General features: G+C 37.9%; 2 protein-coding genes across 2 annotated transcripts; one reads left to right on the forward strand and one right to left on the reverse strand.

The window, feature by feature from the left end:
• Positions 1-5553: 5553 nt before the first annotated feature.
• LOC114358907 (homer protein homolog 2-like) lies at positions 5554-44174 on the forward strand (the record flags this gene model as incomplete). The annotated part of the gene is made up of 8 exons (XM_028313072.1): positions 5554-5685; positions 6826-7005; positions 10290-10355; positions 11491-11627; positions 34495-34661; positions 36765-36880; positions 38149-38265; positions 41408-44174. Coding segments are annotated over 8 exons (957 nt in total), but the record flags the coding sequence as incomplete, so codon positions are not given.
• On the reverse strand, positions 13486-24543 carry LOC114358902 (adult-specific cuticular protein ACP-22-like). The gene is made up of 4 exons (XM_028313065.1): positions 24470-24543; positions 16226-16384; positions 14566-14662; positions 13486-14004 (listed from the first exon to the last, which is right to left on the reverse strand). The coding sequence occupies exons 1-4, from the start codon at positions 24482-24484 to the stop codon at positions 13784-13786; spliced, it is 492 nt and encodes a 163-aa protein (XP_028168866.1). The 5' UTR covers positions 24485-24543; the 3' UTR covers positions 13486-13783.
• Positions 44175-72089: the final 27915 nt, after the last annotated feature.

A 72089-nucleotide genomic window follows, 5' to 3' on the forward strand; every position in this document is an offset into this window, starting at 1 on the left:
ATCTGATTTCAAAGTTATTGTTCTAACTTATACCGTTTATGAAATATTATTGTGTGACCATCAAATTTAAGTGTAAATGAGAAGTACCCTTATTTGCAGATGCTTCACTCATACTTGCTTATTGGAATTTTATTTGCTTATAGGCATACTCCAAACCGGTGATTTATACAGACGTACAGTCGCCAACACAAGTTAAACACTGCAGCATCTTAAACTACTGTAATATGTTCTATTCTACAACACAAATATACAAACTGTCTGTCTGTGCGTAGAATACAGGTGGAATACCGTGCGCGGTCACGGCCGCGACGAGGCTGCATGCGAAATGAGGGGAAGTGCACGCTTCCTGGTGCGATCAGTGTCAATAGTGGCAATAAGGTATGTGTATTGGAGCACGAAGTGAGCTTTATGTTTTCTTTTTACTAAATATCCTGACTGGGGAGGGACTAACTACTTCATCCAGCATTCTGCGTAGAAAAGAAAATCTGAAATCCTTAGTTTAAGGCTAAGTAATGGCCATTGCAACGGGCTCGATCAAGACTTCATTGGTTGGGATTTACATCTTGGCGGTCAAGCTGTGTTACGCAGGAGTTGTAGCGCTGGGAATAAGAGGTTGGAGTACCTAGTCCCGACTAGTAACTTGATCAGTTCAATAGTAGAGTCGTAGAGTCAAAAGGACTTGTATTGGAACGAGAAATAGGCTACAAGACGTTCTTTTACAATGATGATATTTCAAGGACAAACCTGCGTCTCTAAATAAAAATTAAAAGAAATAAGTTCAGCAGTTTACCTCTAAGACAAACTAGGAGTGTGCAAACTAATTTCGAATTCATGAAAACTGTAGCTAGAATACCTACTTCAGTTAATTTTCCAGTTTTTTCCATAATGTGTGTTTGTCTAGCCAGATTGCGGAGTTATCGTCCTCGCCATGCGTGTAATTGTATGACTTTAATAATGTTCGTTTCACACGCATATCACACATTATTTTCACTAATATACTTTAGTATAACATACGAGTAAGTACTTATGAAGTACTTACGTTTCCACTGGTTATGTGAAAACCTGTAGGTAACATAACATGCTTTGTGTCTGTTTTTTGCTATTTTAAGCTTTTTCTTTCCAGTTCTGGCAGATGGGCTACTAAAACTATTAGCTGACAGTCATAATCTATACCAACTAATATTATAAATGCGAAAGTAACTCTGTCTGTCTGTCTGTTTGTTTGTCTGTCGGTCTGTCTGTCTGTCTCGCATAAACGCGTAAACTACTGAAGCGATTTTGATGAAATTTGGCATAGAGATAGTTTGAATCCCGGGAAAGGACATAAGATAGTTTTTATCCCGGTTTTTGAAACAGGGACACGCGCGACAAAGTTTTTCTGTGACAGACAAAATTCCACGCGGGCGAAGCCGCGGGCGGAAAGTTAGTTGTTTTATAAATGACTTTTACTAAATCTATTATGCGTGCCGTCATTATTGTTGTTAAAGTATTTTACTGAGCCCTACACTTACCGACTTATATAGACACGCTATAATAGTTTTTGACGAGACATGCCATTCAAGATGCTATCAGTAATTATCAACAATGTATTTACCTTAACCTTTATGCCATCAAATGTATTATTAAAGGCCCAGCAAGGCCTTTTCTGAGGAAAACCCAAATTTGCAAAGGCCTCCATGAAGACATGTATTGTCAACAGGAAGTGGAGACGTTTGGACGAGGATAATGGTGGATCATTTCTAGAATTTAATATTAATGGCGTACAGCCATCGACCGAACAAGGTTTTTGATGTTAGTCAAAACATGGAATCACCATGACGAAAAGCCGGTCCTTGCTCCCTGTCCCCAAACCTTGCTAAGTGATGGAAGGACTTTGACTTAGCTTAGGACTGTGGTTTTGGGTTTCGTTTCTTTAAAGAAAATCCATCAAAAAACTGTCTTTTGTTTTTTTTAAACTCTTAAGTTCATGTAGTCCTCTCTAAACTCGCTCTATAAGTACTGATACTCTCACTCATCCTAATTTTCAAAAACACAAATTACCTACGAATTAGGTAGGTATATCATCTTCTTAACAGGACTGGTCTGGTCAGTCATACGAATACAGAAATTGAAGAATATACGTAATTTAAAAAGTATAGGTGTACTAATAAATTGAAAAAACAAAGTTGGTGATAAACGTTATTAAGTTGATCTAACGTCTGGAATTTTCACCTGGAATTTGCCAGAGCTCCACATTAGAACGAGTTTAAAATATCTAAGTAGATTAGTGGCCAGTGGGGGTTTCCCTGGTGGGGACAAATGCCGTTAATTGACTAATCTAGTTCTAGAGTATTGAACTGTGGTTCTACTCGTACACTAGATTATTCTAAGGCATATTGTGTAACTAGTTTCATGTGTGGGTTTTCGTGATAAGTATTGTTAAACTACATTTTACCTAGATGCAAAATAAACTTACAAAATGGTACATTAGTAGTCGAACAGCTTAATATGCTTTACTTACTGTAATTTAAGAAGGTATGAATAAAAGAAAGTGACTAAAGTATAAGTTCAGACATTGGAGTTTGTTACAAGTAGTAAAACTAGTGAAAGAGATGTCGTACGATGGTGACATCTCGTAGTTTACAGAACTATTATGGTTACTTATGTCTATTTGGTAACTAAGGGCCCTTTCCACGGAATATAATCCAGTTTTGCGGGATCCAGTAATGCGGGATCCGAGCATGTGTGAACACAAGCACAAGTGTGTGTTGAAATTCGAATTCCAAATTGGAATGGGTCGGTTTTTACGGGACACTGCAAACGTGATGTTCTTGTTGATGTTTAACATTAACAAATAGATGCTACTAAACGGGATCCTGCAAAAAACAGTACCTGCAAAAAACGGCATATCGCCGTGTGAAAGAGCCCTAGGAGTAAATCATATTTATCCTGTAAAAAGTAGGTTAACTTCTTCAAAACAATGGAAGATCTATCAGCCAGTGCTTACAATATTTTGAAAAGACTTTTTTCAGAACTCCTACATCTACATCGACTTACAAACAGTATTATTGGAATAATGGTAACACCTTGGACGAATAAACCACTGGACGCGTAACGAGTGACGTTTTCGTCTTTACCCCGCTAGCACTTACCATGGCTAAATTAGCCATGGTAAATGTTGTCAGGTTGTCACTTTGTCAGTATGACGCCAGCTCTCGAAGAGTAAAAATATCACGAAAAATGGGTAAATGCGCCGTACTTTATTGCAAAAATTATTCCTGTCACACAAGAAATGTTTCTTATCACGCGTAAGTACATTTTAAATCTATTATAGTAGCTATTTTTTCGTAAAATAAATAAAATTTGATATGTAAACAAAATATGATTACGTCATTTTAAAAAGTACTCATTGTACATGTAAATGCTTAAAACATGTAGCATATTTAATTTGGTTGGATTATAGGTTTCATTCATTCATTCACATCTCATTTTTTATGACGTAAAGGGCTTGAAAAATGTCGATAAGTTTATCGATATATATCATGACATAGACCGCAGATTTGCCATGCAGATGCGTCAGTGAGTACTAATCTGCGCGACTTGTGTCACCCCCTGATGCTTGGCACCCGGGGCGGACCGCCCCCACCGCCCCCCCCCTTACGCCGCTACTGCCTCCACTCCAGAACCTTGCTGCCCCATCGGCGTCAGTTCTGCGTACTATGTGCCCTGCTCACTGCCACTTCAGCTTGCTAATCCGTCGGGCTATGTCAGCGACTTAAGTTCGTTTATGGATCTCCTCATTTCTGATCCTATCTCGCAAAGAAACACCACAAAGCCCGTGCTCTTCATAGCACGCTGTGTTCAGGTCAGGTTATTCGAATACAGACTCTTAACTGTTCGCTATGTAGGTCATTTTCGCTTTAAGGTACCGGCAGAGCAGAATAGGGCTGGCCGGGAGGTTTTGGCCAAGTCTTCCATTTGCCTCTAGTAAATTATAGAGGGTCGTGCTCCCACAATATCCTCCTTGTCACATCTCTTACACGTCCTAAACAGAGCTTACTCTGTGACTCTGTGTGAGTGATTCAAGAAAACATGGTGGATGGTGCTGAGACGTGGCGTATAAAGCTCGGTGACCATTGTCAGTCCACTCTGCAACGTCTTAACGAAACTGAAATTAACCTAGTGGGAACAAGATTTATCAATTTGTGTTTTCCAGTCTCTAATTCTCCAGAGCCACTAGACAAAGTAACTTTCTCCAGACCCCTAATTCATTTAGTAGTTTCAATTTCGCGATCGCGTCATGGTGGAAACTGGAAGGAAAGTAGCTACTAAAAAAGATTGGAGCGTATTCCGAATGAAAAACTTCACGTACTCTTATGTAACTGTCCAATTCCCAAAACAGAGGTCCCACATATTATCGTCTTACATTTTAGATTATATGTCAACTCGCAGACAGTTCATACATAACGCAAGGAGGTAAGCAACTAAGAAGATTGGTGTAGTGCGAAACATACATTATGTATGACTCATGAGCTGGGAAGCAGTTAATAGAGTACATTACCGTTTCAACACTGTAGAAACGTAAAATACGCAATGTTTCCTGTGAGTTTTTGTTTGGATTGTGTGAAATGGGGACCATTGTGGTTAACATTGTACGAAACAATAAAACATTGAGTTCGCGTGAATTTCGGTCACAGAAGACTTGTTTTGTATCATTATATTAAATGTTGTTTACAATGTAGCTTACATACTTAAAATTAATTATATCTGTTGCCTTCATTCGTATTACTTTGCCATTTTAATTTTAATTGGAGTGTGTTCTAAGAAATGTAGTATTGTGTAGTAGATCTTATTGAGAAAATAGTATCTTAGAAACATTTATTTACTTTTTTGTACGAAGCGAAGGCGCTACCATTTTCGCTGCCTGGTACAGTGATTCAACTATGCCGGAGGTTACGGGTTCGATCCCCGTACAGTACAAACATCGGATCGGTAATCAGTAGATAATACTTAATACAGCCGTTCTAGGTAGGATGCCCGCCACGATATGACAATAACATCATAATGTTAGCAAAATCAAAATCAAAATTAAAATAAAAAAACGGGCGTAAATTACCTTGCTAAAACGATACACTGGCGCGATGGCGCCTGACTGGCGCGCATCCTAGGCTGGTAGGTATGTATTATCATCCATTCTCATTAATCATTCTTTAATCCGTACTTATTGCTGCGTTTGGTCCCAAAAATATTATAATCTTCGTTCATTAATTTGTTTCAGTCAAATGACGTCCACCGCTAGACAAACTCCTCCCTCATTTTTTTCTATTATTATCACATATTTTGATGGACAGTAACGTCCACGGGCGTTCAGGTAGTAAAGGATGACACGACAGAACGCCTAAAGACGTCATAGTTTTTTTTATGTGACAGGAGGCAAACGACTTGGCTTGTTTTGACTCGTTTTACATTGACACTACTCCCATAGGCAATGTATGTGAATAAGTAGTGTAGTATTGGGAAGTAATTCTTAACTTGTACTGTTTTATTATTCTATTCTGTCCTATTTGTCGGCAGGCGGTGATCAACAGCACCATAACGGCGAACATGACGTTCACGAAGACCTCCCAGAAGTTCGGGCAGTGGAGCGACGTCAGAGCCAACACGGTCTACGGGCTCGGGTTCGCGTCCGAGGCTGAGCTTGGGAAGGTAAAGTACACTTTTATCAACTAGTTATTTTGATTTGTCACGATAATGATGGCACCTATTCCAGATATTCCCGAGAGTTGAAAGCCAGAGAAAATTTATGTTTAATTTTTTTTTTTAATTACCTACCTTTATGCATCGTGGTTCATTACCAACACTGAAATCCATGAAGCTCTGAGCATGAGAACTTTTACGGAGGAGCTAAAGCTGACAGGGAATAAATATAAAACGCGACTGGAAAATCACCCAAATCAGTTGGCTACTGCGTTGGCAACCATCAGCTACACTAAACGACTGAAGCGCCACGATATACTTGGTGGCAGATGGTGAATGAGGAGTATACTGCTGGGGAGCTCCTTCAACATGTTAAAACTGCATGGAACAAATCTGCTTATAGTTTGTAGATGCTTATAAATAATTTGCTGATTGTAAATGAGCGCAAAAAAAACCTACTTTTGTCATCAATGCCTGTGTTGTCTATTGTGGTTTGGAAACGATGAATAGCAGATAGAGTTCAGAATTTGTTTTGTAAAAATATTTTGAATCTGCATTTGCGGAGTGGACGCTTTAGTCTCAAATTATCAGCTGTAGATTGAGGCCGTTTTACTGTTTGAAAAGGCTCTTTTTAACACTGGTTAACAACTGCCACTTGAAAGCGTCACGCCTTTATATTCCTGTGTTTGGCTAAAGCCCGGTCTCTGAGCACGTAGAATTTTGTCCAATGACCCCAAGCTACCCATCCTTATCGCTCGCGAGTAATTATGTTGCTGTTGCGCTTGCACACTCACTGTGGGCGCCCGTCGCACAGTCGCAACAGCAATATAATGAGGGCTATCGTTTTAGCGCTCACCAGTTAGCGCCACTGTAGAGTAAGGTCCTGTCACTTGCTAGTAGCGAAGACAGTGGCGACAACTTGTGAGCGCTAAAGTGGTAGGAGGACTATCGTATTTGCACTCATCAAGATGGCGCCACTGTAGAGTAAGGTCCTGTCAATCGCCAGGGGTGCCAACTGTTAAGTATAAAAACGATAGCCCTCATTACGCGCGAGTGATAAAGATGGGTAGCTTGGGGTCATTGGACAAAATTCTATGTGCTCAGAGACCAGACTATAACCATACTAACCGTCGTTCCACCTGTCCCCAGTTCATCGAGAAGTTCCAAGAGGTGAAAGAGGCTATCCAAGCGCAGCAATGCTCCGGCGCCGCCAAGAGCGTCACGAACGGCAACAGCGGCGCCGCCACGCCGGTCGCCAGCGCCACCGCCAGCCCGCTGCTCGCCGCGCGCGCCCAGCCCGACGAGCCGCCCGCCGTCTCGCCCGCACAGGTAAACAGTCTGTAGGTGGTTGCACAGGTTCATAATACATAATAGGACTTACAGGGCAGATATGTACCGTCCTAGACTGCATCTTACTTAACACCAGGTGCGATTGCGGTCAAATACCTGCCTTGTCCAGCATAAAAAAAGGTCTGTAGTTGGCTGCACAGGTACATAATAGCGACACGGGTCTGTGGCTGTCTGCACAGGTGCCAGCCCGACGAGCCGCCCGCCGTCTCGCCCGCACAGGTACACAGCACAGCTGGCCCGGCGCCGGGAGCGGCACCAACGGCAACAGCGGCGCCGCCACGCCCGCACAGGTAAACAGTCTGTAGGTGGTTGCACAGGTTCATAATAGCCACACAGGTCTGTAGACGATTCCACAGGTACATATTATGTACTACATAATACTATGTATGTACTATATAATAGCGACACAGGTCTGTAGTTCGCTGCACAGGTACATATAACGACACAGTTCTATAGTTCGCTGCACAGGTACAAGCGACACAGGTCTGTAGCTGGCTGCACAGGTACATAATAGCGACACTGGTCTGTAGCTGCCTACACAGGTGCTAGCCTGACGAGACCTAGCTATCTCATGCGCATAGGTACACAGCTCAGTCGACATACAGTCTGTAGCTCGCTGCACAGGTTCATAATAGCAACACAGGTCTGTGGCTGCCTACACAGGTGCCGGCCCGACAAGAACTAGCTGTCTCATGCGCATAGGTACACAGTACAGTCGACATACAGTCCAGTCTGTAGCTGGCTGCACAGGTACATAATAGCGACCCAGGTCTGTAGCTGGCTGCACAGGTACATAATAGCGACACGGGTCTGTGGCTGACTGCACAGTTGCCCACCGGACGAGCCGCCCGCCGTCTCGCCCGCACAGGACTGTAGCTGGCTGCACAAGTACACAATAGTGACACAGGTCTGTGGCTGGCTGCACAGGTACATATAGCAACAAGTCTGTGGCTGGCTGCACAGTTGCCAGCCCGACGAGCCGCCCGCCGTCTCGCCCGCACAGGTCCGTAGCTGCACAGGTACACAGCACAGCTGGCCCGGCGCCGGGAGCAGCACCAACGGCAACAGCGGCGCCGCCACGCCGGTCGCCAGCGCCACCGCCAGCCCGACGAGCCGCCGGCCGCCTCGCCCGCACAGGTAAACAGTCTGTAGGTGGTTGCACAGGTTCATAATAGCAACACAGGTCTGTGGCTGGCTGCACAGTTGCCAGCCCGACGAGCCGCCCGCCGTCTCGCCTACACAGGTCTGTAGCTGGCTGCACAGGTACATATAGCAACACAGGTCTGTGGCTGGCTGCACAGTTGCCAGCCCGACGAGCCGCCCGCCGTCTCGCCTACACAGGTCTGTAGCTGGCTACACAGGTACATTTAGCGACACAGGTCTGTAGCTGGCTGCACAGGTACATATAGCAACACAGGTCTGTGGCTGGCTGCACAGTTGCCAGCCCGACGAGTCGCCCGCCGTCTCGCCTACACAGGTCTATAGCTGGCTACACAGGTACATTTAGCGACACAGGTCTGTAGCTGGCTGCACAGGTACATATAGCAACACAGGTCTGTGGCTGGCTGCACAGTTGCCAGCCCGACGAGCCGCCCGCCGTCTCGCCCGCACAGGTAAACAGTCTGTAGGTGGTTGCACAGGTACATAATACATAATAGGACTTACAGGGCAGATATGTACCGTCCTAGACTGCATCTCACTTAACACCATGTGCGATTGCGGTCAAATACCTGCCTTGTCCAGAATAAAAATAAGGTCTGTAGTTGGCTGCACAGGTACATAATAGCGACACAGGTCTGTGGCTGTCTGCACAGGTGCCAGCCCGACGAGCCGCCTGCCGTCTCGCCCGCACAAGTCCGTAGCTGGCTGCACAGGTACTTATAGCAATACAGGTCTGTGGCAGCCTACACAGGTGCCAGTCCGACGAGACCTAGCTGTCTCATGCGCATAGGTACACAGCACAGTCGACATACAGTCTGTAGCTGGCTGCGTAGGTACATAATAGCGACACAGGTCTGTAGATGGCTGCACAGGTACATAATAGCGACACAGGTCTGTGGCTGGCTGCACAGGACTGTTCCCACTTCACGTTTCCACCGCTGCAACTCCTGCGTAGCCAGACTGTCATTAGACTATTAGTGGCGCCCGCACAGGTTCACAGCACAGTCGACGAACAGTCTGTAGCTGGATGCATATGTACATAATGGCGACGACAGGTCTGTTTGGCTGCACAGGTACATAATAGCGACACAGATCTGTAGCTGTCGCCAAAGGTGCCAACCTGACGAACGTCGCTGCCTCACCGGCATAGGTACACAGCACAGTCTGTCGCTGGTTGCACAGGCACATAAAAGCGACACGGGTCTGTAACTGTCTGCACAGGTGCCGGCCCGATGAGCCGTCGCTGTCTCGCTCGCACACTTACAAATACATTGGCATCTGTCTTCCTTCATGATTCAGGTATCTGGTTGTTCACACAGGTACTTTATAGTAATAACATAGCTATACAGATGTGTAGCTGTCCGCACAGATAAGATGGAGCTGCACAAGTGTATTTAATAGGGAATATGCATCGATTTTAAAAGTTCATAAATTATGTATTTCGTTTTTTGTATGTATTAGTTACATCATAGAATTTCTGAGAAACTAGTAGGATTGAAATCGGACTGGAAACAAAAAGTTACAAGTGTTTAAACTTTGTATGAAAAGAAGCTGAGCGTGACGTCAAATGTCACCCGCCTATAGTAACTTGTATGGGACTTTGCGTGTCGTTCTAACACATGATCAAAGACGTCATGAGATTTCTAACGTCTATGGTCTGGTCTGCGAGCACGTAGAATTTTGTCCAATGACCCCAAGCTACCCATCCTTATCGGTCACGCGTAATTATATTGCTGTCGCGACTGTGCGACGGGAGACCGCAGTGAGGGTGCGACCGCGACAGCAATATAATTACGCGCGAGCGATAAGGATGGGTAGCTTGGGGTCATTGGACAAAATTCTACGTTCTCACAGACCGGGCTTTATCTATATCATAAGTATCTTTTGAAAGTTTTCTTAAATAAAAGCACCGATTGATTTGATAATACTAAGGCTACTGAAATGTGAGAAATAAAATACCTTGCATATTCCCTATTGTCCGCAGGGGTACGATACGTCGAGACAAGGTGGACAGCCGCCCGCACAGGTATGAGCCATAACGAGGTTTAACACATTATGTCCCTTTAGAAGGCCACAACATTAATAATGTTATTTTGTTCCAGGTCAAAACAGATAACGACGAGATGATGGTACACCAAAGAGCGCATTCGGTTTCATCGACGTTGCAGGTACTTATTTTCTATTATATCTATTGCGTTAAGGTCATAGCAGACTTATCAACTCGGAAAGGGATCAGCACCGTATCGCCTTTCACGAGCTGTCATCGTCTTTCGCGCGCTGTCAACCGCAAGGTGAGGCGTTTACGTCGTTACGTTGCAGTAGAGTAGTTGAGTTCATACAAAGAATACTGACCGCCTCGAGTTGATACGGTTACGATTCCTTTCCGAGTTGATGAATGTGCTTCGTCCTTTATACACCGTGAATTTTCTTTTGGCGTAGTCTAGGTCAGATACTCCACTTGTCTCTAGTCAATGAGGGCTATCGTTTTAGCGCTCACCAGTTAGCGCCACTGTAGAGTAAGGTCCTGTCACTTGCTAGTAGCGAAGACAGTGGCGCCAACTTGTGAGCGCTAAAGTGGTAGGAGGACTATCGCATTTGCACTCATCAAGATGGCGCCACTGTAGAGTAAGGTCCTGTCAATCGCCAGGGGTGCCAACTGTTAAGTATAAAAACGATAGCCCCCATTGGAGTGGGTCGTGCCCTTGTAGTGGAGACTATACTCATAGTGGGTCTAGGACAAAGTGCACATTATAATCGCAAACCAGTCGAAAAATGGTCGATAGGCCTTTCTTTGTATGGAGTTACGACAGATTCGATTTTCGATTCGATCAAAAAGTGCAACTTGTATAGGGGGCTGATGATGATGTGTTCGAATCCTTTGCTTTTTTCCTTAATCATTGTTCATGACAAGAGTACTTTTATAATGGGAATTAAGATTTTCAATAAGTTGCCTAAAATTATCAAGGCTTTAGAAGGTCCGCAATTTAAAAGAACTCTTAAAGATTGGCTAATAATGAAATGTTTTTATAGTTTAGAAGAATATTTTAATCATTGTTGAAATTCTAAAATATGGACAACCCACTTAAGTAACAATGTAAATTATATTATTCTCTTTACCTACCTATATTGTACGTCCGAAATGGGCAAACTGTCGGTTCCTGTGTTATTTAACATCCATGTAACAACAATGTATGCACAGTTTTGACAATAAATGACTATCTATCTATCTATTGTTTTTGGACCTCAACAGAAGGCAATAAAGTCCAAAATGTATTTATTCATTTATCATTTTTCTTTGTATAGGGCGGCTACGCGACCGTAGGCCGGGCGCCGCGCGGGCCGCTGGCGTCTGTCGCGGCGCCTATCGAAGCTCCGCCCGAGGGGCCCGACCACCAATTACGCTACGAAAACGACCGCTTGAAGCTTGCGCTGGCACAGAGGTACGTGGACTCTATCTAGTTGTAATATTGTTTTCTTTTTTTGTTTTTTTTTCTCTCTCTTTTTTGTGATCTCCGTCCATAACGCCCCCTGTTGCGCGCCTTCTTGACTGGTAGCCTCAATATGGTCCCGGTCAAGAGGGCGCGCAATCCGCAATCTTCGTGTTGGTTCCCGCTGAAAACCAGCTTCTCGACATGGCGCTAGTTATGTCGCGAATATAGCTGAGCGGACGCCTCTTCAGCATAGCTTGTAGTTTAATGTTTAATGTTATATGTACTGTATTTTTATTTTATTTTTCTATGCTGAATAAAGTATTCTTATTCTAGTTGGAATAGGGGTTATTTTACAACTAATTTTAAAGTAGGTCCAGAGATAGGGAAACGACTGTATGCAGCGGGAATAGTGGCTTATTTGCTACGAATTTGTCGTTAGCGCCCATCGAAGCTCCGCCCGAGGGGCCCGACCATCAGCTGCGATACGAAAACGACCGTTTGAAGCTTGCGCTGGCGCAAAGGTAAGACTACTCTATGTAGCTGGTACAGGGGCTATTTTACAACGAGCTTATAGTCGGAGAAAAGCTAAGGAGACGACTCTATGCAGCGGGAATAGTGGCTTATTTGCTACGAATTTGTCATTAGCGCCTATCGAAGCTCCACCCGAGGGGCCCGACCACCAATTACGCTACGAAAACGACCGTTTGAAGCTTGCGCTGGCGCAGAGGTAAGATAAGATAAGAAAAACTTTATTTGACACAAAAAGAAAAAAAAAAAATGGACTTAAAACTATACACGCATATTTTTGTGCCAAGGTAGGTGGACTCTATCTAGTTGGAATAGGGGCTATTTTGGAATGGATAAAATGAATTTGTAAAGTTGTTGCGCAAGGTTGTGCGCTGGCGCAGTAGTAGAAAGACTATGCAGTGAGGTATGGGCTGTTTTATAACGAACTTGTAGCTTAAAATTAAATAATTTCTTCAAACGTGTGTGACCTTAGTAGCTGTTCTATTTTTTATTTCGTGGATAACGGTGCTGGTTGTGCATTTATTTAAGATATATCTGTAAGACTTTGTAAAACCGTTTGTACAATTATTTGTTATCCCTAATAAAATAAAATAAAATAAAACTACGCTGCGAGAACGACCGCCTCAAGCTTGCGCTGGCGCAAAGGTAGGTGGACTGTATGTGGCTGGAATAGAGACTATTTTGGAATGTCGTCGTCTGAAGATGCGCTAGTCCAGAGGTACAGTCAGTGTCAAATAGTTTGTGACACCCAAAGTGACCAAAATGTTGACAACCCAACTTTATTCCAATTGTAACAAAGACGTGTTGTTTGGGTGTTGACGTGCTTTTGGCTACTTTGGGTGTCACGAAATATTTGTACGCTGAATACCTATTTGATATGTGAAATAAACAAATGCGAAATTTTTCAAGATTTATTCAAATCGTAAGAGTTTTGTACAACGCTTAAACACTAATTAAAACATGAAAACAGTAACAACAGCAGTCTTAAGCAAATTACAATACAGCTTGTTTTAAAAGCTCATTCTTACATCATTCGAGAGAATAATATATCGATTCTTTCTTAGAAATCGTTTCTAAATTGTTTCTCGTTGATTTTGTTTAAAAGCTAAAGCACTCATTTATCATTCGAAAAGATAAAAACATTCAAATAAGTACAACTATTAAAGCTTATCTATAAAATTTCAACAATAGAGCCCATATACATTTACAAGTAATTTGAATGAAAATTTCAGTGTTCCAATAAATGCACATCGCAATTATGTACTTTATAAATAATATAGTTTGTTAATAAATTATTTGTAATAGAAACGTTTGTATTATGTATGGGCTTATTTTAAACAGTCTAGGTATGTCAAGTGCGAAAATCTTTTCAGTCTGAAAGCACACACTATGATACGAAATTTAGGTCATTTGGTACAGACGACATTTTCGTTGTAAAATAGCGCTTATGTACTTGCATTATAAGATGCTACAATTTTAGCTATAAAATAAGTGCTGTCTATTGCAGTCAAATGACTGTAACCTATGAAGTAATCATGATAGAATCACATGACTCCTAAAATGATTTTCACATAATCGTTCCATAGTAGACTTCTTTCAGACTCAAAAGATTTCATCCTATAATTTATTTACTTTTATTAATGTTCGAATCCTCCAGCAACCGGCACGAACCCATCCTCAAAGTTATTGAACTCGTGGTACTGGGGCTTGTACTCCTCAAAGTGCTTTTGAGGTTTGTACTCCTCGTGTTCCTTGGGGGTTCCGATCTTGTGCACGATGGCATTGAAGCCGTTCTTGTCGTCGGCTTCGTATTCCACCACGCGTTTTGTGCCATCAGTCTCTAGGAGGGTGTATGTGCCTGGAAAAGGGTGATATTTGAAATAAATAATAGCCAACTTGGCAAATTCCAAAGGGCGATGGAGCGTACTATGCTCGGAGTCTCCCTTCGTGAACGAATCAGAAATGAGAAGTTCCACAAAAGAACCAAAGTGACACATAACTCGCAGAGCTATAGCTTATACTGATTTATGTTTTCGTCAACTTGAAAAGCTACTCCTTGGAGATCTTAACAAAAAATACACGAAAACTAATAAGGCTGAGTTGCACCACCTAACTTCAACCGTAACTGTACGGTAACCGGTGTTTTTGTATGGAGTTTGAGAGACTAGACGTTGGTAATAGCCAAAGTAAGATTTTTTTTCGTCAGGAAATGCATGAAATTGCATACCCACTGGCCCGGGGGAACCAGTGGGTATTGTGAGGCTCTCCCTGCAGGATGGGCAAGGCCTACTCAATAGCTAAAGCAAGATGGTGCAACCCAGCCTAACATAATACAATTTTGTGAAGGAAGAGGTCTCTATCTCTTTCTTTGTTTCTCCTCCTTTCTTTCTCTCTCACACTATGTATTATTTCGACTCACCCTTGACCTTGTCACCGTCCCTGGTCTCCCAGTGTTCCTTGTCGTCTCCCGTGTGCGGGTCCTTCACTGAGTAGTCGAACGCGTATTTGGGGTGCGCCTGTTGAAATAAAAATTACCCATTTACTTGGTTTAAAAAAAAGTGGGTAGTTTTTTTTATGCAGAACAAGGCAGGTATTTATTGATGAGCTTGTGTCGCACCTGAAGTAAGGTGCAGTCTAGGATGGTACATAGTTGCCCTGTAAGTGTGTATTCAACCTTGCCTAGATAGATGGACCTCTTTTCTTATCCCTTCTAAGTAAATTGATGTAATCAACAGGTTCTTTCCAGCAAAAAAATGGGGAAAGAAGCAAGGAAAAAATTATCACCATTTAAAACTCATACAACTCATTTTATTTTTGCAAGTAAGCTTTTAGAAAGCAAACACGTCCCAATATTAACCCTACCACTGTTTCGGGACAAAAAATAGGCACTGGCCCATTTTAAATTCGAATCTTTATAATTTACTCAATAACCAGTAAATATCAATCGAATTTCCATCTTATCTCAACCTCGCCTGATTAGCAACAATCCCAGAACATTCAATCGCGTCAAACTCCGGGACGTTTCCAGTCCGTCGAGCAAATCAATAAACAGACGCTAACTAACCGATGACCTAAATAGTCCCAGGTGGCCGTCTCTATAATAACTCAATATCGAAATAGACCGGAGGTAACCTCACCTGTTCGATTCCTAGAATAGTAGACGGAGCTTAGCTGAATAAAATGTGACCACTACCAAACCGTAAACTTGACAGTTTTTAAGTGAACTTTGTTGCAAAGAGATTAGATTCAGATTTGAGTTGGTTATTCAAAGTGATAAATGTGAAAATTATGAATAATCGCCGGTTATTATGAATAATTACCGCATGATTTGGTAAATGTTATTAATATGAGGTCATTTATATGTGTATAAAACTAAATAGGCGGCTTAGGGGTGGCCCAAGGGCCACCCCCGCCGCACCTTAACCTATTTTTCACTTTATAACAAAATATTATGTTACAGGCATCATGGAAAAGTAATATTATGCAAGAAACTTTCCAAACTCACTATGCCAAATTATATTAATATATGATTATCAAAACGTTCAAAAGTTTGGCTGTACACGAGCACGTACACAAGATGTTGTTCTCTTTTATGAAATTTGTTAGTACTAAGGTTGAATTAATTAATAATCACTATTAAATGTGATTAATTTATCACTTTTACCGCGACTGTCGGTAATTATTCATAATAACCGGTTATTATTAATAATTTTCAATTTATCACATTAACCGTAACATATAAAATGAGGAGATCTGTAAACGAACTAGTCGCTAACATAGCTGATTAGCAAGCTGAAGTGGCAATGGGCAGGGCACATAGTAGAACTGACGGACGATGGGGCAAAAGGTTCTGGAGTGGAGGCCACGTACTGGAAAGCGCAGCGTAGGACGTCCACCCACAAGGTGGACCGAAGACCTCATAAAGGTAGCAGGAAGACGCTGGATGCAGGTCGCTACCAACCGAGCAATATGGAAATCATTGAAGGAGGCCTATGTTCAGCAGTGGACGTCCTGTGATCGAAATGATGATGATTAACGTATGTAATTATTTCCAAAATGGCCGCGCCTATAGCACTCACGTGGTAGTCCAAATCGTAGTCATCATGGTGTCCATCGATGCTCTGCTGGTGGTGCGACACCGCCTTCTTGTGGTAGCCTTCCAGCCCGTGGCTTTCGAAGCCGTACTCCTCGAATTGCGCCAGGGTTGACGTCATCAGCACCATGATTGGCAGGGCTTTCTGGAAGTAAGAAAATGACACGTTTAATAGAATTATTGAAGAATGCCTTGTTGAGATTATAACGCGCATAGGAGCCGTTAATTTTCTAAGTTATAGCCAAAGTTAAAACACTATTCATAATCAACTTTTCTAAGGGAACAGTCGGTTGTTCAAAGTTGTACCTATTTATTTTACTTTCTGGTGAATCGAATTCATTTCGAGGCTTGCAACTGATTAGTTCACTATAAAATACTTGCATTTTTAAAAGTTTTAGAAATATCCGTTGATCCTAATGGTTGATTATGTTTTAGAGTAATGATGATCATAGAACAAACATGCCTAGGCCATTTGCAAAGTATATAAGTAGTATATCCGTTAAGCTAGCACCCATAACACAAGCATTAAGTTGCTTACTTTGGGGCTAGCTGGCGCTGTGTGAAATTGTCCAAAGATTTATTTATTTATTTATTTATTTGCGGTCTCATACAAACATCGTATACCACTAAGCAATACACCTAAAGATAGTTTTCAACTCGCTAGCGGAACTGTAGCCAGCCCGCTATCTTAATAAATCCAGCCGGCAATCTAAGTAGGAACCCGGCAATTTTGCATTTATCTGAACCGCGTGTGCATTTCCGACTGCCACGCTCTGGTCGGGTAATTGGAACACGATCAGAATCGAAATATCTGTCTACTAGCTTTTGCTTTACAACAGAATTGTGTGATAGATTAGGTCTTAAAATAAATCAACATACGAAGCTTAAACGCCCGTTAAATAGATGCGAGCTATCGTAATAATACAAAATTGTTATTGTAACGACGACGTGCTGACTACTGCTGGCTGACAAATTACTTGAAGTAGTTTTTAAACAAATTAAAAAATCAAGCGTAACTACGCCACGCTGCCCGCCGCCGTTTGAAAGGATGGATGGATTCTTGTTAGGTACTCTTTCATGCAAAAAATACTGAACGGATTTTGATAAAACTACAGTATTATTACATCAGAGTAACTTAATGCCTATAATTTTAAAACTATACATTTTGACATTACAGCAAGTAAGTCGGGGTCTTGCTGTACCGAAATCATTATCACGCGGGCGAAACCGCGTTCAAAAGCTAGTTGCCTAAAGCTTCGCATGTCTATAATTTATAGTAGCCTACATCCCAACCTACTCTACTAACACCCAATTGACCGTGCAAATCGATTTCACACGAAAAGTGCGTGCGTTACAGATTATGTCAGTAATTCAATTTAATCGACAGTGTTGCCAGTGTTATGTATTGTTATAATGTATAGGAAATGTTATACGTTGATCAATGTTATCATGTAAGAACCCACGGGTCGTTGAGTTTGATAGAGGTGTTTTATGTTAATTATTCCTTATTGATTTAGGGTGGTCTTCCTTGATGATTTGGCTCGTAAATCTAAGTGATATGTGATGTATTGCCTTCCTTGATGCTATTAGCATAATACAGTGTGTCCGGACATGTAGTGATCAAACTTTAGGGGCGTAATCTATGGACAATTTTATCGATTAGTTTTTAACATATGATTCGATCGCAAAGTAGTAAAACCTACCACAATTTCGGCATTAACTTTAAATAACTAATAAGGATAATCCTTATAGAATAAAAATATTTATTAAAAGCTTGCCCTACCACCTCTTCAGGGCTTACATATTATGGGCTGGTGCTGAGAAGTTTTTTTTTTTAAATTACAGCGCATTGAAAAATTACAGAATCAGACTTATTATTTTGGAGACTCAGTCCAGTTACCGAGAGAAAAATATGTATTAGTTTTGTAATTTGAGTCTTCTCTTTAAGTAAATTTGAAAGGATCCTTCCGCATAACCGTCGCAGTCAGTTTGCATTTATGTCATCTGCGAAAACAAATCCGATGACAGCCAACTTCGAGACTCGCAAGTTTCACTCGGGATGACGGAGCGTTTTGCTCTCGTAGGGTTGCCAGATCCAACCGGACTTGATGCTTAATTTGGTCGGACATTTTACCCTAAAAGCCGGACATTCATGGTACACACGTTCTTGAATTCGAGGAAAATATTTTTTATGTGCTAGCAAATTTTTGTGCTCTTATTGGTGCCCTCTAACACGCGATGCCCTAAGCAATTGCTTAATTTGCTAACGGGTTAAACATGCATTGCCTACATGAAAACATAAGGTATTATGTTAGCTAGTGTCTACTGTTATTCCAAAGTTACCACATAAGGCCCTGCAGACACATAAAAATCTTACAATAGCCGGACAGGCCGGACGAGAAAAAATTTGGCCGGACACGTCCGTAAAAAGCCAAACATGTCCGGCTAAAGCCGGACACCTGGCAACCCTGCTCTCGTGAAATCACATATTGATTACATTAAGCCGCGGTGTGTTTAGTTATGTCACACAGCGTAAAGCTTGACGCAAGTCAGCGTGTGTAATTGAGTACAAAAGCTACTTTTCTGATGATGCGTCTCATTACCAGTTCTGTGACGTCATTTACTAGTAAAGGTAGACTTTACTAGTAAGATCATCTCCAATCTAATCAAAGTTTTGGTCTTGGAGATCACCCGTCAAGTTTGCTTTTTATGTAACTTCTAGGTTAGTTGGTTTTCTAGATAGGATTCATACAGAACATTGTGACTGGGATTCTTGTCAGAACTTGCCCATTTATTATCTCAAAGCACTGATAGGGTTAAATATCAGTATACTGGGACGTGTAAAAGCATTTTTAAAAAACCTATTTGCAGAAAAAATATTTTTTGTCACGATGTAATAGATCTCTACATCGTGAATATCTTATTTTATGTGTGCCTCAATTTTACGTTATAATTAGTCGATATTATGGTCGTCTCACAAGTTAGAAAATACCTCCGGGGGTCAATTAGAAAAGCAGCTGTTCCAAGCAATAAGATAACTTGTAATTACTCCCTCGAGAAGAACCATTAATTACGCTAGGGAAATCTCTTCACATACGTTTTCTTTTGACGCGGACTGTCTAGTTTAACGCCCGTATTTACAAACATTACTATGAGGTCTCACAGTGCGCGTGGACGCACAGGGTGACATATGAACCAATCAGAACTCTATTTAACGCTGTGCGTTCGATTTCTGCTTCACTTAAGCAAATATTGTTTGTGAATACGGGCGTTAGTCACTTTATTATCTCATAAACGTAAATGGATTATTCCTACGTTGAATTCATTGCTAGTGCAATGAAAATCTTGGGCTTTACTGGAATATACAAAAATCACAGAAGATAAAGTTCTATACTGAACAACAGTGATAAAATATTGTTTTTCCTATTCTGTCAGTTTTGCGAGTAAATATGTATTTTCTGGGTAAGCGTGTTTCATCTTAGACATCGTCCTCACTAATCAATTGGGATCGAGGTCAAATGCGGATATAGCCTCGTCTAATAAACATTTTTTCCTTGTTATTGTGGATTAACGTCAATTTGCCATTATTGAGAGCAACGTTCAAAAATTGCAGGGAATTAAATTGCCTTGAGGACTTTCGGACGCACAATTTTTCGCGCTGAATGTGCTAATTTTATTGACTTTGATCATCACTTAACCATCACATACTATAGATTTATTTGTAGATGCTGACTGTCACATTCGGTTATCATATTTGCGATTTATTTCAAGCCTTCTATAGTGGCTGGCAATAAGTAGGTAGTTAATTTAGGTAGCTAGGTAGTTGAAACTTCAAAATTTCAGACTATAGATTTTTCATCTACGAAGTCCCATTTATATGGTAGGCCAATTTCACTTGCAATCTTCCCCATGATGTTTCCTCAACACACGGACATGAATTTACTAATGAGCCGACTTTTACGATCATTTGTCAAACCGACAGGCCAATTTGGTTAATTGTTTGTTTTTGCATCGGCTATGAGGAAGCACCATTCTTCAGTTTATGGTCCTGGACTATCGGTGTTGGCAAAGCGTGCTTTCGCGGACTTCCTGATAAACGGCGGTATATCAAGCTAAACCATGCAGAGGTGGTGATAGGGGCTATTTTGCATCAAAAATCTTTATTCTGACCACAAAGTCTGTGCTGTTGGTGTTTGGTCTATACCTTGACTTGTCGTCGTTTCAGCCAGATGACGTCCACTGCTGGACAAAAGCCTCCCCCAAGGATTTTCATAAGGACCAGTCCTGGGCTACCTGTAGGTACTTCACGCGACCTTTCTAGATCGTTTGGTCTAGTGCTATTGGTTTGTTGAGGACTAGCGGCAGGTAGGCTTAACGTCCAGCTAAGCCAATGATGTTTATCCTCTAATAACGGTAATTTTTTATCTATTTAACTTGTCAGATCAGGCCGATCATCACTTGCCATCAGTTAAGATGCAGGCCAAGAGTTTCCTCGTTGTGGATAAAAAAAGTTCTCACAGCTGTTAACGAGACAGCACGCGTAATTTTTACCTAAAGGTTTTCTTTCAGAAATGTTACGCCTTGGCATTTTTAGCTAAAGGCGTCAATAACCCAATTCGTTTATCGAGGTGTCTATTTGGGGCACAAATTCACATAAAATGTAAAGCAATTTGCTTGCTATTTGTATTCTAATTAAAATACTTATGGTTCAAAGTGCCAAAGACCCATTTAACAATTTCCTGCAACGTGTATCGCGTGATGGCCGGAGGGTGCGCGTCACGCACAGTTTTCACTGTTTTTTCCCGCGTCTTCATTTCGCTTGACACTTTGTTGAGGCGCCATTAAGTTGTTGTCTTGCGTTAGTTTATGCGCATATGTTTGCATAATTATGTTGTTGTTAATTGAAGTAAGATTTTGTGATAGGAAAATAGAGTTTTAAAAATGTAAATCAGTTTCCTATGTCGTTGAAATAATGTTTCGGCACTGAAATTGTTTTTAAAGTGTGTTATTTTTGTTAATTTACATGTAAAAATGTTGAATACAAGACATTTTTTTTCTCTTCTAATAAACATTATGTAACGACATCATAGATTCAAGTCTATAATAAATTGGTTGAATAATTAGACCAATTATCTTTTTTCAAAGAAGTATTTTGGATATATTTTAAATAAGACAATTATCTTTTCTTAATCAAATGTCCCACGGGTGCCTTTCCCCATTCATTAAAATAAACTTTTTACGTTCACTACAAAAACCTTATTAGAATGATCACTTGTTTAATGCCCTCATTAATTATCAAAGAAACTGATCAGTCAATTATCCAAGCAAAGTATTAATCGACAAAACAATGGAAACTTCTTCGGTACTTACTTTTGCCAGTCGTCAACGCGCAAAAAATATGGAAGTGCTAAAGGAAGTATCATGTTGAAACGTTCCGCATTTCGGTACTTTACGTTCCTACATTTCCTAAGTGGTTCGATTACACAGTGGACAGATGCTACTGGAAGTTGGTAAATGTAGTGTGTTGTGTACACAAAACATATACAGGCTGTCCCAAAAAGTAGTATCAAGCCGAAGCCCAGAGGTAGAGCATCAATAGGTCGAATCACACCCATATGTATGTTCTTCTAAGTTGAAAATTGTATAATGTTTTGCTAAAACTTTATATCTTGCATCAAAGATAGGAAGGGGAATATATTTTTCACACAATTTCCATTAATAGAGAACTGTTAATAAAAAAGAAATTGCGAAAAGTCAACCCGGAAAAAAGATAACAAAAATGAAAGCCTACTGTAAAAAAATTACAAAATTTATGATAACTTCTAAACTACAAAAAATCGTAGAACATACATGGGGGTGATTCGGGTAGCCCTACTGAACTTCTGCTCTTCTTCTGAACTTCAGCTTGACACTACTTTTGGGACACCCTGTGTAAAGTTTCATACGTGAAACTTATTTGCCCCATATTTCTATGTATCTCTTTGTGTTATCCTCTAGTATTAGATGCCCAAGTTAGTAATGTTTATTTTATGTCAGTCGATTACTTACTTATTTCCAAAATCTAACCTAAATGATGGTTTAAAGAAATGTCTTATAAAATAGTTGGTCCTGACAACGCACAGCCAAAGTAAGTGGGACAAGTAGTCTAGATAGTTGTTTAGAATATTTTTATGGATATACAATTTGTTGTGTGCAATAACGTTTTTAAATAAATAATGTCAGAAATAATTCGTGTTATGGAAAATACGTATGTATATTTATTATGAAATTATATTATTAACAGACATAAAAAAGAGGAGCTAGTTATATTTTTCAGCCTCTTCAAACTTTCTAAGTAGAACGAAGCTGTTTAAAACCCCATTAATTATGTTACCTTTAATCAATTACTTTATATTGAAGTTTTCTAATTAAATATCTTAACAATGGATTGTTGTTAACTTACACTTTCGCCTTAATTAATTGTTTACTTTTTAAGTTGAAAATGAAGCTTTTGATTAATATGAGGACGATAACATCAAAAATGTAACTTTTATTTATTTATTCATAGTTATAAATAATGTCTAAAAAGTTATGTGTAATAACATTTGCATTTTAAGTATTTTTTTAATTTATAAATCTAAATGAATAAAAAACATTTCAAAAACTGAATCGGCTGAAAATGATGGTGTGAGTTTTTGACATCTGANTGTCTGTCTGTCTGTCTGTCTGTCTGTCTGTCTGTCTGTCTGTTACGCTTTCCCGCTTAAACCTCGCAACCGATTTTGATGAAATTTGGCATAGAGATAGTTTGAGTCCCGGGAAAGAACATAGGATAGTTTTTATCCCGGTTTTTGAAACAGGGACGCGCGCGATAAAGTTTTTCTGTGACAGACAAAATTCCACGCGGGCGAAGCCGCGGGCGGAAAGCTAGTTCTGTTAATAAAAAAAGAAATTGCGAAAATTCAACCCAGAAAAGGATAAAAAAAATTAAAGCCTACTTGTAAGAAAATTAGTCATGAAATTTTAAAAAGTTACAACATTAATGATAACTTCTAAACTACAAAAAATCGTAGAACATACATGGGGGTGATTCGGGTAGCCCTACTGAACTTCTACTCTTCTTCTGGATTTCAGCTTGACACTACCTTTTGGGACACCCTGTGTAAAGTTTCATAAGTGAAACTTATTTGCCCCACATTTCTGTGTATCCCTTTGTGTTATCCCATAGGGATATACAAGAGTATCCCCAGATTATTTTATGCCATTCGATTTCTCACTTACTAATTTGCAAAATCTAACCTAAATGATGGTTTACAAAAATGTTTTTACTTATAAATTAGTTTGTCCTGATAACGCACAGCCAAAAGTAAGTGGGATAAAGTATTTTTAAGGATAAATATATTTTTTTTGTGTGGAATAAAGTTTTTAAATAAAAAATGTCAGACATTATTCATCGTATGGAAAATAATACTTACGTAATGTTTATGTATTATGAAATCATATGATTAACCGACTTCAAAAAAGGAGGAGGTTCTAATATTCCATTGTATTATTATATGTAGAAATGTCGGTTAGTTATATTTTTTAGCCTCTTCAAACTTTCTAAGTAGAACGAAGCTGTTTAAAACCCCATTAATTATGTTACCTTAATCAATTACTTTATATTGAAGTTTTCTCATTAAATATCTTAACAATGGATTGTTGTTGACTTACAGTTTCGCCTTAATTAATTGTTTACTTTTTAAGTTGTAAATGAAAGCTTTTGATGAATCTGGGCACGATGACATCAAAAATTTAACTTATCTCTTTATTTTTTTAATTTATTTATAGTTATAAAATTATAATGTCTAAAAAGTTATCTGCAATAACATTTGTATTTTAAATAATTTTGTAATTTATAAATCTAAATGAATAAAAAAAAACATTTCAAAAACTGAATTGGCTGAAAATGACGATGTGAGTTTTTTACATCTGACTTATGGGGCTACTTATTAAAATATTGTTAATAAAACAATACCTACTAATTAATTCTAGATAATAGGATAATCCAACTCTTTTGATAATATAATACTTTAATTGTTATGTAAATTAGGTTCAGATATCATCCGGTTACTGGTTGACTTAATTTGTCAATAAATTAACGAATTATCCTGTTAAAATATTTACATAATAGGTATTTCAAATTATTTATTCATCTACAACTAATTTAATCACGCACTGTCCAAAAAACAAACATAAAAAAATTACTCACAAACAAAAACGCCATTTTTTTTCACTTCTGAAATCACCACACACAGAAACAAGTACAAGCAATGTAAATTACTGACCACGTGCGAACAACTTATACCCGAGAAATAGTTAATTCTCCCCCCTGCTGAAGGGGGGCGCTGTGTATGGTAGGACACATACGTGTTGCTGGTGAACTGCGAATGTAGAATGTTTGCATCTTTGCTGAATGGCGGTCGAAGGATGCAATGGCCGAAATTTCGGTCGGTGGGTGGCAGGTAATACTGATGGGCTAGTGACGAATATATTTTTACACAATAGGCAATGGAGTGATGGGCTGATGATGAATAAAATCTTACACAAATACTTACTGAAATATTTATCTTTATTATGCTATCCTGATGAACCCTTTCGGTTGTTCTAATTTATGGTAAGAATTAGAATAAGAAAAACTTTATTTGACACAAAAGAAAACAGAAAAACAGAACAAAGGGACTTAAAACTATACACGCATAATATTTTGTGCCAAAAAGGCGCCCGCTCAGCATTAATCGAGCCACGCGTGCATGCACGCGTGCCCCGACGCTGGTTTTCAGCGGGTGCCTCTCCAACCAACATTTTAAATACAAAAAACAAAACATTAAACAAGACATTGACATTGACAAGAGGGCGCCACTATCTCACCGCACCAATTTTGCTATGTTGAGAAAATACAAACAAAAAATATAAACAATAAATTAGGATACAACACTGGAGTCGACTCATGACGCCAGCCCCCCTAGACAAAATGCACTTTTATAAATGAATCAAAAATCTTGGTAATTGCTTTGTAATTGGTAATAAAAATGGTACTTGCTTGATGTTATATTATATTTATTAATTTATGATATGTCTCTCAAAGAACTGGATAACAAAGCTTTTAAGAGGTTGTTAAAAGCTCTGGAGTCTCATTTGCACAACAAAGCTAAATTACATAATTTTGTGACAGCTTTAAAATCAAAATTCTGTGTTCCATAATAGATCATTTTAAAACTTCTATAAACTGCGTGGTGTAGACGAACATAAATTATTATTTTTTTATTCATATTAATGGCATTTTTATGAACCGGCCATGGCTTTTTGAACGCAGGTCTGGCCTGGCCAAAATAGACACTAGTTTGTAAGTTAAAATAGCAACCGTTAACATAGAATCGGCCTATTTGCATAACGTCCATTTTCGCACATTACCGCGACGCGGTTTATGTAACGAAAGTTTTATCTAATTGAGACGACGCACTATGGAGCGAAATTGAGATTTATGGACATAGCGATTTTTTTCACAATTTCTATTTGAAAAAAATACCTATCGATAGGTTACGTTATTCTGATGAANAGTGCGACGTTAAGTATGATGATTGTGATTTGCTATACTTGTAATACTGTTGCGTATGTAATGAAAATTGATGGAATTCCGCAGTTTACTCGGTTTTGTTTCGTTATCCAAATGGCCCATTTCGAAATTCATAGCAATGTTTTAAGCCTAAGTAAATTAAATTATGTTTTTACTGCCGAGCCTTTCATCGTTTCAATTAAACAGCCTGTAAGGTCAAAACAATAATGTAATTGTTTTGTGTATGTTTATAACGCAAATAATATGTTTACTCCTGGAGGATTTGAGGCCGGTGACCATTGGCTTTGTAGTCGTAAACGGACGTGTGACTTGTAAGAATATTATTTTTGCTCTTTGGGGTGGGCTAAATCATTTCAGACATAGGACAGCCAATGTGGAAAACATTGTGGGAGTGCTATGAATGAATTAAAATTATGTGGATACAAATTCAATTAATTTAGTTCAAAGTAGCATTTGTAACATGATAATACGATGTCACAGTTTAGTTTCATTGATAATGCTGTCATATCTACATAAAATTATATTGTGTCCATAATTGCATCTCACAGCTTGTGATAGTCCGTTACCCCGTGCATACTGCGGTTATCACCAGCTGTTACCATTGATAATGGGTTTGTGGTTTCCTATTTAAAATGGGACCAGGAAAGCTAACAAACTACAAATAAACGGTCTTGAACAAATTTTCACTGCTCTTAGTAATAAAAAAATGCCTTTTACAAAGCTTTGTGACAAGTACGGACAAATTTTGTTTTAAAGCTTTTTCACGCCAATCGATTCGGTTTCGTTTAAAAATTTTGGTAAGATAAGAACTTGATTCTAGATTGATATTAAATTAATCAAACCTTCAGTAGTACAGCACACTTAAAAAACTATCCAATCTTAAACTATTGTTTAATTATTCATGTTACCNTTAATGATTATTTCTAAATATTACGATTTTCCATTAAAGAAGAATAACAGTAACAGTGCTGTTGGAACAATAAACCTTGATTTCAACGATGATCGACCGAGCGCGAGCGTGTATAGAAATACGCGTGTGCTCACAGGCGCGTCACGGCGCGTGGCGGTCCTGACTGATTTGCAACTTGAAGTTGTCGCGCGCTGTAGGTAATTATCTCGGCCGGCATAGGCAAGTGACGGAGGCCTGATGTTACGCCAGTTAATTTACCAAAATTCTCACAATAATTGTATTACGAGTATTGTTAATAGATATGGTAAGTGGATCGAAAAAAGGTTTGCGGGTATTTAGTGCTCTATGGCATTCTTTCTCCCACCTTAAAATACTATTATACTTTACACGAAAACATATTACCTACTTTTTTTCTTTGACACAAACAGCCAAGTGGCAAATGCATAAGAAGCGCGAAATTTCTTTTTTACGAAGTAACGCTATCAGACAGCGAAAAACTAAATGTACAAAAAAGTTCTCGTAAGTGCTATGTGTTTGTTAGGACGGTTCCCGCAGAAGTACATCTGCTTGTTCTGGCTATTGGACAACTTGTAAATTACCTACTTACATAAAATTTGTTAATTTCTCATGTAAGTGACTCTAAGGTTTTTAATGAGAAATAAATGTTCTTTAAACCTAAATCGCGAATCAGTGAAATGGCGATATCGATATTGCTATCGAATACACAGTCGTCGTGTCGTGACGCAGCACCAACGACGTATGCGCAAAATCGTTAAAATCGGCATGTTTACTATGACCCTAGATCACACCACAAAAGAAAGTAAAACCATAATGATTGACATTAGCCTCACTATATTCTGGAACATCGGCGTGCGATAGTCGCGTGCGCAGCAGGTAATGAACGGTGTGCGTTGCATAATTGTTGGGCAATTATTGTGTCAATACGTTGTGCGCTACAGACGATCATAAACACTGTACAAGTAGCTGCAGTAAATACACTTGTATATGCCTACATCATAGAAGAATTTTTAACTGCTCAAAATAGACCTCCTCTTGTGTTCTTCTGATTAATTTCGTTGCGGGTCCTGTTTAACTGTCCCCCGGGAGTCCGGGCTGTCGAGCTCCAGTTCTTGGCTACACAAGAGTTGCGGTGGGTACGAGAGGTGGAAATAGTCCCGTGCTCAAAATAAAATACAGTTTTTGATCCAAAAGGATCTCCTTTTCATCTTTATTAGAGTCAGTGTGTGTGCCGCGATAGGGGTGTGCCTTTGTAGAACTCCCAGTTTTGACGTTGAACGTTTTGAGTTGCATACTGACGTTTCTACGTTGGTACTTAACACGGGTCTACCAGCAGTTTTGGGAAGTATATCGGCAGGTGCTGAGAAGAAGTGGACTCAGTCAGTCCTAGACTAGCATGAAGCCAATCTTCTGATGGTTTCACGGCGATGTTTCATAAAAAAAATCTCCGTCTCTTTATACGTACATATAAATTACGTCACATATCAAATATTAATTTGACGAATTCTATGAAGTCTTCGGTTGGAACTCGCAACTTGATATTGCTGCAACTGCCTCTACTGTGGCTACAGTCTATCGTAAAACACATTGTAACCATTGTAATTATTTGCAACAATCTACTATTTATAACTTCTAGTAAACAATTAACATTCACTTAATTTGTACATTATTATGTTAATATTTATAAATTCAATTTTTNTATAAACAACAAAATTTAAATTAAAACTAAATGTATTCTGTCGAGAACACTGAGAATATTCCCGGGAGCGTTCTCGGTTCTCGAGAATATTCTCACTGGGAATATTGCCGGGAACGAGAACTTTCTCAGCGGCACATCTCTAGGTGGGCTAAATCATTTCAGACATAGGACAGCCAATGTGGAAAACATTGTGGGAGTGCTATGAATGAATTAAAATTATGTGGATACAAATTCAATTAATTTAGTTCAAAGTAGCATTTGTAACATGATAATACGATGTCACAGTTTAGTTTCATTGATAATGCTGTCATATCTACATAAAATTATATTGTGTCCATAATTGCATCTCACAGCTTGTGATAGTCCGTTACCCCGTGCATACTGCGGTTATCACCAGCTGTTACCATTGATAATGGGTTTGTGGTTTCCCATTAAAATAGGATCAGGAAAGCTAACAAACTACAAATAAACGGTCTTGAAATAATTTTCACTACTCTTAGTAATTAAAAATAAAATGTTTTTTTACAAAGCTTGTTTAAAAACTTTTTGACGCCAACCGATTCGGTTTCGCATAAAAAATTTTTTTCTAGAGCGTTTGATTCTAGATTGATATTAAATTAATCAAACCTTCAGTAGTACATCACACTCTTCAAAAACTATCCAATCTTAAACTATTGTTTAATTATTCTAGTTACGCCAGTTAATTTACCAAAATTCTCACAATAATTGAATTACGAGTATTGTTAATTGTTATGGTAAGTTGATCGAAAAAAGGTTTGCGGGTATTTAGTGCTCTATGGCATTCTTTCTCACCTTGAAATACTAATAAACTTTACACGAAAACACGTTTTTCTTTGACACAAACAGCCAAGTGGCTAAAGCATAAGAAGCGCGAAATTTCTTTTTTACGAAGTAACGTTCTGATAGCGTAAAACTAAATGTACAACGAAGTTCTCGTAAGTACTATGTGTTTGTTAGGACGGTTCCCGCAGAAGTACATCTGCTTGTTCTGGCTATTGGACAACTTGTAAATTACCTACCTACATAAAATTTGTTAATTTCTCATGTAAGTGACTGTAAGGTTTTTAATGAGAAATAAATGTTCTTTAAACCTAAATCGCGAATCAGTGAAATGGCGATATCGATATTGCTATCGAATACACAGTCGCCGTGTCGTGACGCAGCACCAACGACGTATGCGCAAAATCGTTAAAATCGGCATGTTTACTATGACCCTAGATCACACCACAAAAGAAAGTAAAACCATAATGATTGACATTAGCCACACTATATTCTGGAACATCGGCGTGCGATAGTCGCGTGCGCAGCAGGTAATGAACGGTGTGCGTTGCATAATTGTTGGGCAATTATTGTGTCAATACGTTGTGCGCTACAGACGATCGTAAATGACACTATACAAGAAGTTGCAGTAAATACACTTGTATATGCCTACATCATAGAAGAATTTTTAACTGCTCAAAATAGACCTCCTCTTGTGTTCTTCTGATTAATTTCGTTGCGGGTCCAATGACAGTTTAACTCCCCCGGGACAAACTTCAACTTGTTGGGTTTTAGTGGCGGTCAAGCTCTACTTCTTGGCTACACAAGAGTTGCAGCGGTGGGAACGAAAGGTGGGAATAGTCCCGTGCTCAAAATAAGACAGTTTTTGATCAAAAAGGGAATTTTCATCTTTAATGGAGTCAGTGTGTGTTCCGCGATAGGGGTGTGGCTTTGTAGAACTCCCAGTTTTGTGATGTCCGGGCGTACTGACGTTTCTAAGTTGGTACTTAACACAGGTCTACCACCAAGTTCGGGAAGTATATCGGCAGGTGCTGAGAAGAAGTGGACTCAGTCAGTCCTAGCCAATCTTCTGATGGTCTCACGGCGATGTTTGATAGAAATTCTTCTCCATCTCTTTTTCCGCCGGGATTAATATAAATTACGTCACTTGTTATTAAATATCGTAATATTAATTTGACGAATTCTATAAAGTCTTCGGTTGGAACTTGCAACTTGATCTTGCTGCACCCGCCTCTACTGTGACTGCCGTCTATCGTAAAACACATTGTAACCATTGTAATTATTTGCAACAATCTACTATTTATAATTTCCAGTAAACAATTAACATTCACTTAATTTGTGCATTATTATGTTAATATTTATAAATTCAATTTTTTAAATTTAACAGACAGCCTATTGTTACTTGTCGGATGTCGACTCCCATTTAAAAAGATTAACATGAAAAGTATATTCGTTTAGATATAATTTGCTAGTTACTAGCTTTTGCTCGCTGCTCACATCTGCGTAAATTTCAGCATGTCAAGCCTTTATTAGACACATTATTTCGTACTATAAATTATGTCTACTAAATGATTCTCCGTCGATTTGCTCGTAAAATTTCATCCCCTATTTCTCTATCTTCAAGTTTTTCTCGTTATAAAGTAGCATGGCCTTCTTTTCCATAGTTTAAAAAAATATTAAGTCAGTTTTCTTTACATGTCATAATATTGTTGCCTTAGCAGCGCTTCAAGACCAACATTTGGCAAGTGCTGAGAAGAAACGCCGCAACGTACTGTCATGGATATAATAATTTTAGTTATGACTTATTTTTTCATTTACTAATCCAATATTTTTTCGTCCACGCGAGCGTACTCACGTACAAAGCCAAGTTAATAAGTACGCGTGTCACGACTGACAAGGACGCATTTTTGCTTTGTCGTCCACAAAGCAAAACAAAGGCTTTTATCAACATGTTTGTTTTCGAAGTTGGGCGGTTGTGATACGAGGGATATTGTTTTGCCGCTTCTCTGTATCCCCCATACGTGTGGGGTATACTTTTTTGTATGGGGGCGTGTGGGATATGGCACATGAATTGGAACGTAAAACAGGTATTGTTTGTAACACACATGTGTTTTTCTTTTCATATCTCTTTTACAGAATATGTTTTTGTGACTTGAAAGTATAATAAATATCCAAAAGCGAGTGTGGAATTCGGCGATTGATACAAGAATTGAAGGAACTCCTCTGACATACTAATTTTGAGCCATTAAAAAACATTTTTCTTTCTAATGAACTGTGAATTAAAATTATCAATTCAGCTGTTTAAACCTTACAGGATTTTACATATAGCATTAAGGACAACGTTTGACCTGTAAGTGCATCCGACAGGTCACAGAATTTTTAATGTCCAATTTCTTGATTAACAATTATGNCCATAATAATATGATTATGTAAAATGAAACAATTGAATTTGAATCCTATTAGGAAGTCCTCCAAACTATCGTATCTCGTACCGTAACTCCATTAACAACAAAGTAAGTAATTTCACCGCCAGCCCTGCCTTACATAATCCGCTAAGTGGGGCAGCCCACAGGGAAACGGTTTAAATCTTCACACCGATTGCCTCGTCCGGAAAATGACCGCCATCGCTCACGGCGTCATTAGTGTGTGTATCAGCCACGGTGATGGAGAACAGCCACTTACTTTGATTGAAAAGTGAATCTTGAGGCTGCTCCATCACCCAACCCCCTGGTTAGACGCCTCTGATTTAGTAATATTGGTGCAGGACTACTTCAGAAATCACGAATAGAAAGAAAGAAAGAAGAAGAAACAAAGAAAAAATATTTATTTGATAACTAAATAGTACAAAACATCAAAACAATGGAGAAAAAAATGCAAAATCATCTAGACAGTTGAAATGTTACTGCCAAGTGCCAAGACACTGGTTTTCTGTGGGTACCTTGTAATAGGAGATGGAAGGAAAAGATACAAAATAGTAGTGGTAAATGATTAGAGATTCTTTCATGCTAGCGACCCCCAAAGAATCAGATCGATCAGAGAGCGCCAGAATGCTTAATTATTTTGGCATAAAAGTTTAAATAAATAAATAAATGCCACTGAAAATAGATTTTCCATCATCAGACGAGGTCTATGTCGGGGAGTGGCCAGCATTGTATTTCAAAAGTTATTTAGATGGCTGTTTTCGTTGGCCAGTTAGAAAGACAGATAAGTGCGCGTGCGATTATTACTGTAAATTGAAGCTTTTTAATTGAATTTAATTCCTCTTAATTATCATGACTTGGTTTTCATAGACCTTTATCTTTAAGCGCATGTGTTAACTCTACTTCAAGTCGCAAACAGATACAGATTTCGATCCCGTCAGCCCGACCGTAACAGTTTTATTACGTGCACATATCAATTTGTTTTAACGCGCAGATTCTGTAATGCTTTTATATTGCATATGCCTTGCGAAGTTTTGCAACTGGTGCGTGGTGCTGGATCTGTTGTAGATAGTCAGGCCGATCTGATTCACTTTATGAAGCAGCTAAAATGGGGCTTGTTAAGAAATGGATATAATTTTCAATAGATCTTTCGATCTTTATTTAATTTGAGATCATCAGATATGCATTTTGCTGGAAAAGTGGAAAACACGTTTCATATGAACCTGCATAAAACGCTCTCTTTTATTGGGTCTGACATGGGTATTGTCTTGTCTCATATTAATTCTACCATTGGCAAAAGCGGCTAAAACATCTTCTCCAATATTGAGTATAACTTTCTCCTTTACGAGTATGCAAGTTGTCACAATCCTGGTCATACTCTATGAAGTCATGAGCACACACCTGTCTCAAAAAAAACCTCTATATTTTATTTTATTGTATTTCTCTTTATTTTTCTTTATTCAGAAAAAAATTGATTTCGTCTCAGATGACTTATAAAATTTCCTCTATCTCTCGCGTTTTCCTTCAAAAGTATCCCCAAATGACCCAGTAGCACATAATAACGAACATGAGCTTTAGTCCCGAATGTCATAACTGCCATTTGTATTTCAGATCAATGTAAACGATTAAATATGTTCCTCATAAATGTACTAATCTCTGTGAATAGTTTCCACAGTAATTATCACAGCGCACAAAAACGCGGCACGGTCGGATTTATGACCGAAAGCAACGTTGCGTGCGACCACCCGGCGATAGACGGGCGTTCCACGTTGATTGTATCCGATTTGGGCGGTGCTGATGATTAATAACGTGATTCGTCAAATCGATCATCGTCCGGATATAGGATTTACAAACAGCTATTGTTACTAAGTTGAAGAAAAGTTTCCTAATCTAAAAAAAAGGGAAAACTGATTTAATTAAAACGCTGAAGTGGTTTTGTGCCTGTTCTCTTTCTCTACTCAACAGGCACATAACCAGTTGCCAGTTATTTTTTTTTTTATTTTCGACACTTTTGCGATTTTGGTTATCTTCGTTATTTTCATGTAAAGTCGACATCACATAAGACTACATTTTGTTGCAATAAATCACCTTTAAAGTAAAAGTACAGTCACGGAATGAAAAGGTTCGTCAGTTTTCAAATTGATTCCTTCAACGAATCGCGAGCACATATTATTATTACCTTTTGAAACTATGTTACAGAATAATCTCGAGTTAGAGAAAATTATCTTTAACTGTTCGTCAGTAAAGTTCAAAATTATTCAGATCAAAGTTGTTTGACGATTTATCTTGTCAAGAAGATTATTATGATTGTTAAACTAAAACCTTCTTGTTGGTTCAACCTGCCATTATTATTTCTATTAAATAAATAAAAAACTATTGTCAATTGGTCAATGTCATCATTGCATTGCACTGATGGGATAGAAAAATAAACAAGCAAAAACTTATTCGTTAGCAAACGTCATATTTATTTAAATGTTAGCAGCACTGTTTCTTGCACTGTTATGTTGGCAGGTTTGACTCTTACAGTACCTAGTGCAAGCGAAAACCGACACTAAGGTGACGAACCTTTTCATTCCGCGACTGTACATAGTACGATGCCATTATGTTCAGTTTGACGACTTGTGGCAAGTCTGCGGTACGAATTTTTCCGGTTTTTCTTTCACAAAGTGCCTTTTCATCAAACCCAATCTAGAATGTTTGCTTGCACATTGCAAGTATTGCAACGCACACATTTGACATTTCTTTCCACTAATAACACACCATGTCGTAATATTTAAACTCGCTAACTCATCTCTCTCTTTCTTACCCACAGCTCAGCCAACGCCAAGAAGTGGGAGGTGGAATTGGCAACCCTGAAGAGCAACAACCTGCGACTGACAGCCGCCTTGCAAGAGAGCACCGCCAACGTTGATGAATGGAAGAGGCAGCTCCATCAATACAGGGAGGAGGTCGCTCGCGCCAGGCACTATGCTGGAAAAGGTACGTAGTTCTGAGTAATGATAACAGATGGGGTTGTCTTTAGCAATAACCTACGACTGACAGCCGCCTTGCAAGAGAGCACCGCCAATGTTGATAAATAGAAGAGGCAGCTTCATCAGTACAGGGAGGAGGTCGCTCGCGCCAGGCACTATGCTGGAAAAGGTACGTAGTTCTGAGTAATGATAACAGATGGGGTTGTCTTTAGCAATAACCTACGACTGACAGCCGCCTTGCAAGAGAGCACCGCCAATGTTGATAAATAGAAGAGGCAGCTTCATCAGTACAGGGAGGAGGTGGCTCGCGCCAGGCACTATGCTGGAAAAGGTAAGTAGTTCAGAGTGATGATAACAGATGGCGTTTTCTTGAAGAGAAAGAACCTGCGACTGACTGCTGCCTTGCAAGAGAGCACCACCAATGTAGATTAGTGGAAAAGGCAGCTTCATCAATACAGGGAGGAGGTAGCTCGCGCCAGGCACTATGCTGGGAAAGGTGAGCACGTAGTTACGAGTGATGATAAGAGATGGCGTTGTCTTGATAAGCAACAACTTGCGACTGACTGCTGCCTTGCAAGAGAGCACCGCCAACGTTGATGAATGGAAAAGGCAGCTTCATCAATACAGGGAGGAGGTGGCTCGCGAAGATAGAGGTAACGTGGTTCTGGGCGGCGATAACAGATGGCGTTGTCTTGAAGTATGCATCATGCTACTACGTTTCAAAATGAAAAAGTAATTCGTCAAAGTTAGAAAAGAAGTTGCTCATGCTAGGCGCTATTCGAAAAAGGCAGTTCTTAGTGATGACAAGAGATGACGATATTCGCAGTTACATTCGCGCTGTAAGAGATCACTTCAATAGTTGACAAGTGGAAAACTCAATTCGAACTCAAAACAAAATCTAAAGGCTAACGGTAGTCCTCAAACCAGCTAACAGATGGCGCTGTATACCATAACAATAACTCACAAAATCCGTTGTTCTCATTGCCATTTCAGCTCGCCAATCTGTCGGGCTATGTCAGCGAATTTAGTTCGTTTACAGATCTCATTTCTGTGTACCTACCATGAGTTTACGTTAGGTGTGCTCGCTAGCGAGTACGTCAAAAATCTCTATGAAGATTTTGTTTCTTGAAAGTAGCCGCTAGGGGCGCTGCACAAAATGTCATTTTTTTTACGCAGTCGCTAGCGAGCACACCTAACTCATGAATAATATTAACTACTTATTTACCTCTCAGTGTCTTGAGGCAACTAAAAAAAGTACATTCTGTGTTTTTATTATTATTTAGGCAGTTAAATACTGCACAGTATTAAGTACACCATTTTCTTAATTTTCTTCCATCATACACAAGAATACGCGTGCTTGAGTCAATGTTCGCTCGTATGTGAGGCCTTGTCGAATAGTATCCTGTAGGTGGGCCATCGTGCGTGTTTTGTTTTCGATATAAACTCGCGGAGATGAACAGGCCTGGTAAGGCGCTGGATGCAGGCCGCTTCCAACCGGGCGATGCGGAAATCATTGACGTCATGTGGCTGAGATGATGATGATGATGATGATGACAGCTAACAGATGGCGTTGTATACCATAACTATAACCACAGAATAATAATAAGTACTACGTACAGAAGTTTTACTTCGCGAAGGTATTTAAAAAAATGTATGCTCAATGTCATTAACAATATGGTGTAATTTAGCCTGTCTCAAGAGTCAAGCACCATTTTGTTGACAAACGTCAGTGATCGGCACTGCGCCGAAGCTATAGGGCTGACTTCGATGTGACGTGAGGTGCCAAACTGCGGAAAATGATTTAGCATGAATTATCATGAATAATATTAACTACTTATTTACTTCTCAGTGTCTTGAGGCAACTAAAAAAAGTATATTCTGTGTTTTTATTATTATTTAGGCAGTTAAATACTGCACAGTATTAAGTACACCATTTTCTTTATTTTCTTCCATCATACATAAGAATACGCGTGCGTGAGTCAATGTTCGCTCGTATGTGAGGCCTTGTCGAATAGTATCCTGGAGGTGGGCCATCGTGCGTGTTTTGTTTTCGATGTAAACTCGCGGAGATGTACAGGCCTGCTATAACTCACAAACACGTTGCTTCCAGGCGCGGAGGCCAACGAAGTCGAGCAACTTAGGCAGCGCGTGGCGCAACTGGAAGCCGAACTCGCTCAGAAGAATGAGGAGCTCGCGCAGATCACCAAGTCGCGCAAGAGCGAGCAGGTATGTCACTTGTCTTTGTCTTACTAAATAAGACTTGATCGTGCTCTTATGTTTCTTATCTTATGTTATCTTTGCCTTTATTTTATGTTTATGTCCGTTGTCTGTACCCATAGTACAAGCTTTGCTTAGTTTGGGACTACAGTGGGTCTAGACAAAGTGCACAGTATAATCGCAAACCAGTCGAAAAGTGGTCGAAAGGCCTTTTTTGTATGGAGTTTTGACGAATTCGATTTTCGATTCGATCGAAAGTTCAACTTGTCTAGGGTGGCAGGTGCTGTGTAAAATGTCAAAAGGTATTTGTTTATTTATTTATGTTACAATTGATAGGCTTTTTCCAAGAGGGTTGCACCATCTTACTTTAACAAACGTCAAAAGTCTCTCAAACACCATAAAAAAACACCGGTTATGGCTAGTCATGGTTAAAATAAAGATTGCAATCTCGGCCTAAATAAGTTTTTCCCGGATAAGGCATGAATAAGAATCTATTTTTACATCAAATGTGGTATGAAGATGATGGTTTTTACAATGTTCTCGCGTGTAGCCTTTTAGAAATAGCATGCAAATTACGTAATAAACATTTTTAATTTAAAATTAACCATGTCATCACGATTCCATATTCATTAAGATTACACATTTTATTTTATCAAACGCTTGGACAAAAGTTTCGTTTCTTTTCCCTATCCCTTCAACCTTCCGCTAAACGTATCTCCTCTTGCCGCGACGCTTCGCCAATCACACGGCTCAAATAAAATAAAGTAACGAATCTCTCTCAATATACCTACCTATTTAAATATGTATCTCGCGCGCTAATACGAAATGTGAAAGTGCTGAGTGAATAAAATTGTGAAGTGAAATAATTGAAGAACCGAGACGCCAACTGCTGAGCCCTCCTACCCAAGTATCCCGCTTCTTATTCCAAAATATCCTACAGGACCCCTTATACTTTTTTCTGTCATAGGTGCCAAATCTTGGCCAAAATTTAATAGTCATTTCATTTTATTACTAAGAGACGATATCACCTCATCATTTCACTACATGTTGTTTGTTAACTTGATTTGTATTCTCACTCGATATTAGAGCTGCAACAAGTTTTATTGTATAACCTGCTTTATTTCATGGTATGATAAGGTTGTATCTCTGTTTGAAAAGAAAATCAGTTCACCTATTCTTTTGGCTTCATCTATTTATTACGTTCTTTGGAACTCATTTAAATTGTATTCTTATAATCTCTAGCTTGTTTATTTATCAAAATCTCTTCTGTTTTGTAGGATGCAGAGGCTAAATTAGCCCAAAGCCAGCTGGAGTTAGCGCTTGCAGCCCAAGACGGACAGAGGCAGGTCATACAGGCGCTCAACGACCAGCTGGCCAGGCAACTAGAGGAGCTGGTGAGTCACTGCGGAAACCGACCTTATTGCGCAGGGAATACATCGAGTTTGGGTTCGTTGGATTTTTCTTTTCGAGCAGTTTAGTGCTAGATGATGTCCAGGGTCCTGATGATGGAGTCAGGAGGTGGCCATAGGAACTCCTAAACGAAACGGCGGTATCGCATCGAGTTTGGGTTCGTTGGATTTGTCTTTTCGAGCAGTTTAGTGCTAGATGATCTCCAGGGTCCTGATGATGGAGTCAGGAGGTGGCCATAGGAACTCCTAAACGAAACGGCGGAATCGCATCGAGTTTGGGTTCGTTGGATTCGACTTCTTGAGCACTTTGGTGCTAAAAAATGACCCAGAGATTGAGATACAACTAAAAAGTGTAAAATAAAATTATAATAAAAAAAAACTTTTTTAAAAACAAGCTTTATCCTGAAATGCAGTTGTACTAAAACAAAAAAAAATAATTGTATGCTTGGTTCAAAGAATTTCGAAAGCTTGTAGCGCAAACAGAAAAAAAGAGGAATAAATTCCATGCGCGATACAAGCTTTCAAAATTCTTTGAACCAAGCATACAATTATTTTTTTTCGTTTAAGTACAACTGCATTTCAGGATAAAGCTTGTTTTTAAAAAAGTTTTTTTTTATTATAATTTTTATATACTACTGTTAGCTACAAAACTATAAAAATATGTTTTTGAAAAGCTTTACATTTTGAGACTTTTTATGCCAAAATTACGATCGGTGTTTTAACACCTGGTCGCATAATCGACGTCTAACCAAATTAATATACAAATTAAAAGTGTAGGTCACGATATAAAAGACCGCTGAGACTTCAGGAAATTGTGGACGTATTAGAAAACATTGACGACGATGCTCAGATACCGGATAACATAGCAATTTTACCTCCAGAAAATGCTAATGCAGAAGCAACGGATGAAGATTCTGGTGAAGAAGACCACGTTACCTTACAAAATCTTCCAAATTAGCCTGTTTCCGTTTATCTAACTATAGTTAGTAAGTTTTCTATTGCTATTTTTCGTGAACTTCCAGGTTCTCAACTTAGAGCCGAGGCAGAAGTTCAGTAAGACAAGTCTTCTTCAGATAAAGAGGATAACATCCCGCTCTCTGAATTTTTTAAAGAAGACGAAATTAATCTAATGATGCCTTCAATGCAGCTAGTTCTTCTGCCATGAAAGTACCTACCGCAATTACAATAACAACAATGCAATATAGTGCAAGTACCTTCTTTACTTACGAGTACTACTACACGCAACTGAGATGTAAAATTTGCAAGAAAAAATCAATTTGGTATAAGTTAATGTGCCACGTACTAAAGCATCCTAGGCTATGATTTATGTTTTACCATATTACACCATGTACCTCTGAATAAGATTTTAGTATTTTTTAAATAAATGAGTATAACTTACAAGTCATTTTTAACTCTTAAACCTAACAAAATCATAGTATAGTTTTTTTTCATAGTAGTAGTCCATTCTCCGACCAGGTGTTAAAACACCACCCATTTTCCGGCTTTTCCAGTTGACCAAGAATTTTTCTAAAATTTTTCTGTGGACACTTGGCCTCTATTTAGAAACATACTAAAAATTCATAAAAATTGACAAGGATAAAAAGTTTCAGGACTATCTGGGTTAAAGGTTCGACTTCCCTCCGTTGCAAAGCGGATGACAGGTGACAAACAAAGGTTTAAAACCTTTGAGGCGGTATAAGCACAATTAGGGGGGCTTATCGCTAGAAAGCAATCTCTTCCAGACAATCCAGAGGAAAGTTGAAAATAAATAATAGTACCTACAACCAGTGTCAATACTTCGTGACATTCAAAGTAGCCAATAAGACCGAGTGAGTTGCACTATCTTACTTTAATTTTAACAGACGTCAATAGTCTGTTAAAAAACACCGGTTATCTTTATAGTTACGGTTAAAGTAAGATGGTGCAACTCAGTCTAAAGGACATTGTCAGAAACCGCCTAAAAAACCGCCAAAAAACATTAACCCATCATAATTATTTTCTATTTTTTTTAATACATTAAGCACCCTTTCGTTCTAATGGACACTTAAGCATTGAAAAATTAAATAAATAAGTCTTTTAACGTTTATTCTATAATACTATTACAACTTCCGGACGTTTTGGTGCGTGGCATGGTCTAAAACCTATCAAGTTCCATAATTTTTGCCGATAAAATCTGTACGAGGCATTACCGTACTTTATTGCTGGGAGTCCATGTATAGTGATGTTCCTGCGGCCATCATAGACAATAAAATATCGATTTTGAAAATAAAATAAATCGATTAAACTGCTTTGAAGACTAGATTTGCGTTAAAAGCTAAAAAGATATTGACACTATTACAAGAAGCTATCTAAAGTGAGGCGCTCATCGACCAGCTGGCCAGGCAACTAGAGGAGCTGGTGAGTCACTGCGGAAACCGACCTTATTGCACAGGGAATAGTGTCTAAACTGGCCCGGAGCCGGCTGGAGTTAGCATTCAGTCCAAGACGGACAGAGGCTGGTCATACAGGCGCTCAACGACCAGCTGGCCAGGCAACTAGAGGCGCTGGTGAGTTACTGCGGAAACCGACCTTATTGCACAGCTAAAAGAGTCTAAACATTCATAGGATTAGCTGTCTCCAAGACCTATTAGACGAGCTGGTGTGTGACCTACGGAAATTAACTTTATTTCATAGGGCAAAGAGTCTGATTGCTCCAAATTCAGTAGTCATCCAGTCTAGTTTGACTATTTAGAGATGGTGATGAACGAATTTCAAAACTAACGACCTTTACCGGATCGTCAGTTTACCTAATGGGAGGCCTGCCCACATTACGGATTCCGGCCCGTAATCCTACTCGAAAATTTTCATGCCCCAACCGCCATCATTTCCACGAGCTATTGCCAGTTAATTTTGGCAAGTCGAGTTAACACTCTCCCGGACAGTAACCCAGACACAATAGAAGTTTAATTCTTAAGACGGCTATAGCAGTTCACTGTCCAGGAAAGTGTTAACTGCACACCTGGCAGCCGTGTTGTCGCATTGACACTCTGGTACTAACGGGAAGGAGAGTTGCATTCCAGCGAAGTACGCAGTTATCATGCATAATTAGCATTAATTTAATTAATTGTCGTATCTCTTCCACCACCAGACAACCATCCACCGCGAGATAAACACTGCGTTGCAAACATGAGACGCGGCCATCCACCCGCCGCCGCCGATCTACGCGTCCGTACAAAAGGAGCGGCGGCCGCTGCCTCTGCTGCTGCAACAACAACCACCAACAACACAACAACAACAAGCAACAACACAACAACAAAGGCAGCGACAGCCGCCGCGGCAGGCGAGGAAGGACGGCGAGGAGCCGACCTACGTGACGGTCAAGACGAAGAAATGATGAGTGCTCTCGGTATTTCGCAAGGTGCATGAGTTTTTTTAAGTTTTTTTCGGTTGTATTGAGATGGTGGTTTCATTTAGTCACGTGATTCGTTGGAAAACTGTAGGGTTTCTTTTTGACAGATAACGGATACTAATGCCCGTATTCGCAAACGATGCTTGCTTAAGTGAAGCAGCAAATCAAACGCAGTGTCACCCTGTGCGTCCACGCGCACTGTGAGACCTCAAAGTAATACGGGCTTTAATAATAATGAGTAGTTATTCATTATCAAAACAAATGTCAATGTCGAATGTCAAAACAAAGGTTTGCGAATTTTGACGGATACGTAAGTACATACCGATGTTGTAAGTTTCACTTTTTTAAAAGTGTGTAAACGGCAATATAATTTGGTACTGGTTTGCTAACACAGATGGCGTTGTTACGAATCCAAATCGCGGTAGTGCTTTGTTTTTGCCACTTGTAACTATTGTAAATGAAATATTCAAATGCCGTTTTGTTTTTGGCTTAGTTTTCTCCATGATTTGCATTCTACGAAAACGGTCAACCAATTAAATTTGACTATATCGCGATTCGGAATAACGATACAGCGCCATCTCTTGTTTGATAGTTAAACTGTGTGCTAAATGGCATGCTGTTATAAGAAAGACCCGACGGCTTTTGAAATGCTAAATATTTGTATTTTAAATGAAACCATCAAGACTCTTGTATAAAAAACACGCCACCGGCTTCCCAATTTGTATAATTTTCCACCACTGTATAATATAAGTACACGAGAATTATATTTAAAACGCGGTGCAACTGTTGATTTGTGCGGTTTTTGTGCAATCACTTGATCTCTAATACGTCAGTAAATATGTTTTTTGAGATGTTTATAAATAGCGTTAAAGTTTATAATGATCCAGACTATTGAAAGTTCCTCTAAACGATTTGTATGCTTTCTTAAACGATTCTCAAAAATGGGTCGCTGAAAATGTTTAGTCTCAATTCAAGTTAATGAAATCTGTGTGTTTTACCATGAGTTTACATAGAAGTGTTCGTTAGTCACTGCATAAAAAATGTCATGAAATGTATGACAGATTGTACAGCGCCCCTAGCGGTTACTTTCAATAACTTTCTTCATAGATTTTTTGACATAAGCAAGCGATGACGTATAATGTAAACTCGTGAACTTGAAATTGCTATTTGACAGTGAATTGTAGATCCAGGTGTGAACTCATGTTGGCTTACGAGCGAAAGAGAGAGCTTTGCCTCATACTTGCGTCTCTTTCTCTTGTATCAATTTAAGTTCTGGGTATTGTGAATATCTGATCCGATTATGGCATTATCCTTTGTTAAATACTTGATGTAAAATACGGCATATCGAGTATAATCTTACTGAATACGAAATAAGAGTGATTTTTGCAGTCCTGCTGTATTTGTTTTTGAATACTCTTGTCTCTTTCTTCCTCGATCGTTTTTTATACAAAGGATAATGACGTAATAATTAATTACCTTATCATGCTGCATTCATTTGACAAGCACCATCTCAGACAGAGATAGATTACTTCCACAAAGTTTCGTACTTGTCATCCTAACATTGTCATAAGACGTTCATATTTCGAATAGTATTTTGTCCTTATTACTCGCTTCGCAGTAGTAAAGGACGAGAATACTTCAGCCAATAATTGGCGCCATTTTCGGCCCAACGGCAAACAATGACGTGTACATTAAGGGTGGTTGCAATATTAAGTTTAGGCGTGGCAGAAAATCAACCTTACGTCAGTGTACATACGTTACATATTCGTGTAACCACGAACACATGCCAAAAAATTAATATTTTCTATTGATTAATGTATATTTTAATGTAGTCTTCGATAACGTGTAAGTGACATAATATTTGCACGGTGAAATACCGAATTTAAATTAAAATTAAATTAAATATTTAGATCTTCGCCTGAGTATTCAATGGACGGGCAGTGCCATGTCTCTGTATATTATACTACTTACGTTAACCACTAAAATTAAATTAAAAAACGGGCCAATCGTAGCTCGATTTAGGCGCAGTCGCATCGAAGTTAGAACAATGAATAAGATGCTTCGATCAAATTGTTTTTTCGGTAATGAAGCGTAATTTGTAGGCGTAAGTTTACGTTTGTCACTTCTGACCTGTTTCTTGGGATTCCTTAGTGATGTTCGACCGCTTTATTTAGACCCGAGATTTAATTAATCGATACCTATTAAGGTAGCTTACAATGTAACTTTCGATAAATAATAGATCAGTGGCCTAATTCACGTATTTTGACAGTCAAAATCTCGCTGACGTTCAAAAGTCGTCCCATTGAAAAACAGTTCTAAATCCGTATTCATAAGGGTCATTTCGATAGAATGATTACTCGATAGGATCGCATTCAGCGATGTTTTGTTACGTGAATAAAGCTACAGATATAAAGTTTCTTAGAATCTAATTCAACGTTGTTAAACTTTGTAAAAGCTGACTCATATTATTTTGCTTGTTTGCTATGTTTGATATTTGATTTGAAATCAAAATATATTAGGTTGGTTGACTTGGAAAGGCAGAGCTTGTAGTGACGTCATAATATGTGGGTAGTCATCAGATGTAACATGTTAACAATGAAAGCTCCCTTATTCCTTGCGAAATAAAGGTGTGTTTTAAAGAAACTAACCTCAGTACACTTGAAGAACAATAAGAAATATTTTTCAAAAAAAATCAAAAATCAAAAATATTTATTCAGTTTAGACCACAAGTGGCACTTATGAACGTCAATAGAAAATAATAATAAAAAGAAAAGGTAGCCCTTATGGGGCACTTTACAAGTCTCCTTATCTTTTGGGCCCTACCAGCGCTTCGAGACAAACATGTGGCAAGTGCTGAGAAGAAACGCCGGAACAAACTCAGTCACCACTTATTGCCAGGAATTATCTAACGGTAAGAATAGTCAAATTTAAGTAAATCAAATATGTGCAGACTGAACTGACCACGCATCCTTGTCATCAATATAGTCTCGAACCTTGTAGTACCCTTTGTTCTAAATATCGCGGTCGAACATTCAAACACATCGATCTGTATTGTGCATTTGATTCGCATTGCATTTCCTTTCTCGAATAGTCTCCTCGTATAGATTGTCTATGGATAAGCATTTTTTTCACTTACCTACTGTGTAGGGTATATTCAATGTAACATTTTTGTGACGTTTTTAATGTAAATGGCGACTTTCCGCGTTCTTTATTTAAATCTCTTGACAGTTCTAGTTTTGTATCTATCCCATTCTCACATTAGGAGTGTGAAAAGGATAGCATGTCTTGAGGTTTACGATTGAGAATGAGTGGGTAGTCTTATATTATTCTGTAAAAAACTCCCTAGTCGTAAGTATAAATGCGTACATCACGATATCCGTCTTTATTTTAATGTTTTCAGATCTTTTAAACGTACTTCTCGGTTTTTTCTTTTTATTTTCTTGTGTTTCCAAACCCTGTACCTAGAACCCTTAGCAAATTAGTGTTTACTATTCGAATGAGAATGTTCATCTGTTTATTTATTGTTCATCGTATTAAGTTATATTTTTATTTATATTTAAATTATTCGTTTAATAAAATCAGTATTTATTTTAAAAGACTGCCTTTTAGTTAAGTTTTTATTTATTTTGCCCATTCGCGTAGCAGATGAACGATTCTCAGTCGTTATAAAAATAAAAAAATTAAAAACCAAATAATATCATTGAAAGGCTGAGGACGATTTTTAAGATATACAATGTCTTCTTAACAGGGTAATTTCATTTACTGTTGCATATTTTTGAATAGTGATGTTGTTATGGATTTTTACTCTTATCTACTTGTAACAAGGTTCACTCTCGTAGGAACAGTCAGCGTCACTCGAGCGTTTTTTAAACGCCGATCTAACACGTGAATTGACTTAAAGCGTTTTAACGCACGCAATTTTAATGTACTCTTAAAATTCTACTTAAAAATTAATGAACATAACTAAATCTAATAGCTCATTAAAAATCTCTTCCTTTACTCATTATTTTTCTTTTATATTAAACTCGAACAACTTTAATTTATAGGTAAATAAATAAAATTACGTAGATGTTAGAAATGAAAAATTAATGTTTATAGTATTTCACTATTTATTTACATTGTAAATCTGTTTATCACAATTATTAATATATAAATAGATAAAAAATTAAGTAGGAAGCGAAATGATCTGTTGGTATTGACGAGTTGTAATATAGATTAGGTATTTAAGTGTTATTTCCCGTATAATTTGTATACTTGTTGAGTGTGATTACAATATAATTATAGTATAGATAAATATAGTAACTAAAAATTATATAATAAATAATTATCTAAATGTGTCTGGCTGGGAGATGACATTTTAATGAAACGAAATGTTTTAATGAATGATTAATGATAAATTTAATGATAGGTACCTAGCAATGGCCGCTCCCACCGATCGTATGTTAGTGCCAACCTAAAGTCCGTTACCCGAAGCCGTTGTTAGGTATTTGAATGTAAAATTGTTGTATTGTAATCGCATTATAGTATGTAATTATTCAAATATTGTCTGATAGTCTGCGATGCTATTGCTGCTTATATACCTTTATTTCCACGTTTATTTCATGAACTAACCTCCATTTTTATATCATTTTGTAGTGTGTTAGTACATCTTGTGAAGTCCTATTTAAATTAAAGTAAACAAAACTAAGGCCCATACTACGAAACTACGCTCAAAATTTGATTCTATTTCAGTCATAGTTTCTGTGAATGACAGTGAATGGTAGGTTACCACCATGCAAAAATCTCAAATCTTCTGGAGAATAAATTCAAGACAAAACTCAGACATACATTTATTTTGAGTTAAGATTTGTACTTGAGTGTAGTTTTATAATACGGGTCTAACCTTTTCCAAATGTTTCCATTCCATACAACAAACTGAAAGCCTTTTTCTAGATGGCGTTAGTGCGCCTGTAATGTTGCCATTATAAAAAAATATGGTGTCCACAGAGAGTTGAAATAATGCCTATATCTTCGAATTACTTATGTTTTGAGCCTATTTTACCCCGTTTTGAAAATATTTACCACTCCTATGGGATTGTAGTATTGTATTTATGTTATTTGTAATGTACCGCAGACTATTGTAAGTGTACGTAATATCTTCCACTAGAGCCGTAGTCGCTGTGAACCATTGCATATTAACAATAAATAAATATTATGAAAATTACGTCTTTTATTCATAGCTAAGCTAGTTTTTACCCGCGGTATCACCTGCGTAAATTTAGGCTAGAATGACTATAGCGCCGGTGTTGCCCTTTAAAAACCTGGTATAAAAACTATCCTGTTTAGCCTAGGCCTCTAAGGGCTGATTCTACCATCACGGCATCGACGGATAACTTTTAAATGAAGAATAAACTTGTCATTTTGACATATTTCCCATACTGAAACTGTCAATCTGCCAAACTTATTCAGATGAAAGTTATCCGACGATGGTAAAATCAGCCCTGAAGTTCATCAAAATCGGTTTAGTGGGTTTAGCGTGAAAAGGTAACGGAAACAGTTACTTTCACATTTATAATATTAGTTAGTACCTACGGATTAAGTTTGAACCACCGTGCAACCTTGAAGTTCTAAACTTCAGGCACGCAAAATCATTATTTAGGCAAGTTAGTTTATTCTTGGAAAATTCATTAAAATGTTTAAATTATGACTACAAACTCTTGTAACTGCCTATTCGTTAGTTTAAATTGCAAGAAAGTTGTCAAGAAGTGAGGATACTTTACAAAGTGGATAAATGAGTATTTTTACGTGTCTAGCACGAATTCGCAATAAATTACTGCAAATAGGTACTGTGGCAGTATCTTCCATCACACTCACCATGGACCAAAGGCTTATGTGTGTAGTTTCTAAGAAACTAAAACCATCTAGTTAGAATAGTTCAGTTTTGTATATTTTTTTATTGTATTTTTTTCAATCAACCTTGTCCTTGTGGCAATCAGTTAAATAACCGTTAACTGTTCGCTCGTTTAGCTAACACCACTGTCTGTTAAAACTTTACTGATTTACTAGGCTACAGTCAGCAGAAAAGTTAAATTTGAACTAAATGCATATCTGAAAATAATAAGTTCCTAATATTATAGACTACCAGGAAGTGGTCAGCAGGTTCTATTATAATTTTGCATTCAACCATTCAAAGAATTTTAGATAACTATTAATTATTATTTATTCTATGAACTCTATTAATTATTTTATATCTAGGAAAATTAAACTATTCAACTATTAATTTAGATAAGTAAAAGTTAATTGGCAACTGAATGTTGGCCCAGTTTGTTATAATAATCAGTTATTCAACTAAGCCTACTTATTAAATTTTAATCTTGCAAAATGTTTCACGAAAAGATTCTCCATTCCCCAGGGTAATAAGATTTTCCATTTTTGTACCCTGAATATAAACTCCCGAGATGCGCGATTTTTAATTCGGCAAAACCCGGTTTTCCGTGTGTTTTGTTTTTTGGCAAGCGGAAAAAAGCTATATTAATAGAATAAAGAGTCGATAATTATTTATGAATGAATTCCAAACAGAATATATCCAAAAGTTGCCACAAATAAGGGTGAAACGGTCAGCGACAACAACAATCGCAGTTACTACATCGATTTTCAGAGCGCATGTCTGTAAGCGGCAGTCCCTCGCCGATTTCCGTGGAAGGCGCGCGCGTGCTTTCACGGTTGACCGCACAGCCAGTCACCAAATTGTGAATAGAATTATTGTCGAGTGTTTTTGAGACGAAACCAACGAATTTACGGGTGAGCATCAATTAGTCGATAAGTCTGCGATAAAAAGAGCAGATTACAATGGATTGGTTACTCGATTTTTGATGGACGCCTGTTATTGGCGACAAAAATGTTTGGTACGCTCAAATATTGGGCTATTTTCTTGATAAGTGCCATTTGTTGTTGAAAAAACAATAGAATCATTCCATTTTATAGGTTCTTAACGACACAAAATAATTATTTAACTTTTAATTAAAGAATCATTTAAAAAATGCCAGATAAGTGAAGGTGTGTGACGGTAAGATTTTAATAAAATAGAGAGGGTAGGTTCATAGTCTTTTTGTTTGTCAATGCTGTTCGGTGTTGAGATGAAAACGTTTCGAGTAAATTAGAAGAGTGGAATGACCTACATAGAGGACGACAATCCCAAATTATGTATATCGTTTTATTTACATAATATTGTGACTTGAAAGTACATACGTTAGAGTGAGTACTCTTGCTTGTTAGACCGTTTACTTTTATGCTTATGCTTTAAATTTGAATAAGCTAACCGAATTCAGAACCTCCTTTTATTGAAGTCGGTTAAAATACCATAAAACCTCAATGCTCCTATTATTTACAACGTTTTTCTTACTTAGTTTATTAAACTTAACTTATATTTTATTCTGAAATAAATAATTAGTAGTAAAACTGATGAAACTACATGTCACTCGACGTACTAGTTAGTTTAATGTATGATTATAAAAACTAAATTTTTAGTTACTTTTATATTTACATACTTTTTACGTACTCGCATAAGTAATGTCAGTAATGGTTATATTTACTCTAGTTCTTCCCTCTTATTTTCCCTCTGAACTTGTCCCGCGTCTTACCTCGCTTCGCTCGATTCGTTCGAAAATTCGTTTATTGACAGAAAGTTACAATATTCTTGCTGGGAAGGGATGTTTTTATGGTAAAAATAGATCCTGTTCCCGTGGGATTCGCCATAATATCCGACATCCACGCAATAAAGCATTGCGTAAACTAGGAGTGGGTAGATACATAAAATAGATGTTACACCTACAACGCGCTAATGAGTTTTGCTCTTGTAAATAAATTATGACTTTCTTAAATGTAGGTACCTAAGTAAGTAAAGGTTTTCAGCAGCGTTCGTTTTAGCCGAATGACGTCCACTGCTGGACAAAGGCCTCCTCCAAGGTTTTCCACAATGAACGGTCCTGCGCTGCCCGCATCTAGGCTCTTCCCGCGACCTTCACCAGATCGTCGGTCCACCTAGTAGGAGGCCTGCCCAGCCCACGCTACGTCTTCCAGCCCGTGGTCGCCACTCGAGAACTTTTCTGCCCCAACGGCCATCGTCTCTACGAGCTATGTGACTATCTATCTACCTATTTTGATGTTTTACCTACTCATTAGGAAACAAGTCTATAAATTGTTGATGCGTAGGTAATCGAGAGTCAGATCTAGAGAATACGATGGGTTTTTGAGCATATTAAAACCCAATTTTTGGCTGTCACCGGAACTTCAAGGTTGTGTACGGATGCCACAGAAAACAAGGACTTTCCGATTCCTACTGTTCGTAGGTATTCAGGCGAATGTAATTCTTAAACGCAATGGTGAACTTAAATTAAATGAAATAAATAAATAATAACTTTATTCTATACAATTTGTAACGGGTAATTATAACAACAAGGAACAAAAATAAGTATTTCGTAGAGACTGGTGTCCGTACTAGGATACCCTGTGCTACAGCACACCAGGCCTCCACCACCGGCTAATCGATACTGCGTGGTTGTGTTACCTAATCTATTTGAGGTAAGTATTTTATATTAGGAAGAAACTAAAAAATAAAATAAAAAATAGAATGATAACTAATTTATAGATAATTAATTTTTTACCAGTTTCTAGTGAAGAATAAGGCTATCTACTTTCTTTCAGATTTTAGTGATGGCTAGAAATACCTATCCCATTCTCATTACTTTTTGAACACCCCTCGTACGTAGTAGCTTGATGTGACGTCGCCCGTTCTACATCGTTATATTGTATGTGTTAATTTTGAGACAAATATTATATTTTTAATGATAAAAATCTACTGAAACATATTTATTACAGTCTCAGTATTATAAATATACTTACTTTTTGCAGTGATTCGTATAGTGTACAGTCGTTAATGAGTCAAAAGCACGCGATTTGATCGGTCGCGTCTGGGTCTGGAATCCAGCCTAGTTTCTGTTATTAGACAAATTGCCTTTTCATTTCAGACAGACTTTTATACTAATTAATTGCGTGAATTGTGACTTATTTGATTAATAATGCCATCGAAAAATACAAATAAGCGTGTCAATGAACAATTTATTAATTACTAGTTGACCCGGCGAACTTTGTTCCGCCTTAATGGCACTAAATAAGCAGACTTTTTTTTAATTTCGAACGGGATAAAAAGTATCCTATGTCCTTCTCCTGGCTCTAAACTACCTCCCTGACAATTTTCAGCTAAATCGGTTCAGCCGTTCTTGAGTTATAAGCGAAGTAACTAACACGACTTTCTTTTATACAGTGTGTCCGGGCATGTAGTGATCAAACTTTAAGGGCGTAATCTATGGTCAATTTTATCGATGAAAATACGTCAAATTTGGGGCTTGACCCATTTCTCGCAAATTTACAAGGATTTAAGTTTTTAATTTTAAGTTTTCACCTCTTCCTTCAAAAACAAGTGATAGCATGGGAAGCTTAATACTAATAAGCAAAAATTTTATATCATACGATAGCCAATAAAATTGTCTATTAGTAGAAGTAGAAAACAGATACAAGTTTCATACATTTTAAGGAAGTAACAATGGATTTAATTAGAAAAAAACTTTGAGAGAATCGAACCCACCCCTTTTCCTAAGTCCATAACACAATTCCCGCCTTATAATCAATCCTGAAGTCTGAAATTCAGTTCCTATATTGCTGTCTCTACATTATTCATAGCCTCTACCAGTATTTTATCTCCGTCACCCCATTGGTAATCAAGGCTGGTCAAGACTCTATGTTATCGAGGAAAATCCATAACTATGCGACTTTCCCAAGGCTATTTGTTATTTTCCTCGTCTACCTACATGTTCTCGAGAGATATAGATAATTCATATCAGTAATAGAGTAGCTGAAACTTTCTGAAATCGTCTATACCAAACTAGCTGTGCCCGCGACTTCGTTTACAATTCAGTTTGTCACAGATCGTTTGTCGAAGACTATAATCCGGGCCTTTTCAAGGCGAGAGTGGGTTTGAATCCCACCGCCACTGGACTATTGTGGTGAGATCACTCGTAACACTAGCATATTTAGCTTTCCATGAGGGGCTAGTTTGTGCAAAAGTAATCACTAATAATCTTTGTTTTTGTTAGTCAGAAGAGTGAGTTAACACAATAATCCAGTTACTACCCGTTCGCGCTAAGTTTGCCGGTCTGTGGAATGCGCATCCCCTCCACCAACCGCGATTAAACGCAATTAAGTTTATTATTTTACGCAAACACAATTTTTATCAATATTAATAAATAAAATTTTTTTTCAATATAGTTTGCTATAGTTATAGACGCTTTCCTTCGAGTGACGTCATATCGCCAGCGGCAAACTTATCGCGAACGGATAGTAGTTGTGGTAGTTGATGGAGATCAAAAGTAGCCTCTCGAATAGGCAGTTCGATGCCATAACTGTTGCTTGACTTATCTTTCTATCACAAAAATAATTAGATACTCATTTACCGTCATCACCATCAACATCTCAGCCCTTGTTCACTGCTAGATTCAGATCTCCACCAAGACTTTTAAAGTCGTTAAAAGTATAATATTTCGTATAACGTCGGTCGGGAGGGTAAATATCTTATTAGTGATTGCCCGCGGCTTCACCCGCGTGAAATTTAGTTTGTCACACAGATCGTCATAAATTATAGCCAGGTATATGTTTTTCTGGGTTATAAAGAATAATACTATTTAGTAGTTTTTGCGTGAAAGAGTAACAAACATCCATCCAGACATCCAAACTTTCGCATTTATAATATTAGTAGGAAGTGGGATAATTTTATCGTTAAAAGTAGCTGGTAAAATAATTATTATCAAAGCAAACTAAGCCACTACCATTAAATACTACCATTAATAATCTTGTAAGTCCAAATCCTCTGTAATTTGTGAAAACTGCCTTTGATACCAATCCTGTCAAAGTGGGTCGAGATGTCAAATCTATCCCGGGAAAGGGGTCAATCGAAGCTCTAGCTTCGCCAGGAATAAGTAGTTGTTTGAAATGTCTTCGTGTAGGTATATTGATGTTCGATAAAGTTCCAAAACTGTTTTTTTGAATGACTTCCATTTTAAGAAGGGTTTGGTAGATTAAACAGTGATTATGAAAATGAAAATTACTTTGATGACAATTTCTGTGATCTATAATAACAAACTTTATTAAGTTTATTAATATTGTTGTGTGTGCCGGTTGTTGGTTCAGTTGTCCTGCAATTGTAAGGTCGTGGGTTTGAGTCCCAGCAGAGACTGGATTTTTTTTGTTTTTCTTCTTTTCATAAGGAGTTGTTTTTCTGTAAGTTAATTGTAATTTCATAATTACAAAGAAAATCCTTAGGGGATGCTTTTGGCCAGCAGTGGACGTCATTTAGCTGAAACGACATGACTTATAATTTCGTTGCGGTTAATTGTTACAGACTGTAGACGCGTTATAGCAAATGTAAGCAAATAAATATCAATTTGAGAAAACTGTGATACTTAAATTCATATGTAAACTAGCGGTCGCCCGCGACTTCGTACGCGTGGATCCCGTTTTACTCCCTTAGGGGTTGAATTTTGCAAAATCCCGTCTTAGTGAGCACCTACGTTCTAAAAGGAACCCCCATGCAAAATTCGAGACTCCTAGCACTTGTAGTTTCTGAGATTTCGTGATGAGTGAGTGAGTCAGTCAGTCAATCAGATATCTACACTAATATTATAAAGAGGAAAACTTTGTTTGTTTGGTTGTAATGAATAGGCTCAAAAACTACTGGACCGTTTTAAAAATTCTTTCACCATTCGAAAGCTACATTATCCATGAGTAGAGATCGCAAAATCCGGATTTTTCTTAAATCCGGTTTTCCGGATTTGTGTTACGCACAAATCCGGATTATCCGGATTTTTCGAATATTGGGTAATTTTTTTAAACCATCAATTTAATTTAAATAAAACGTAGTTTTTTTCAAAAAGATGTAAGTATTTGAAGAAAAGCGTTTTATTTTATTATCGCGCATGGAATTTATTCCTCTTTTTTTCGGTATGCGCTACAAGCTTTCGAAATTATTTGAATTTTGCATTATTTTTTTCGTTTTAGTACAACTGCATTTCAGAATAAAAACTTGCTTGTACCTATAAAATATTTTTTTTATTCTTCTTCTTGTCGTGTCGACAACAAACCTACACAGCGTCAGCCCAAAACTCCGCCACAAGAGTGGCGTTGTCAGTAGCCTTCATTAAGAGCAAAATGACGATTTGTAAGAACTATTTATTAGTCCAAACAAATAAAGAAATTTTGACTTTGACTTTGACTTTGACTTTGACTTTGACATTAAATCTTCCTGCTTGCAGTTGTTTGGGCACGCAGGGCACGACATCATGTGCTTCGTCGACTGGGGAACAAAACCACACTTGCACTCCAAGTTTGATCCATCCAAGAATCCCCACCGGACACCTGAACAGATTGTCCTTACTACGGCAGACCTGTCCGAAGTCTATAAAGATTTCCAGGTAGGCCAGGGGAGCTAATTTTTTTTATTATAATTTTATTTTACACTTGTAAGTTGTATTTCAATCTCAGGGCCCTGGTCATTATTTACGACCAAAGTGCTCGGGAAGACGAATCCAACGAACTCAAACTCTATAAGTTTCTGCCGTTTCGGTTAAGAGTTCCTATGGCCACCTCCTGACTTCATCATCAGGACCCTGAACATCATCTAGCACTTAAGTGCTTGAAAAGACAAATCCAACAAACCCAAGTTCGATGAGTTTCCACCGTTTCTATGGCCACCTCCTGAATTCATCATCAGGACCCTGGGCATCATCTAGCACTAAAGTGCTCGAAAAGAAAAATCCAATGAACCCAAGTTCGATGCGATTCCGCCGTTTCGTTTAAGAGTTCCTATGGTCACCTCTTGACTCCATCATCAACCCAGCTAAATGGTCGGCGGTATAGCCAACAACCTGTTTAGAACTCTTTTAAGGATTTCTCCACAATCACCCCCATTCTCATATTCACATTTCGAGATGAATTAATGTAAGCAAATCGAATCCGCTGGGTGAACTTGATGGGCGAGGTTGAAGATCTCTACTTACACTTGGCCTGCGAATGAATATGGAGAAAACAAAGCTTATGTCCAATGTCCATGTTGCGCCCTACCCAGTTTCGGTTGGATTGTTGACAAGTATGTCTACCTCGGACAAACGATTCAGCTGGGTAAAAGTCGCTGANTAGATTTCAGTGCGCTCCGGTTTATAAATTAGTATTGGCCTGAGGAACAAAATGCACTATGGTTTCATTCTGGGCAGCACTTGGTCCAACTTCCATACATGGATTGGCACTGTCCTTTAGGCTAAAGCCTGGTCCGTGAGCACATAGAAACCCGTCCAATGATCCCAAGCTACACGCGACAGCAACATAATTACGTGCAAGCGACAAGGATGGGCAGCTTGGGGTCATTGGACGGGATTCTACGTGCTCACGGACCAGGCTTTAGAATGACTATAGCGCCGGTGTTGCCCTTTCAAAACCTGGTATAAGAACTATCCTGTTTAGCCTAAGTTTTAAGGGGCTGATTCTACCATGGTCGGATAACTTTTAACTGAAGAATAAACTTGTCATTTTGACATATTTCCGACACTGAAACTGTCAATCTGCCAAACTTATTCTTCAGATAAAAGTTAGGTATACGACGATGGTAAAATCAGCCCTAAATATCTCGCTGCATTATAGTTCATCAAAATCGGTTTAGTTTTTTTAGTGGTTTTACCGTGAAAAGGTAACTGAAACAGTTACTTTCACGTTTATAATATTAGTTAGTACGGATTAAGTTTGAACCACCGTGCAACCTTGAAGTTCTAAACTTCAGGCACGCAAAATCATTATTTAGGCAAGTTAGTTTAATCTTGGAAAATTCATTAAAATGTTTAAATTATGACTACAAACTCCTGTAACTGCCTATTCGTTAGTTTAAATTGCAAGAAAGTTGTCAAGAAGTGAGGATACTTTACAAAGTGGATAAATAAGTATTTTACGTGTATAGCACGAATTCGCAATAAATTACTGCAAATGCTGTGGCAGTATCTTTCGTCACACTGAACATTGACCAATTTTATGTGTATAGATAAGTTTCTATGAATAGTTCAGTTTGAAAAAAAATTAAAAGTGTAATATTTTTTCAATCAACATTGTCCCTGTGGCAAGCAGTTAAATACCCGTTAACTGTTGGTTCGCTCGTTTAGCTAACACCACTGTCTGTTTAAACTTTACTGATTTACTAGGCTACAGTCAGCAGAAAAGTTAAATTTGAACTAAATGCATATCTGAAAATAATAAGTTCCTAATATGGGTAGTTCTACAAATCAGGGAATTTTACGGGGCTCAACTTGCAGCTCCTTAAATTACCAATGAATAGTTCTCGTTTTAGGGTATTAATAAAGTTTAACTCTCATAGTACTTGGTCACTGAATTTCAACACGTTTTAATAAAAACATCCCAGACAAAAATGGCTTCAAATGGGAAAAAATCNCTGTACTACTAGAATTTAAGTTTAATGTTTGTTTTGTTTATTTAAAGCCTAATTTGTCATTTTAAAATTGATTATTTTGTTTTAAGATACTGGGCAATTACTGTACTTTGATGTGGGCAATTAGTGTAAGTAATGGGCAATGACTGTACTTTTTGGAGGATTTTAAATTTATTTCAATATTTTCTAAGTTACGTAAGTTTTAACTAAAAAGTGTTAATATTCTGTTTAACAGTTTATTGAGTTATAAGAAAAAAGTCATAAATGGTTGATAATTAAAATACTTTCTTTAATTTTTCATCTCAATGTGTTTGAAATCTTTAAGTGGGCAATAGCTATACGGTTTACCCTATATCGTTTTATTTACATAATATTTGACTTGCAAGTACATACGTTAGAGTGAGTACTCTTGCTTGATAGACCGTTTACTTTTATGCTTATGCTTTAAGTTTGAATAACCTAACCGAATTCAGAACCTCCTTTTGTTGAAGTCTGTTAAAAACCATTACAACCTCAATGCTGATATTAGCTGCAACGTTTTTCTCGCGTAGTTTAGGTATTAACATAACTTTTATTTTATTCTGAAATAAATACTAGTAGTAAAATTGTACTCGACGATGTAGTTGGCTTAGAACAGTGAACAGAAGAAATAGGTACTATCAGATACTATCGTCGATAATATTTTTTGAGTTACATAATTATTTATTTGTACTCGCATGAGTAATGTTAGTGATAGTTATATTTACTCTAGTTCTTCCCTCTTATTTTCCCTCCCATATTGTTCCGCGTCTTACCTCGCTTCACTCGATTCGTTCGAAAATTCGATTATTGACAGAAAGTTACAATATTCCTGCTGGGAAGGGATGTTTTTATGGTAAAAATAGATCCTGTTCCCGTGGGATTCGCCATAATATCCGACATCCACGCAATAAAGCATTGCGTAAACTAGGAGTGGGTAGATACATAAAATAGATGTTACACCTACAACGCGCTAATGAGTTTGGCTCTTGTAAATAAATTATGACTTTCTGAAAATGTACCTAAGTAAGTAAAGGTTTTCAGCATTTTCAAGGATATATCTATCTACCTCGTTCGTTTCAGCCGTATGACGTCCACTGCTGGACAAAGGCCTCCTCCAAGGTTTTCCACAATGAACAGTCCTGCGCTGCCCGCATCTAGGCTCTTCCCGCGACCTTCACCAGATCGTCGGTCCATCTAGTAGAGGCCTGCCCAGCCCACGCTACGTCTTCCAGCCCGTGGTCGCCACTCGAGAACTTTTCTGCCCCAACGGCCATCGTCTCTACGAGCTATGTGACTATCTATCTATCTATTTTGATATTTTACCTACTCCTTAGTAAACAAGTCTATAAATTGTTGATGCGTAGGTAATCGAGAGTCAGATCTAGAGAATAATATGATGGGTTTTTGAGCATTTTAAAACCCAATTTTTGGCTGTCACCGGAACTTCAAGGTTGTGTACGGATGCCACAGAAAACAAGGACTTTCCGATTCCTACTGTTCGTAGGTATTCAGGCGAGAGTAATTCTTAAACGCAATGGTGAACTTAAATTAAATGAAATAAATAAACAATAACTTTATTCTATACAATTTGTAACGGGTAATTATAACAACAAGGAACAAAAATAAGTATTTCGTAGAGACTGGTGTCCGTACTAGGATACCCTGTGCTACAGCACACCAGGCCTCCACCACCGGCTAATCGATACTGCGTGGTTGTGTTACCTAATCTATTTAAGGTAAGTATTTTATATTAGGAAGAAACTAAAAAATAAAATAAAAAATAGAATGATAACTAATTTATAGATAATTAATTTTTTACCAGTTTCTAGTGAAGAATAAGGCTATCTACTTTCTTTCAGATTTTAGTGATGGCTAGAAATACCTATCCCATTCTCATTACTTTTTGAACACCCCTCGTACACGTAGTAGCTTGATGTGACGTCGCCCGTTCTACATCGTTATATTGTATGTGTTAATTTTGAGACAAATATTATATTTTTTAATGATAAAAATCTACTGAAACATATTTATGTATAACAGTCTCAATATTATAAATTACATAAAGTATATTTATATACTTTTTGCAGTGATTTGTATAGTGTACAGTCGTTAATGAGTCAAAAGCACGCGATTTGATTGGTCGCGTCTGGGTCTGAAATCCAGCCTGGCCAAAGGCAATTTGTCTGTTATTAGACAAATTGCCTTTTCATTTCAGACAGACTTTTATACTAATTAATTGCGTGAATTGTGACATACCTATTTGATTAATAATGCTATCGAAAAATAAAAATACAGCGTGTTAATGAGTAATTACTTAATTAAATAGGTAGTTTCACACTTGACTTAATTATTTTAAAGTAGGTAAGGTTAGGTGAAAATCCTTGTAAGAGGCCTTTGTCCTGCAGTGGACGTCATTTGGCAGAAACGACGAAGGTATTATTGCCATTTTGAAAGAAATAATAATTTTATTCAGTAACAAGAAAAGAACTTGGGAGTGTTATAAGTCAGAATCTTCAATTAAAGCCTTAATATTTATTGACCTACCAATGCTTCTTTAATCTAAGCGTAAATATTGAAGGCTTGTATAATTTAATTAATAATATATTATATAATAATAATATAATATCCTTGGACATTTTACACTGCGCTTCTAGTCCCAAACTAAGCAAAGCTTGTACTATGGGTACTAGACAACGGATATAAACATGCTTAAATACTTTTTTTTTGTTAATACATACATATTATACATAGAAAACACCCAGTCCAATACAAACAAATATGTTAATGCACACAAATGTTTGTACTGTGTGGGAATCGAACCCGCAACTTCTGGAATAGTAGTCCGTTTCAAACCACTACAGCAAACGGCCGACAAATTAAAATTGTACATTAGCAACAAATATTTATTAGGAAAAATCGTTCTAACCAATTGAGAATCGAACCCACCCTTTTCCTAAGTCCATGACACAATTCCCGTCTTATAAACAATCCTGAAGTCTAAAACTTTAGTTCTATATTGCTGTCTCTACATTATTCATAGCCTCTCCGTTTTTTATCTCCGTCACCCCATTGGTAATCAAGGCTGGTCCTTCGAGAACTCCATGTTATCGAGGAAAATCCATAACTATGCGACTTTCCCAAGGCTGTTTGTTATTTTCCTCGTCTACCTACATGTTCTCGAGAGATGTAGATAATTCATATCAGTAATAGAGTAGCTGAAACTTTCTGAAATCGTTTAAACGAAACTAGCTGTGCCCGCGGCTTCGTTTACAATTCAGTTTGTCACAGATCGTTTGTCGAAGACTATAGGTAATCTGGGCCTTTTCAAGGCGAGAGTGGGTTCGAATCCCACCGCCACTGGACTATTCTGGTGAGATCACTCGTAACACTAGCATATTTAGCTTTCCACGAGGAGGGGCTAATTTGTGCAAAAGAAATTACTAATAATCTTTGTTTTTTTCAGTCAAAAGAGCGAGTTAACACAATAATCTAGTAGTTGATGGGAGATCAAAAGTAGCCTCTCGAATAGGCAATTCGATGCCATAACTTTTGCTTGACTTTTCCGCAATCGCACCTGGTGTTAAGTGAGATGCAGTGTAAGATGGTACCTACATATTATCTGCCCTGTAAGGGCCTATTCACTCTCGCCTTGAAAAAGCCCGGATTATAGTACTCAGGAAAGACAGTAGCAGGCAGCGAATTCCAGTCCACTGTTAGCATTACATACTTATAGCAAGCAATTTACCGTCATCATCATCAGCCCCAGCTCACTGTTAGATTCATAACTCCACCAAGACTGTTACGAAAGTTAAGTTAAAATTATTTTGAAAAATTAATTAAAATATGAAATCAAACTAAGCCACTACCATTAAACTCTTTAATAATCTTGTAAGTCGTAATCCTCTGTAATTTGTGAAAACTACCCCCGATATTCAGCCTTTGATACCAATCCTGTCAAAGTGGGTCGAGCTGTCAAATCTATCCCGGGAAAGGGGTCAATCGAAGCTCTAGCTTCGCCAGGAATAAGTAGTTGTTTGAGATATCTTCGTATTTTTTTTTTTATGTGATAGGAGGCAAACGATAGGTATATGTATATGTATATTGATGTTCGATAAAGTTCCAAAACTGATTTTTGATTGACTTCCATTTTATTAATACTCGTAGAAGGGTTTGGTAGATTAAACAGTGATTATGAAAATGAAAATTACTTTGATGACAATTTCTGTGGTCTATGTACCTACTCGTAAATAACAAACCATTTTAAACTTTATTAATATTGTTGTGTGTGCCGGTTGTTGGTTCAATTGTCCTGCCAGTAAGGTCGTGGATTTGAGTCCTCACCATTACGAAGTTACAAGTTGCGTCGTTCCAGCCAAATGACGTCCACTGCTGGACAAAGGCACCCCCCACCACCCAAATTACAGAAAAACAAATCCTTAAGAAATGGAGAAAAAGAAAGAAATCTCTGATGTTACCGGCCGTAGACGCGTTATAGCAAATGCAAGCAAATAAAGATCAATTTGAGAAAACTATGTTTAAACTCATAACTATACTTACACTATACTTAAACTCATAATAATATTAGGTAAACTAGCGCGGCTACTTCGTTCGCGTAGATCCCGTTTTACGATCCAAGAATTTGCAAAATCCCGTCTTAGTCAGCACCTACGTTCTAAAAAAAAACCCCCATGCAAAATTTGAGACTTCTAGCACTTGTAGTTTCTGAGATTTCGTGAATAGTGAGTGAGTCAGTCAGTCAATCAGTTAAAGATATATCCCCAAGTCCTAATCCTAAAACCAAGACTGAAAATTGGTGATACGCGTTTCCTAAAAGCAGCTACGATCGCGAGTTTGAATCCCACTGGAGCCGAATATAAGCCAGTTTAATACATAATGTTTTTGCAATTCTCTCTACACATATAGGTAGTGCTATATCGTTGACCAATCAGCTGTGGTAACCGTGAAGTTAAACAGATTAGCGCTGTTTGCGTGCTAACGAGCCGGCGTTAATACGAGTAGCTTGCCGACTGATTGCCGCGGGGAAATTAATGAAATGCAACAAAATTGTCCAGCAAGTAAAGCTGAATAACATTTACACCAAGCTGTGTATCTATTATCTATCCATTCAAGTGAGAATACGTATCTGAAGTAATGTGAAGGATTCTGAGCCAGTCCAATTTCTGTTCAAGTCGATATTTGAATCTAAAAACTTAGGTATGATAATAACTTAAATTACTCAAGTAATTCTTTTGAACGTTTTTGAAGTCCTTCGAGATTTAATGTTGAAAGTTGGGCTATCATGAGGTCCTGAGTTTGATTTCCATATTGTTTGATCAAACAAGGATTTTCAGTAAAGCTGTCTGCCCAATTGACCCTGATCTACCCTGGTGTCGTGACGTTAGTTCTTTCAACCCATAAGAATTAAATGTCAATTTATAGTTGTTTATGATTCAAACGTCCAATTAAAATGTGATTAAATTCTCCTACTTAGTAATTTCCGTGTCGAGTGTCGCATCGTATTATGTCCCTATTAAAACGCCATGGAATTTCCAATTGCCTAGGAATTATAACTCACTTATACGTGAAACAACTGGTAATTATTTCAAATAAGAGGTTTGGTTTGATTTGACTCGGCGTAAAGCATCGATTAAAGGTGCCATATTATTTTAATCGATTAGGTATCAATAAACTCATCGATATACATGTACCACACCACGGGTTCATTTTACTTTGTTCACCTGGGTGAAGAAAGTGGAATTTTTATTTTATTGATTTTTTTTAAATTTTATTTTTTATTTTTTAGTATCCTCATTGTACCTCGTCGGAACCATTTCACCCAGGTCAATTTATTCAACCAAAGCGGTCGCATTTGTTCAGTTGGGAATTAATTCACCCAGGTCTTCGCATCTTTTCACCTGGGTGAATCAATTGTTAGGTGAACAAAAAGGCGACCGCTTTAGTCGAACCAATTTACCTGGAAAATTAAGTTGGGTGAAATGGTTCCGAGGTGAAATCAGAACACTAAAAATTCCACTTTCTTCACCCAGGTGAACAAAGTGGAATAATCTGTACCACGCACTAAATTTCGTGATCCGAACACTTGTTCTGTTCAACAGTACTGTACTACAATCCGTACACCTTACTTTAGTGCGACTTTGACATTAATTTAAGCATTCTAGCGCTGCATGATTAAAGTTTGGCTAAATGACTACGAATGCAGCAGCTGCGGCGAACTTTGATTTTAATTCTTTCCAAAATGAAGCAAGAATTTTGCTTAGTTTCACTATCCATGAAAATCTATGTAAAGTATACTAGAGTAGTACTAAGAAAGGTAATTTTCTCATGTAAATAAGCAGAAAATTTTCATTAAAGGAGCTAAGAAAAACTCTTCTGGGAAACCTCCTCACCCTTGTCAATGCCTGTCAGAATATACCTACTTTCAAGTAAAAATATGCCTAATCTACTCACTGAGGATCTTCGCTTCGTTTCAGTCTTTTTATCTTATTCGCTGGAAGAAAGGAAATACAAACAAACGTAAATAGATATTTCAGGAGGTTACAGAAATAGAAGAAAATATTTTTATACGAAATCTTTAGTTATTTATACTTTACTCGAGTTTGTATTTAGCCATGTCATCATCATCATTATCATCATCTCAGCCACAGGACGTCCACTGCTGAACATAGGCCTCCCCCAATGCTTTCCACGTTGATCGATTGGTAGCGGCCTGCGTCCAGCGTTTCCCTGCTACCTTTACGATGTCGTCGGTCCACCTTGTAGGTGGACGTCCCACGCTGCGCCTTCCGGCCATTTAGCCATGTAGTCAAATTGAAAGAAAGAAAGCATGAAACAAACATTTATTTCTAAAGTTTATGTACTTAGTAAATTGCGTTATGCCTTTTAAAAGTCTACTTGAAAAATAAAATAAGTTTAATGAGTTTTTTTATGTTTTTTTTAATTGTCAGTATAATCACATATACCTAACATTATACGTGTAATCGTATTGGCTACCTAAAATTTACCTAAACCCATAGCTGGGCACCGTTAATCAAATAGTTAACTTCGTTAATCGTTAAACCGTTAATAAAAAAATTAACTTCGTTAAACGTTAAAACGTTACATTTCGCAAGATTTAACGCAAGTTAACGTTAATCGTTAATCCGTTAACACATGATAATAAAACGAAAAAAATAATTGTACCTATGCAAGGTTCAAATAATTTCGAAAGCTTGTATCGTGCATGGAATTTATTCCTCTTATTTTTTGTTTGCGCTACAAGCTTTCGAAATTATTTGAACCTTGCATAAGTACAATAATTTTTTTCGTTTTAGTACAACTGCATTTCAGAATAAAAGCTTGTTTTTAAAAAAGTTTTTTAATTATTATAATTTTATTTTACACTTTTTAGTAGTATCTCAATCTAAGAGCCTTGTTTCAATTACAATACAAATTAGCACCAAAGTGCTCGAAAAGACAAATCCAGCAAATCCAAACTCGATAAATTTCCACCGTTTCGTTTAGGAATTCCTATGGCCACCTCCTGACTCCATCATCAGGACCCTGGACATCATCTAGTACTAAAGTAGGTACTCGAAAAGACAAATCCAACGAACCCAAATTCGATGCGATGTCGCCGTTTCATTTAGGAGTTCCTATGGCCACCTCATGACTCCATCATCAGACCAGCTCAATGGTACCATAACATTGCATTGTCATCGTACTTACATAAGTATACCAAATTTCAGCTCAATCGGTTGAGGAAAACTGGTCTTAAATTCAGTTGCAAGAGTTGTCCCACCCACACATACTAACAAGTGTCGTTAGTGATCTGGTTACAAAAACAGTTGTTTTGGAAAAAGTACTTGTCAGAACGCGTTTTTCTAGCGTTTTTCAGCGTGCCTGCTGTATCTTTTTGGTAAATAGTAGGTACTGGATTAACGATTAACGGACTTAGGATAATTTAACGGAAGTTAACGAGTCCGTTAACATTTTTTAAAGTTAACTTAAAAGTTAATCCGTTAATAGAAATGTTAACTTCGTTAATTAACGATTAACGGATTAACGAGTTAATGCCCAGCTATGCCTAAACCCCGGGTAAAAAGTAGCAAACAAGCTAGATTTGACTGTTAGTTTCCAGAGTTAGTGTGAAACCTTCGATCTGTTGGAATCACCCTCCACTAGTTCGTTCTCGCTTACATAACTAAGTTACAGTTGTTAAGTGAGTTACTCGAGTCTGCATACCTGAGTTCGATCCTAACTATTGTTCATTTTGCGGGTAGTTGAGCTTTGAATTTGCAACTGAACTTGGTTGATAGCACCGTTAAACGTGGAACATTTCGGTTGCACTTTTGACAGGCTTAGAACTTTCTATTAAGGCCGGGTTTCCACCGAGGCGGAGTGTAGCGGAGAAGTGTCGGACCATCAACATTTTCTATACAATTTGACAGCGGCGGCGGCGCGGTGCGTAGCGGAGAGACGTGGAAATAATGAAATCTGATTGGTTATTCAAAACACTTTACCGCTCCACTCTGCTTCGCTTTGGTGGAAACCGGGCCTAAGTCCAACTTAATTTTAACATGAAACCGTTTAAAAAAAGTAAAATATCTCTGTAGATGCGTTGTTATTGTTTCTTGCTTTTCTCTTTCGTCGAGGCTTCCATTAATTAAAAACAGAAACACAAACTTTAAAAATCGTGTGCTTTATCTAATTTGTTAAAAATAGATTTGGTAAAATAAAAATAGTTAGTTATTAAAATTTTCGGTAGGCTTTTAAAGAGCACTTTTACTCACTTTACTTGATCTCATTTATTTTGACAGCTGCAGATGCTGCCTACGTTATCTACTCGCTGAAAAAAAAGACTCATTTTCAGTTAATGCCTTGAAATCCTAAGCTTTTTATGATTTGGGGAAATCCTAAATAAATAAATCCGTATGCACCTGTTTCCCCACTCACCCGCATGATCATATTTCACACACACTTGCCGACGTCCTGTCGTTCCGGCTAATGGAACTCCGGATGGGTACCGGATCCGGACCGGATTGAAATATTCATTGAAAATGAAAATTTCAGGACGGACTCTTTTTACATGACTTAGTCTGCGTTTGACCTTAATCGCACCTGATACGGTATGTATGTATGAGCTGGTATGTTGGGCGAAGTAAATAATTTAAAAGTTAATACCTAGGTCATTATCCTAAGATAAACTATATTACTACTACTAATACTACTAAAATAATGGGATTTATTTTTAGGACCATTAAACCTTTTAGACAGTCAAGAAGCATACTAACACTATTCTACGCCTTGGTCAGAAGTGTATTGGAATACTGCTCGGTGGTGTGGTCACCATATTATGATGTCCACATAGATAGAATAGAGGCTGTGCAGAGACGTTTCCTCCGTTGTCTGAGTGCATAATTCGGTCTGAGGCGTAGGCTGGGTACCTACGAGTCCAGACTCGACTTTTTTAGGGTGAGCACCCTTCAATCTAGGAGAGGCATTGCTGGCATGGCTACGCTCTATAAGATCTTGAATTCCGAATGTGACTGCAGTGAACTGTTGAGCCATTTTTCACTTAAGATAGGTGGTAGTAAAAGAACGCAAAAACTTTTTTCCCTGCCAAAATGTCAGAATAATGTAACGTACAACAATCCAGTGTTCCGAATGTGTAGAGCTTACAATGAAATTAGCAAGGATCTAGATGTTTTCTCACTTTCTCGTGCATCTTTTCTTAAATTGTGTAGATGCAAATTNTAATTATTTTAATTTTCATACAAATCGGATTTTATAAATTTTATTTTGTATGAAAATTAAAAAAATTAAAATGATGATATCAAATTTCTGACTTCACCATACCATTTATATGCCCATGTTAACATGGGCTAGTGTCGGCTCATATACCCATTTACCTAACACCCTGTATATGTATATAGATGTTTATGTACTTAGTAGTGCTTTTTAAAAGCCTACTTGCAAAAATAAAATAAGTTTAATGAGTTTTTTTATTTTTTTTTAATTGTCAGTGTAATCACATATACCTAACATAATACGTGTAATCGTATTGGCTACCTAAAATTTATCTAAACCCCGGGTAAAAAGTAGCAAACCAGCCAGATTTGACTGTTTGTTTTAGGAGTTAGTGTGAAACCTTCGATCTGTTAGAATCACCCTCTACTAGTTCGTTCTCGCTTACATAACTAAGTTACAGTTGTTAAGTGAGTTACCAGAGTCTGCATACCTGGAGTTCGATCCTAACTATTGTTCGTTTTGCGGGTAGTTTGAGCTTTGAATTTGCAACTGAACTTGGTTGATAGCACCGTTAAACGTGGAACATTTCGGTTGCACTTTTGACAGGCTTAGAACTTTCTATTAAGGCCGGGTTTCCACCGAGGCGGAGTGTAGCGGAGAAGTGTCGGACCGTCAACATTTTCTATACAATTTGACAGCGGCGGCGGCGCGGTGCGTAGCGGAGAGACGTGGAAATAATGAAATCTGATTGGTTATTCAAAACACTTTACCGCTCCACTCTGCTTCGCTTTGGTGGAAACCGGGCCTAAGTCCAACGTAATTTTAACATGAAACCGTTTAAAAAAAGTAAAATGTCTCTGTAGATGCGTTGTATTGTTTCTTGCTTTTCTCTTTCGTCGAGGCTTCCATTAATTAAAAACAGAAACACAAACTTTAAAAAATCGTGTGCTTTATCTGATTTGTTAAAAATAGATTTAGTAAAATAAAAATACTTATTAAAATTTACGGTAGGCTTTTAAAGAGCACTTTTACTCACTTTACTTGATCTCATTTATTTTGACAGCTGCAGATGCTACCTACGTTGTTATCTACTCGCTGAAGAGACGCATTTTCAGTTAATGCCTTGAAATCCTAAGCTTTTTATGATTTGGGGAAATCCTAAATAAATAAATACGTATGCACCCGTTTCCCCACTCACCCGCGTGATCATATTTCACACACACTTGCCGACGTCCTGTCGTTCCGGCTAATGGAACTCCGGATGGGTACCGGATCCGGACCGGATTAAAATATTCATTGAAAATGAAAATTTCAGGACGAACTCTTTTTACATGACTTAGTCTGCGTTTGACCTTAATCGCACCTGATACGTAGTATGATGGTGAGAGCCAAGTTTAACATGTAGGGCGAAGTAAAAAATTTAAAAGTCCTTTATGACCTAGGTCATTTTCGTCAGGTGTACTTTAAAGAGCTCTTTTAGGTATATGCTACAAGAATGCGTGGTGGTAAATTCAGAATTTTTTTCCTGAAACAGTAATTAATATGGGTGACTGAGTTGGATGCTGCGTTTCCTTCCAGCACTTGCCTATCTTTACAACAAAGCGATTGTAGAAAATTTTTGAGACTTATAAAGGCTTCTTATGAACAAGCAATCCTACTTAAGCCCAATTCAAACAAATTTTTATCCGAGAATAAGTCTTGGTATAACTGGCACATTGAAAGTTTCAGTATGGGAAATATGACAAAATGTCGAATATCTGTCGATTTATTCTGATATTAATATTACTCTTGTTTGTTTGATCCACCCTTATTCTAATTTATAATAAGCAATACTTTACATAAGGATTATTTTTTTATTTATAAAGTAATTTCGATTTGTATGTAGATTGTAGATACTTTAGTCGTCTAACTCTAGACAAATAAAGACATCTTTTCAGTCTGTCCGCGACCATGACTCGTACAACCGAGTCGAAACGTCGGGAATGGTTTCACCTCTTTACCTTTTTGTATGTATTGCCAAATCCCGTAATAGTGAGAATTTAGTAAAAAATGCAATATGAAAGTTTAAAAATCTATACTCTATACTAATATTACCACTACCACTGAGCCGATTTTGATGAAATTTAGCATAGAAATAGTTTAAGTCCCGAGAGAGGACATAGGATAGTTTTTATCCAGGTTTTTGAAACAGGGACGCTGCGATAAAGTTTATTTGTGACAGACAAAATTCCACGCGGGCGAAGCCGCGGCCGGAAAGCTAGTACTAAATAAAGACATTTTTAATTTGGACTTTGACCAATGACTCCCAACTCCAATCGTTTGCGATTACAGCTCGAGCAACGGTGCCAAACTTGCTACTTTCAGATGTAATTGCTAGGGCACGGGCTATGGATTATTGCGTGGATTCCTGTTTTAATGAGTGAGTGAAGGAATGGTGTTTGTGAGGCGAATGGGTTCTCGGATGACGCTATCGAAAGGGATCTAGTAGAATCTTTCAATATAAACTGGATGGATATTTTACAAGTTCTTAATTTCAGTTAGTTTAGGCTTTAAAATAAACTGCCTTGTTTGTTTTTAAGCCTAAACTCTTGTGATCTTTATGACGCACGGCGACAAGAAGATAGATGACCAAACTCAGTCACACCTAGCCAATAAAGATGTCGACTTGGTCATTCATATTGTACCACCTGTAAAAGTTGTGATTTTCTTGATTGTGTCAAATTGTAGAGTGGCTAGATGTACGAGTGTGTACTCACTTATTCTCTGACATTACTCACTGATGGAGTTGGAATAAAGAGATTATCTCTGGCCCTGAGTTTGTTTGGACTTTAAATAATATACTAGCTGCCGCCCGCGACATCGTACGCGTGGATCCCATTTACCCCCTTAGGGGTTGAATTTTGTAAAATCCCGTCTTAAAGTCTATCCAATATAGCTTGATTAGAATGACAGCTGCCATCAAAAGTAACGACATAACTTTGTAGTAGCGATCAATGAGAGCTAAATATTGGCGGACAAGAAATAATTCACGTCTGACCTACAAACAATATTTTCGACGACAGTGCTTCCAATAAAAATGTTAATTTCGTGTAAATGCAGCGTTAAATTACACCAATAAGTAGTAATTCGAAATTATAAAAATCAAGCTAGAGTATTAACGACGTCTCTACAAGGTTATCTCGAGTTACAAAAATGTTAGTGTTGGGACATATCGACAAATGTCATATTAAATTAAAACTATTTTTTTAACATATTTAACAAATTTTTTTTCTAACTAATTTTTTAACATATTTAAGTCAAGTTATACGTTTTTCTAAATCTTCACTATTAAAAACCAAAAAACATTTCATTCTTAAATAATCAAACATCGGAAATCAATCACCGGTAATTTTTTGGGTATTCATAGCACCGTTGCTCTAGAAGAGATGCCCAACGCCCTCTAGCGAGAGGAAAAAACCACTGAAGAACACTGATGATAATGACTACAACTTAGGTTGTACACCCTTGACATGAATTTTAAATTTTACTGTCTTTAAATTTAAATCATAATTGTCATTTTTATGAATAAAGATATGAAGAAAAATTGGGTGCATTTTTTTGTATCATTTTTTTGAAAACTTTTCGATACATCTATGTGAACCGTACGAAACATTCTAATCAAGCTACATTGGATAGACTATAGTGAGCACCTACGTTCTAAAATTAACTCCCATGCAAAATTTGAGACTCCTAGCAATTGCAGTTTCTGAGATTTCGTGATGAGTGAGTGAGTGAGTCAGTCAGTGACCTTTCGCTTTTATAGATATAGATTTCATACAAGAAAGTTGAAAGATAAAAGAATAAAATAATTAATTGCTCAAATCGAAATACGAACAACAGTTTCAGAACCCCAAAATATTACAAAAGAGCGTTCGGAACGTCAACAGTATTATGTACCTACCCACAACATCTACCTATAGCATCTCCTTTGTTAGTTTAGTTTGTGTTCACCTGTTTTCTTTCCATTAGAAGATTGCGTGGAATACAGAAATACAATAACATCGATGCTTTGTACGAGTCCTACACTAATACAATGTTTCATAAACTTTATTGGTTAATACAGAGAGCTAACCCGTTATAGTAGTATTCGCTCTGCATTAATTTATTATACCTAGGTTACATAAGACATATTTTATGTATACGAGTATTACAATGACAAGCTGTTCTTGTTACAAAGCTAATTCTTTTCTGTTCAAAAGTTTAGTCTCTATTACGCGTTATTTGTTTATTACCTTGATCTTTTCAGAAAAAAAAAGGCTTTACTAACTAGACTTATGTTTTTGATAGTAATTTTCCTCTAATATTAAAATTATATGCAGTGTATTTTGTTATTCGAAGTTATTTCGCTCCCTATAGCAATTTCCAAATGAACACTGTCATGACAGTTGCTTTATTTAGGTCCACTTGTGAAATAACATCGATCGTTTGTTCGTTCGTTTCAGCCAAATGACGTCCACTGCAGCTGGACAAAGGCCTCCCCCAAGGATTTTCCACAACTTCCGATCCTGCATCGCCCGCATCCAGGCACCTCCCGCGACCCTCACCAAATCGTCGGTCCACTAGTTTAAAATGGCATAGTACAGTGGAAAACAATGTTGTTTAACTAAGCTTAAAGTACAGAAATCGACTCTACCAAAACTCAAACTCATTCGACCGATCCAAACACGANGAGTACGATCGCAAACTTAAACTTAACCCTCAAGGTGTTGGGCCCTACTGTTGACTCGGTTCGTTAGTAGACAAGCGATAGGGGCAATTAGTTAATGGCGTCTATTGTCTACTGTATTGGAACTTGCAATTGAATGTTCCTGAAAAGATGTAATGGATCATTTCACGCCTGTAAATCGCTATAAACTTGGTCTCTTGATCTCAGGGTTTACAATTTCTAAATAATAAATTCGAAGTTGTTTTTTATATAGGTATTTATTTATTCTGTAACAACAAAATGTTGAAAAAATTGAGCTTTCGTAATAAGACTAGCATTTCCTTAACAATAGGCATTTTTTTATTTATTTTTAATGTAAAGAGCATTTAAAATTGAAATAGCTTTATCTTTGCAAAAATAAATTACTTTTACACAATAAGGTCGAGTTGCATCATCTTAACTGTACCCGTAACTACTGTATAACTTTAGCCGGTGGTTTTGTATGGAGTTTGACAGACTTTTGACGTTTGTTATAATTATAGTAAGATTGTGCAACCCAGGGTTAAACTAATGTACCTATGAGGAAAGTTCTTGAGTGGCGACCACGAGCCGGAAGACGTAGCGTGGGCAGGCCTCCCACTAGGTGGACCGACGATCTGGTGAAGGTCGCGGGAGGTGCCTGGATGCGAGCGCCGCAGGACCGGTCTTTGTGGAAGTCCTTGGGGGAGGCCTTTGTCCAGCAGTGGACTTCTTTCGGCTGAAACGAACGAACGAACCTATGAGTAGTTTTCCCTTTACGTAACGTGCCAACTGCAGGTTGCACCGCAGCGCATCGAGTTGCATCGATATTGGATACGGATCACTTTCGCTTGCCGAGACCATCGCGCAGTAGGGGAGAAGGGGCACTTTAGCACGAGGGAAGGTTTGAATTTGTTGATTGGTGAACAGCGCTCAAGTTAGAGGTTTGAGTTCTAAATTCTAAAAATTCGATTTAAATTCAAGAATAGTTTGAAGCATTCTAGATTTTTATTTAAGCGTCGTTAGAAAAAACTAGCTTCAATGTAATAATGCCTGTAAGCGCCTATTCACTGTCGCCTTGAAAAGGCCCGGATTATAGTGTTCAGGAAAGACTGCAGGCAGCAAGTTCCAGTCCTCAGCTGTTCGCTTCATAAAAGAGTTATCGAAACGCTTAATGCGATAATGTAAAAAAAGTTGCCCCTTCGACTTTTAGTCTGCTGTATTAGTAAGTAGCTTTTGCCCGCGTCTTCACCCGCGTAAAATTTAGTGTCACAGATCGGCTTAAATTGTAGCCTATGTGTTAATCTGGGTTACAAACAATAATACTGTAAAGTTTCAACAAAATCCGTTCAGTAGTTTTTGCGTGAAAGAGTAACAAACATCCAGACATCCAGACATCAAAACTTTCGCATTTATAATATTAGTAGGACTACCAA

The sequence above is a fragment of the Ostrinia furnacalis genome, unplaced genomic scaffold, assembly GCF_004193835.3.
Source record: "Ostrinia furnacalis isolate ACB-3 unplaced genomic scaffold, ASM419383v2 OfSCF4144, whole genome shotgun sequence".
In the NCBI taxonomy this organism is placed as follows: Eukaryota; Metazoa; Arthropoda; class Insecta; order Lepidoptera; family Crambidae; genus Ostrinia; species Ostrinia furnacalis.

What these genes read in the sequence shown, in the direction of transcription:
- LOC114358902 (XM_028313065.1), bottom strand. An exon ending in ACTACGATTTGGACTACCAC is followed by an intron (nt 14,663 to 16,225) that starts GTGAGTGCTATA and finishes TTATTTCAACAG; the next exon opens with GCGCACCCCAAATACGCGTT. An exon ending in GGACGGTGACAAGGTCAAGG is followed by an intron (nt 14,005 to 14,565) that starts GTGAGTCGAAAT and finishes ACCCTTTTCCAG; the next exon opens with GCACATACACCCTCCTAGAG.